Raw genomic sequence first — 72,089 nt, forward strand, 5'->3', positions numbered from 1 at the left:
AGAAAAAACACACAGAAATGTCAACCAGTCTCCAGCACATGGTAGAAACTCAACACATTAGTCCTTTTGGATAAAAGCACCAGGAAAAAACTCCTTTTCTAGCCCAGAAGTTCTCAACCAAGGAGACACATCAAAATCACATGAAGAACTTCAAAAAAATATTGATGTTCAATCCTCACATAATTTAATTGGTGTGGGGTGAAGACTGGATATGCTATTATTTTTTATAAACTCTCCAAGTGATTTTAACATGAATGCAAGGTTGAAAACTGATCTAGCTAGGGACAATTTTTTCATCTCTCTGAAATTCAAAGGCTGTGTGTTTGTGTGTGTGTGTGTGTGTGTGTGTGTCTAGCACACAAAGCAAAATGTGAAAACATGAGATCTATTACGAGAAAAACAACTGCAGGCCATAACTGACACTGAGGAGTGCTGGCAACACACTTGGCTGACTTCTTAGATTCTGTTTTCAATGTCAAATCCACACTGGTTATATAACATTGGGGCTAAAGGTTTTACATAACAAATCCCTTTGAATTTGTAAAACCCAGATTGTTGATTTTATAAAAATCTTTATTTCATTTCTTTAAAAATTATTTCTATAGCAATTTCTTTACAAGATACCTTTTTTATAAAGCCCTGTTTACTTTATATCTTTGTTTTTTAAATCCCCCATTCATTTTGAGATTCTAAAAAGAACTCTATAAAAAAATTAATGTAAAATGAAATAAGGCTAACACTATGATGGAAAGTGACGGTTTGGTAAATACTTAAGAATGTATATATATGGAGCAACTTCTATTTTAAATTTATTTTTTAAGTTTCATTGAGATAATTTTTAATTTAAATTTGCTAGCTGTTGTACTTTAGCTTCTTAGATTACATTACCCAAGTTATTAACCTTACTTCTCCAGATGACGTTACTGAGTTGTTAATAGAAGTCAGCTAATACTTCCTAGTAAGTTTTTATAAAATGTGAATAACTTATCCTTCTTTACTTTAGTAATAGTTTTAGAAATCTAAACTCATTAGCAGAGGATGAAAGGATATAGAAAGTATAGCATTCATATGAAAAAAGATACCACACATAAGTGTGCAGTATTATTTCTTCTGAAACAATCACTTAAAAAGCTCTTTGTATAGAGTATATTATGTGAAGTGCACAATCTCAGGAAAAAGATATACTGAGAATTAAGAACTGTAACAACGTATATGACATCAAAATGGTAATTTCCATTAAGATTTGAATACTAGACAGACTGTGCCAATTTTGTTTTTCTTCAACTGTCCTGCACACTCAAGAAGCATTCAGAAAGCTTTTAAAGAGGAAGTATACAAAAAGACAACTACTTTTGTAAATAAACGTTACCATAAAAAGAACAAAACTAATTGAAGATTTAGATGAGCTTACAACTTAGTTTTTAAATATTTTTTGTTCTTTCTAGATATGAGTTAATAATAGGCTTTTGGAACCTGTTACAAGGACTCCCAATACCTCTAGACATCATGAGGGATCTTTATTTCTACATCCAAAAGATTCTTCTGGAATCTTAAGGTATGGAGACAAAAGTCAGATCTCTAGCCCAATGTTGCTTTGTTTCTGATTATTTAGCGAGAAGAGAGGTGGAGATAGAATTTGCAAGAGGAAGAAGAAAGCACAAGGGTTAGGAAAATGGGAAATGGAGCTTCTGGTTATTCTGGTTTCAATTTCAGCAAATGATTAATGTTATTATATTTTTAATCTTAAAAGTCTTTAATTTCAAGTCTTTGGTACTGGTATGAAATTATCATCTGCATAGTCCCAGTATTCTTATATAACTAAAATTTATATCTTAAAAAATTTTTTTAATGTTTTATCTATTTGAGAGAGAGAGGGATAGAGAGGGAGGGAGAAGGAGGGAGAGGGAGGGAGAGCGGGAAAGAGGGAGAGGGGAGAGGGGAGAGGGGGGAGAGAGGGGGAGAGAGAGAGAGAGAGAGAGAGAGAGAGAGAGAGAATGAGCAGGGGAAGCACAGAAAGAGAGGGAGACACACAATCTGAAGCAGACTCCAGGCTCTGAGTTGTCAGCATGGAGTCCGACGCGGGGCTTGAACTCACAAACAAATCATGACCTGAGCCGAAGCCGGACGCTTAACCAACTGAACCACCCAGCCGCCCCTAAAATTTTATCTTTTTCTCATTTTGAAAATTCTATATTACCTTGACACATAAAATCCTTGAATTGTTTGGTATTCATAAATAAAATCATGTGTAGGTCTGTCTTTAAGAAAGTTCCTAGAAGTAGCTGAGCCCAGTATTAATACAGCAAGTATTAAATGACCTCACCAATTTCAATAAATACTAACACTGATTAATCATTAATAAATCATTCATTAGCCAGTGGATAACTGAACACATAGGGTAGCTTAGGAATTCACTATTAAGATAAGAGGAAGCTCACAGGAAAGACAGTGTGATAAAAATTTGTCTGTTTCATTCATTTATAGAAAAGACAAATCTCAACAAATGCTGCAAAGAAGGTCCAATTTTAATCCAATCAGGTTTCCTAATTTTCCTGGTGACTGGAAACAAGTTAGAAGTGGGACATAGTGGAATGAAGATGAGGAGTTCTGCTTTTAACTACCCCATTAAAAGCTTGGGAAAAAGATAAACTCCAAATCACCAAAGAACAGTCTTTCCTTAAAATGTTTTCAAAATAAATGAGACCAATTTCAGAACAATGACTGTACAATCATGGATAAGTTAAAAACCTTTAGGAAAGGGGACAACTGGGATAACTCTTGAATATGTACAATCAAGACCCAGGAGAACTGACTTGTTTCCCATTCCCTGGTAAAAGAAAATGTGGGATAGTAGGGTCTGACATTTTACCGTTTTATCTGAAACTATGAGACAGAAACAACTGTGCAAAACACAAGATTCAAATGGAAAAAAAAAAAAACCAAATGTACAACTCTAGAAATATGCAATTGATGTTTAATAATCTGAAGATTAACAAAATCAAAGATTTTTTACTTGACTAGGTTCATTTCCTCTGAATTCTTCTAAATTATTAAAAATAATCTATCACACTTACTGATTTAGAACCATCAGATTTTACTTCAGGAAAATCTAATACCTTTCAAAAAGTTATAATTTTAATGTTAACACAAAAAATTACTTCCTAACATTTCATTTTTAAAAAACTTTTCCGCAGCCAAAGATTCCTATTTTTGAATTACAGTACTGCAAGGCACATACAGAACTCACCTCCTTCAAAACACAGAGAAGATATACTCCCTGAAATAGAATTTTAAAATCCTTAAACAATTAGAAACACTACAAAGTTAGCAATTTTTAGGTAAAAATGTTGTTTCTACAGGATCATGCACCTTTCTTAAAATCAATTCAGCATATATGTATAAATAATCCTTTTTTAAAACATTTGTACTTGAAATGCAGATACAGTGATGCTGAGGACAGCACTAAAGAAAAACCTGAAAAGTACTATAGATAAATTTTATGTTATTGCCTTCATTAGAGACTGTATTATCTTTAGCATTTTAAGAGATCTGAATTTAATAATGGGGTAATATGCAGGAAACAAAATTTTTTCCATCATTTCTAGCATCAATTCTTTTATAAAAGAGGCTAAATGAGTTATACTTTTTGTTTAGTAAAACTGAGAATGAGATCATTTAAATGCCTCTACTAAATTTAATGCAGCTTAATTAGGGACCAGGTACATACTTTCCTCTGAAAATTTTTGGTCAAGCACGTCTAACCATAAAAGTAAATGGAATTTTAAGAGGTAGTTTTTTTTTTCCCATGATGCATCTGTTAATAAATGTATTGTCAAGAAAATAAAGACAAGCACTGAGTGTGTTTTCCTAAAGTAAAAGGGTCTAATGAAAAGAAAAATAAAAGATAGGTATGATATTTGTTACAATCTGACATTTTAACAGTCATAGTAATAGATGTTTTGTGACCAGTGCATTTTGGATTCTCTCAGGATTAAAATACGAGTCTGCCAACAGTATTAAATCCTCCTCCACCCCCTCCACCAGTTGGTCCACAGCTTCCTGGTGGGTCATTGTCATCAAATCCATTGGGCCGAAATGAACATGAGGCAGATGCAGCTTGTAGGGCCCGGGCACGAGCGTTCAACTCTTGTTCCTAAATTTAAAAAGAATTTTTATAAAATTAAAACCCTAAACACAGTGGATGAGTATATCATCTACATACATTTTAAAACTGACTTAATCCTTAATAAGCATCCCTTAAATTTCAGTATTTTAAAAAATATTGACTATATTAATCCCTGTCAAATCTTACTAAAGTACATAATCACAGATGGAACAAATAAGAATGCAAAATCCTGGGGTAACTCTACAGAATGACAGATCCTAAAGGCCATTCTGTTCAATACCTCAGTTTGCAGAAGAGAAAACTGAAGCCCCACATCCTAAAATTCCTCTTTGGAAATATTAGTGTTCTTGCAAATACTCATCAACACATATGGGAATAGATTTCCTTTCTAATATACTGAATGTAGAATTTAAAGGTTATGACGTTGGATTATCTACTCTTTATCAAGTGGGGCTATTTTGTAAGTGGGTGATAAAAGGTATAAATAATGAAAAACGGCTGAATGTTTCCTACCCTTAGAATACTTCTCAGTAAATAAAAGTAATATTTCAATAACATTCTTAAAGAAAATGGAGCCTATCTTCTTACAGTATTACTTAAAACTTTTCCCTACCAGTATCAGAACTTTCATCAGGAACCAGTCATACTCATTTATGTGCCAGACACATATTAGGTGCTCAGTAAATATTAATGATCATAGATTAGAACACTATTAGCTACTTAGCCTCAAAAGAAGCAAATGTAAATAAATAATGGCAAATTCATTTGGCAAGGTGTCAAACCACATTCTATAACTGGTATAAACTCCTTGGAAAAAAAACACAAAATATTCTGGCATATGCCCATTTTTCTGGGAAACGGTCTATAACTTTCAAATGAAGTCAATGTCAATAAGGTCTAGAAGACACTCTTAATGTGTTAGGCATAATCATCCTGAAGAACTTAAAAATACATTTAACAGTAATCACGAAAACTATACTATTTCCAATTTTCAAATAAGCCCAGTTACTTTGCTCCAACTGGCAAGGTAGTGTTATAGTTTTTAGCTACTTTTTTTAGTTAACTGTTCTCTCCTCTTCACAAGATGCCCAATTTTTTATTATGGAGTAAACCACCAGGCTTACTTGGACATCTATTTTTCACATTATGAACCCCTAATTTCTCAGTAGCATATAGCAACAGCTGTGTGATTCCCAACAGAAAAAATGATAAAGAATCACATACTTTTATAGCTGAATTTGACCTTACATAAAAAATCCTTGTAACAGAATGGTCTAATTAACCAGTCTCTGGCAGGGCTTAGACAGGCTTTTAAAACTTAATTTGTAAGATACTTCTCAAAAACCTTTTTTTTTTTTTTTCCTTTCCATTTACTGTGCTGGTTCCTCTGTATAATGTTTTTCAAGAGACAGTTTATTTTTTAATCTGTAAAAATAAAATAAGAATTTTAAATAGAATAAAATTTTTAGTTTTACAGATAGAAAAAAGCTATGGATATGTAAGAAATAGATACAAAATAAGAAACAAAATCCTCATTGCTCTAGCTCTATAACCTACTGAAGTATCCAAACAAGCAATGAAAATCTGACTCTGTGTCTAAGATCTGGTTTCAGATATAGATCATGTTCCCTAATGAAATAAATAAAACTGAATATGCAAGGTAGAGTTCAAGAAGTTCTGCTCCCAAAAGATAAGGCAAATTTCATTAAAAAGTAATCCCACCCCCCCAGAAGTAGTGTTAAAGGACATACATAATACAAAATTAACTTCATTGCTTCTGAGACACATGAAAACTCTATTATATTTCAAGACAGAGATTCCCAAGGAAGGGATATTCCTTTTTTGCTTTCTTATCTACTTATATAAATACATAGCTCACAGACAAAAATGTAGGATATTCTGTTTTCAGAAAATAAGCTTAATGGATAGAAGCAGGGAAAACTGCCTTTCATTTTCTTTTAATATAGATGTGAGCATTGTGTGACATTGTGACATTGTATGTAAAAAAAAATATGATTCTCATAGCATCTAGAATTTATATTCCAATTTTACATCAGGTATTAAAATCAGTTATTTCAGTAGTGGACTATCGGCTTGGAGTTAGTTACTGTTGCTTTGGGACAAATAACGTTCAGAATATTTAGATCTCTCACTCAAGTAACTATGTTAACATTACAACAATCCATCTTTTATCTTTCTTTAAACTACACATATATATTACATATACTCTTCTGTATGTACAATAAAGAAAAATACTAAGACATTAAGCTACCATGTCCTCTAAAGAAACAGGAAAGAAACCAAACAGGAAAGGACAGAAGCTCTGTCTGTAGTTGATGCGGGACATGTGGGGATAGCTGGTGATCTTCTCAGTGCCGTGCTGGTGCTACTTTCACAATCTTTGTCTCACTGGATCCTAAACAAAAGCATAATTTTTATAGTCCAGACACTAAAATAATAGAGATACTCCTTATGGAAGTTGGACTGAAGGGAAAGAAAGAAAGAAAGAAAAAAGCCCTTCCCCAAATTTACTTTGAGATCCACAATCTGTACTGCTATCCTATGTGTACACACAGGCTATGACACACACAGAAAATGGTTTGGTCATACAGGATTTTTTGCCCAGGCTTTTCAAAACTACTCATCTCACCAAGTTTCTTTCTAACACATGTCAATCTAGATGTGATTTTAGTAAAATTTAAAAATGGAATCCCAAAAAGAGCTTGTTAAAATGATACAAGATGAATTTCTAATGTAATGTGAAAAACTAGAAAAGTAGCTACCCTGATATGTACTAAATTGGTAAATTCATTTGCAGTACTACTTAGTAGCAAAGGAACTCAAAATGTCCACTCCACATCCTTACTTTACTTAGACTGGATTAAATTTTTATAATTGTTTTACAAATAGGTATAAAGCTGTATCTTAAAACTAACATATTCTTGACACAGCAATCTATTTTAAAGCATTATTACTATGAAATGAGAGCAGACTTTGAACTATATCTCAAAAATGTAAAAAAAAAAAATAAGAACAAAACCATATATATACACGTTCCACGTGTTCAAAACAACATAGTCTCTTAACACAAACTTAAAATACTAGGATGGTTCAGTTAAATAGTATGAGTAGTGAGAACCATCACAATTCAAATCAGCACAAATCAATTACATGATTGTATTTAAAAGCAAATAAGACAAATATAAATGTTTAAGTTTCTAAATAAGAGTTGAGTATTTATAATTTGCTTTAAAAAGGTACTTTGGTAATAAGCTTTGACTTAATAGCCTGTCTTAATACTGGAACATAAAAATCTTAATGTAAGATTTGGCAGTAACATTTTTACATTAAACAACTTGCCAATTTGAGACTTAACGATGGAATTTAGAACAATTGCAAACACTGAAAAACTGAATTAACAAAGTACATAATAGTTTCCTTTATACTGACATAAAGGCCTTAAAACAATAATGAAAAGAATGGCTCCTCACACTCAGATATTGTAAATATTGTAATGGGGTAAATAGTAAGAATAAGAAAATCATTTAGAGGTAGGCTGTAATGAAGCAGTTGTTATGGTTATAAGAGTTTTTGGCAATCCAATCACAGAAACAGAGCAGTTCCTCATCTTTTTAAAACCCATGTCCCCCCTTTGATAAATACGCTATTTTACTCAATCATTGATAAATAATCTGCATATTGCTATAAATCAAGATTGCACTGAGTCTTATTTTCTACATTTTAAATTACAGAAAATTCCTATTCCAACCTAACCCTCTTGCCCTTACTCCTATTCTCTAATCTTCAAGAATCATGACTATTAATATCTAGTGCTTATTTGAAATCTAGCAAGAAGGATAGGGTTGAATACATTCTATTACCTTGATCATAAGCCTTCTGACTGGATGTAATAATCTTTGGTGGTAAATCAGGCTTAATAAATATTCTGAGTTTCTAATTTTTTTCTGTGAAATGTATTATTTTTGTGTTACTCTAGAACATTGCCATACTCATTTAACAATGTATCATGTATCATTATTTGAATATTTTATAATGCAGTCAATCTGAAGACCTTTGAGAAAACTTTCCTCTCAAAATAAATACTATAGTGACCCAATTCTTCTCTTACTCCATCTGTATTTTTCAGCTTTCTGAGTTTCAAACACAAGATTTTTAGAGCTTACTTATGTAAACTCATAAAATCACTTGGACTACCCAATGAATATACCTACAATTTCACTGATAATTTAGTTTTGGTCCTTATGCTGGTAACAAGTTGGCAGGTTTCAAAGAAAAACACTTGCAGCAAGGTCTTTATTAACTTTTAAGTAGTAAAATCACTAACTTCCTGCAAAAAGTATATTTGTAAATAAGTTCAGCTCACATGAAATGTTTGTTCCATGGCTTTTATACACTAATTATTCTATTATCTTCTTGGTTTTATGGCTTAAGTCTTTAAAGAATACAAATACCTTTTTTTACATATTCTACCTTGCAGTGTCTTTTATCTTACTCACCCGAATGTTAATAATTACCCTTAAAATATTTATACAATAGTCTAGAAGGAGTAAATACCAAACAGTAGTTGTTTCCCCCTGGTAGGTAGGATTGAAGGGAAGAGGGAACTTCCTATATTTCAGTATGGAATGATTTTACAATGATCACATCTTTTGTAAATTAAAGACAAGTGAGGTCCTTCACACTGCATCTAATTGCAACTATTCATAATTAATTCATAACATTAGAAAGCAAGATAATTTATATAGGCTGGACCCATTTCACATAAACCCAGACTCAAACTTCAGAATTACTACTCTGTAAATTCCTTGAAAATGTCTAAGTTGGGTTTTAAAATTAGGGCACTCATTTCACCACTGTCAATTGCTTCACCACAAATGATAAAGCGTATGTTTCCAACTTACCTGTAAATATAGTTTATTGTCTTTTGTTATAGCATCCATAAGTTCTTTCTGTAGAGGTGGGTCGCCATTTACCCAGAGTCCACTGGTTGAATTGTTACCACTTAAACTATTAGTGCTACTCTGTTTTTTATACAAAAGCACATAAGCTGTGTCCTTTGGAAACCTACTCGTAATTTTCTGCACTGACTGAAATGAAGTAAATGTCACTCTGCTGTCATTAAATAAAAACCATTCTTTTGACATTTCCTTATTTTCTAAATCTTGTTCAATAACTGCACTGGGACTATTTCTCCCGAGTAAATGACTCTGGGAGGACGCTAATGCCAGAGTTTCAGACTGGTGGCACATCTGGTATGAGGACTCTGTACCCGTGATGTTTCTGGCATAAGAATAGTAATGCCCACTTTCAGAGGAGATACCAGAGTGAACGACAACAGAACTTAACAGATACGGCACCAATCTGGAGCAGCAAGCTTCTTCAGTTCCAGAAGACTTTAATTTTTTAGCTAGGTTCTCACTAATATCAGTGAAGTCAACATCTATCGACCAACTTTCTGACAATGAAGAGAAAGTAGTTCTTTTAACTGGCAACTCCAAAACCAGTGGCAGGGACACGTTGTCTAAGATTTTTCTTCTCACATGATACTTCTGATCATATGAAAATCTCAGGAGAGTTAGAATAAGGTATTCAGGCTCCTCTGTGATTTGCATAGTTTTCTCGGCATTCTGCAGAGAGGCACAGTTTTCACAATAATACTGGTTGTCGCCAGTAAGAATCTCTGGAGCCAAAAAATAATTTAGTAAGTCGGTGACTGAAGGTGTGCTTCCACCTCCCGGTCTCTGAGGTACATCTTTATTAACAAGAATCTTGCTAGATTCATGAGGGACAGAAGTGTTATCAGTACAGCAAAACTCATCAGGAGGACTGCGTGACATTCTTTCATTCACAGCCGAATCACAAACAAAGGCAGCTGTTGCTGGACTATAAACTCCTGGTTCTTCTGAAGGTATACTGGCTTGCATTAGATCGCCATCTTGTGTATTGGGTGATGATGCTGCATCTTGAAAAGATAAATTTTCGATAGAAGAGGAAGGACAAAAGGCCAGTGAAAGATCAGTAAAGGCTTCCACTTTTTGTGAGGTACTCCTGCAGTTCAAACAACATATGTGAGTTCGTAGTTTTCCTCCAAACATTTTTTCTATTAAAGTCTTCTCACCCTCACTTGTGCAAGGGCTCTCTGTTAGTACAGCTGCCTTGCTCGCCACTTCCTGGAAAGAAGTTTCATTGCACCCCAGACTTGAAGGAGGCTTGTGTGAGGACTGAACTTGCAAGATCTTTTCTTCTTCATGTAGCCTGTAGGAGAGTATATCATTATATAGCTACTTCACTTAAGTTTAAATGTCACTTATTTAAAAATATTGGGGCCTTATATAAACAGCCAAATTATTTTCATCAAATGTAATGCTGAATGTAAAAAATCAAGTTTCTCCTCTTTCAATCAATAGGACCACTGAATAGTTTGAGAATGTAGATTACAAGTTAGGGGTTATCACTACCTTATATTCTCATACTTTCTTTAGTAAATTATATATGCCTATTATTTATCTTCTGTATCTTTGTCTGCCTGACATCTCATAGAAAGCCTGGAATAAAGAAACCACTCAACATGTCCTTACCTGAATCAACAGAAGATTGCATATGTTGAGTTCAACTAACTTTACTAGTCATTTATGTAACAGAAGGAAGGCAATCACAAAGAGAAGGAAAAAGATATAGGTTTTATTAACTAAGTGGTAAGGAGACCATTAAATATACCAAACCCATCTAAATATGAACTGGTCTAAAGGAGCAAATATTAAATTTTTTGGTCTCAGGACCCCTTTATACTCCTAAAAGTAATTGAGGAACCCAAGAGCTTTCATTCGTGTGGTTATATCCACCAGTATTTACTGTATTCAAAAGCTGAGAATAAAAGTAATATTTAAAAACAATAATAAAGCCATTACATGTTAATAATATTATGAAAAAGTTATATTTTCTAAAACCAAAAAATTTAGTGAGAAGAATGGCATTGTTTTATATTTTGCAAATATTTCAAGTATCTGGCTTAATAGAAGGCAGCTGGATCCTTGTATCATTCAATCTATTGTGATATGTTGTTCTGGATGAAGCATATGAAGAAAATCTGGCCTCAATTACAGATCTACAGATACAGAGTTAGAAGGGAAGACCCTTGAAAATGTTTGATGAACCCACAGGAGGTCTTTGTACTACACTATGAGAACAGCTGTTCCAAAGTAAGAAAATCAACAAAAGAAACCAAATTAAAAACAAAAGAACACTTAAATACATACAATGAATGCAAGGTATTTTAAAGATTAACACTTGAAATATATTTTTAAAGGCAAAACCAATATGCTATAGAAATAATCTGTTATGAAAGAAAATTTAAATCATAACTTTAAAAATGCTTTTTACCTGTCTAGCAGAAACCTGAGGTATTCAGAACAGTCTTGCTGTGATCTGGGGGTAAACCATGGAGGTCTGGAAGCCTCAAAGAACACCCGAGGTGCATATGCTTCTCTCTTTTGATATCAGTAGAGAAAATACAAGGAAGTGATTCTCACACCATGAATCAAATAACTGAAATCTTAATATAGGTTTAATAAAATTACACTGTGCTTAACCTTACTACAAAGTGCTACAACTAAATTTAGGTAATCTTCAGCCACAACTTCTCATTCTGCAGGTAAGAATTATCATCTAAAGAAACATGTGACTTGCCCAAGGTCATACAGCTAAATTAGTGCCAGAGGGAGCCAATTAGAACCCAGATCTCTCGAACACTTAATATAATGTTACTGGCATTATCCCTCCTATGACAGTCATGTGCTTGAGTTCATAATTTTTTGAAAAACCAAATTTGAAAAAGACATGTTAATATCTATATATAATTATATATCTATATATAAATATATCCAATATATATTTTGGATAAAGTAATAAGGTGAAAACTCTACAGGGCCATGCATATCTACTTTGGGTGAAAATTTCTTTGACCAGGTACACATTTCATAAATGTACAGAATGTAAGCACTATGTTTAGGGTCCTTGTTGATTTTATTTTTTTAGCATGGAGTTTAGTGAAATGGTTGCTCATGGACTTTGTAGCAATCTTGGTTCAAATCCTAGATTCTGTGACAACAAAAAGGAATTAAAAGGGCATCTGAAAAGATGTGATTATAACTTGAAACTTTAGAATTCTGACATTTTGAATGTATGTGGTATATAGCAGAGTCCTCAGTTAAGAAAAAACTTATCAAAGTATGCGTATTGATAGTATTTTGAAGGAACGAACTTTAGCATACTGACTGAACATGAGTTCTAGAGTCATTTAGTTCACATCCCCACTTGTCACTTGTTAGCATGACCTTGAAAAGCATGTGACATAAACTCACTTCCTTCATCTATAAAACAAGGATACTATCTATCTTATTACCTCATAGATGGTTTTTGAGGATTAAGAGATAATACATGTAAACTACTTTGCACAGAAGCTAGGCAAATTTAAATGCTCATTATATGTTAGCTTTATCAACTAAAAAAAAAAAAAAAGCCTTTTCAATTATATAGGGCAATCTACCTACCTAAAATAATCCTTGTTGGCTTGCTATCAGACAGGGTCTCAACTGTGACAGAACTTTAATTAGGTTCTCTTGTGTGTTCTTTCTTCTTTTCTAGGGAACATGGAACCCTCCTATGGTGTTTTCTAACAACTCTGGTTTAATAATGTAATACAGTACACAAAATAGTATATGTAATGTATTTACATCTACATATACACAGATATATGTCATATACGATATGCAGTAAATGTAGACTAGTGATAAAGCAAATATATGTCAATTTACTTGGAAAAATACTATTTGCCAGTTGGAGGGTAGAGATTTCATCTCCCTTGGTCCTGAGATGTTAAATTTAATTTGTGAACATACTTCCCTCAGAAAGTGAATAAAATTATTTCCGAGTATATTGCTACTTATAGGCCATCACTCATATGTTAATTTTTTTCCATTTAAAAAGTTATACTTGAGCTATTCCATAGCTTGTAGATAGGAAACAAGGCATTCTTATCAACTCGTCCCACCAATCTTGAAGCTATCTTTCTGCCTCTACCTACCTACTCCTTTAGACCTCTGTGAAACTAACATAATCAGAGCAACACCAGGAAATAATATACATCATTTATAAATGATATATATGTATCATTCATATGTATTGCTCAAAACTTAAAGTTCCTTGAGCATAAGGATTCCTCTTTGAATACTTATCAGACTCCATATTGTGTCTCTCAAAAATGTCTATTGAATGAATGTTTATTATATGTGACTTTCTTGCCAGTAGCATAAATTCACTTCCTTGGATTAATGTGTGGATATAAAAGATCATCTTAAAATTTTAGGCCCTAGAACATAACAGATGAAGTTGTTTATCCATTAAATTCTAGAGCTTAACATTTTGGACATAGTGAGAAGGTACATATTATTAGAAACAGGAGAAAATGAAGCCAATGTACCATAAAATTATTTTAATTGTTCATTGTTATGAAAAATATATCCATTTAGTATCTATAACCTATTAAATATGCATTTAAAAAGACTTATGTAGAAGCTTATTTATTGGATAGAAAATCAGATTTTATCTATAATAATTAGAACAAAGGGTCAGTATAATATTCATCTACAAGAATGGAAAACAGGAGGAAGAAATAAAAACTTCGATCATATCGTGATTTTAGGCAGGATCTCTTTAGTATATCTAAGTGGATTTAATATATGTTAAATGGTCACATATGTATTAAAAAGATTCACCAAGTTTGGAACAATGTGCAAGGAAGTTAACATATATATAACTACACACACAACTCACCTGTGTATGGGCCAAAAAGGCAAAAAGATGCTGTAATTTTTTCATTAATGAATTGCACCCATTTAGATTTAAAGATAATACTTGCCTCCTGAAACTGAAAGAAAATAAAACATAGTGATTTTTGTACACATGTGTACACACACACGCATTTATTAAAAGCTAAAAGGAAGTTAGTTCAAGAACTTATCCTCAAAGTAAAATTTGATTCATTTGATGGCCCTTCACTTAGCAAAGTTACTACTTACAATGAAGTGAAGAAGGAAGGGAAGAATGACAATAAATTAACAGTTACTATGGGACTGGGCAATGGCCCATGTACTGTTGTAAATTATTCCTATTTTCTGGATTAGCAAATAGAAATGAATTACGGTATCAGTTAATAACTTAAATTCTTTCATACCAGCATGAAATAAAAAAAATGTGTTGTCAACAAAACATACTGTAAAGTTAGAGTTATTTAATGGGTGTGGTACAACTACAGGGTGGGAAAAGGAGAAATTATTCAAAAAAGGTAACAGAAACAATTGGGTATCCATTTTGAAAAAAGTGGAATTAGATAAAATTTTACATTATTACAAATGCCACAGAGGAATAATGAGCTAAATGTGAAATACAAAACTACGGAAGTACTTAAAAGGAAAAAAAAGGGGGGGGGAATGGAGAAGGGGAAGACTTCTTATAATTCAGACCCCACAAATGAGAAATAACTGATCTCGCTGTATAAAACAAAAACTATAAATGAAACACTCTACAAATTTGAATCACACTGATACGAAGAGAGAATGTGATGAAAGACTATCATCCAGAGTACATATAAATCAATATGAAAAAGAAAAAGACCCAAAAGAAACGTGCACAAAATTAAAGAATAGGTTATTCAGAAAACAAACACAAATGAACAAAGAAAAATAGGGAGGGAAAACTCTGTAATGGTCAGCGATGTGGCAAATTAAAGCAAAAAGACATTTTTCCCCCAATTAGAAAATATTTCAAAGACTAATTATATCAAGTACTGCTAAAGGTATGGGGTCACAGGTACAATTATATATTAGTATGCAAGTTCAAATGCCATAGTCTTTCTGGAGAGCAATTTGGCAAACCCTATTCAAAGCAAATCCTATACATCTGCACAAGAGCAGAGAGATGTTAATTATGAGTAAAATAACTTAATATTCACCAATAGGAGTATGGTCAAATAAAATATACAGTACATCTATTTATTCAGAATGACAGTTCTGTCACTACCCTATCACGGGAATACTTCCAACTGGAATCATTAAAAGATAAAAGCAAGTGCTGGGAAAAAGCATATAAATAGGATTATGAATATTTTTTAAAAAACATTTTAAAAATAAGATTATAAGTATTTAAAAAAACTTTTTTTAAATAGCATTTGTTCTTCTTCCAGATAAAATCTTATAACTGTAAAAAAATGGTCTGAAATGATGCACACAAAACTGCTAACAAATGACCTTTGGGGATGGGAATTTTTTTTCATGTCTAATTTTTATTTTATACACTTCCAAATTTAATTTTTTAAACCACAAAGAATTTACATTATTACCAAAGGAATAAAATATACTATCTGCCTTTTCTTAGACAGTATCATAGTATCATACAAAAAGATGATACTCTTTGAAGCTCTTTGAATTGCTGTTCCTGGTTATAATTGCTTTGGGTCTCTCCTTTCACTATCCTCTGTAAAATGAGACGGCAGGCCTAGATGACCTCTGGTGGTGAGATACAGATTTGAATTTAGTTTCATGCATAGTATTACTTGTGAGGAAGAGTATACATTTTTTTTTTTTAATTAAAAATTTCAAATACAAACAAATTAAAAAAATAAAAGAAAACACTAAGCCAAACAAAAAAACACCTTAGTGTTGGTAGTAGATTCTGGGGCCAGAAAATAAACCTAACTCTTCATCTTTTAGTTTGTGATTCCTCTAGGTAGGCATAAAAACTTACAAAGGCTTGGAACTCAATTGGTAAAGATCTGTGGTCAAGTTCCATAAATACTCTATTGGTACTGAAGAGAAAAATTTAACCAAGTTTTTGCCTTTTGGGAAATTTTATCATTATTTTGTACCTTTACAGATAGCACTCACATAGCTAACAACCTCTGATTTCCTATTTGCTTGGCTGCAAAAGAAAGTGAATTTGAAAGTAAATCTGTACGAGGACAAAGATATACATTTATACATTTGTTTATTATTTATCAACTTGAGGTGGGAAATAGAGCTTAAACCTCTTTAGCAGCAATGAAGAAGTTATTAATCTGATAAACAGCAAAATACCTACAAGCAGGAAAAACTAAACATAACTCCCTTAAAAGACATATAGGTTAAAAATACACTGTCTTACAGGATAATAATAAATTAGTACTTGAGGACACTTAAACTCTTTGGAATATGCTCACTTAATCCCTGTTATACTAAAAAATATCATCATTCAGAATATTCTAAATGCAATACATAATATAAATGTAAAGTAGAATTTATATAAGTTAACATTTAATAGTTCCTGAGCACTAAGAGCAATTTCATTTCTGAGTAAGGCAATTATATAAAAATATTAAAATTTCTGCCATTTATAAGAAATAATGTGAAGACAAACCCATTATCTTACATTTCATCACTATGTATCAATTTCTAGAGTTAAAAAAAAAATGTTCAAATTTAAACTTACTCTGTGGCCATAAACAATGCTTGTATAACACTGTTCATATAACATGTATTTCCTAGATTAATGAGGCCAGTTTTCCCAGTTTCAGATTTTCCAGAAAGTCTAGACAAGCAAGATGCCAAAGAATTGGATTGAGAAGTCCAGGCACTTTGATTGAGAATTAATTTAATCTTCTCTTCACTGGGCTTAGGAAAATCCTGTAGATCATAAAGAGGAGAAATAGTTTAAAAATATAAACCATTTTTGTTAACACCATAAAGAAGATTCTTCTGCTGACATTTAACCTTTCTTTCCTTCCACTTATTTTTTTTTTTAATTTTATTTTTTAAAATTTACATCCAAATTAGTTAGCATATAGTGAAACAATGATTTCAGGAGTAGATCCTTTAATGCCCCTTACCTATTTAGCCCATCCCCCCCTTCCACAACCCCTCCAGTAACCCTCAGTTTTTTCTCCATGTTTATGAGTCTCGTCTGTTTTGTCCCCTCTCCCTGTTTTTATATTTTTTTTCCCTTCCCTTATGTTCATCTGTTATGTCTCTTAAAGTCCTCATATGAGTGAAGTCATATGATTTTTGTCTTTCTCTAATTTCACTTAGCATAATACCCTCCAGTTCCATCCACGTAGTTGCAAATGGCAAGATTTCATTCTTTTTGATTGCCAAGTAATGCTCCATTGTATAGGTATACCACCTCTTCTTTATCCATTCATCCACTGATGGACATCTGGGCTCTCTCCAATAGTTTGGCTATTGTTGATAGTGCTGCTATAAACATGGGGGTGCATGTGTCCCTTCGAAACAGCACACCTGTATCCCGTGGATAAATGCCTAGTAGTGCAATTGCTGGGTCGTAGGGTAGTTCTATTTTTAGTTTTTTGAGGAAGCTCCATACTGTTTTCCAGAGTGGCTGCACCAGCTTGCATTCCCACCAACAATACAAAAGAGATCCTCTTTCTCTGCATCCTCGCCAACATCTGTTGTTGCCTGAGTTGTTAATGTTAGCCATTCTGACAGGTGTAAGGTGGTATCTCATTGTGGTTTTGATTTGTATTTCCCGGATGATGAGTGATGTTGAGCACTTTTTCATGTGTTGGTTGGCCATCTGGATGTCTTCCTTGGAGACGTGTCTATTCATGTCTTTTACCCATTTCTTCACTGGATTATTTGTTTTTTGGCAGAAGCTTTTTATTTTGAATTTTTTTAAATTTTATTTTATTTTTGAGAGACAGAGACAGAGTGTGAGCAGGGGAGGGGCAGAGAGAGACAGAGACAGAGACAGAGACAGAGACAGAGACACACACAGAATCTGAAGCAGGCTCCAGGCTCTGAGCTGTTAGCACAGAGCCTGACACGGGGCTTGAACCCACAAACTGCGAGATCATGACCTGAGCCGAAGTTGGATGCTTAACTGACTGAGCCACCCAGGCGCCCCATCTTTCACTTACTTACTTTTGAAATCACCTATAGAACTTGACCAGTCATCAAAAAATTACATTATTTTACATGGAAAAAATAACTGTGTCCTAAAATAAACATATACATCCTGAGGGTAGAATTTATTAAGTTGAGGAATATTCAAGAACAAGGAATTCATGGGGCGCCTGGGTGGCGCAGTCGGTTAAGCGTCCGACTTCAGCCAGGTCACGATCTCACGGTCCGTGAGTTCGAGCCCCGCGTCGGGCTCTGGGCTGATGGCTCAGAGCCTGGAGCCTGTTCCCGATTCTGTGTCTCCCTCTCTCTCTGCCCCTCCCCCGTTCATGCTCTGTCTCTCTCTGTCCCCCAAAAAAAAAATAAATAAACGTTGAAAAAAAAAAATTTAAGAACAAGGAATTCAAATCACATTTGAACTATTTGTGTTTCCAATTTGTCAGAAGAATGTTTCAAAATAAAACTTTGAGATCAAGGTATACTGTAGTGCTATTCAAAGGCAACAGAACACGGACTTAACACATAATTGAATAAATAATTTGCTTTCAAATTTTCTAGTAAAAATAAAAAATATCTCTTTTTCATTCACTAATATTTATTCAATATTAACCCTTAGAAATAAAAGCTCAAAGTAATCTGCGCATGAAAAATGAAAATCATCTAAGCACAATGACCGCTGACTTTGAAAAATAAAACTCAATGTCGTGTTTAACAATATAGAAAATTATTACAAGATACAGATTCTTTTATGTGCTCTGTGACATATGAGATACAATTTTAAATCAAAGTGAATTCAAGCACGAATAGAACAATGGAGAATAATGAAAGTTGGTAACATCATTCAACCTTTTTTGGACTGCTATTACCATCTGGTACTTAGACCTTAGCAAACAAACATTTTCTGAAAGAATTTTAATCTCTTGATTTTCTTGCTATTGTTGCCAGCTAATAGAAAAGTGCTTCCCTTGGGTTTAGAGTGAGAACCTTGCTTCTTCTGAGCCTAGTTCAGTTATCAGAATTCTCAATATGTAAACCACTGAAAAATAACAAACAGCAAGAGGTTTCATCTATGGACACAGAAAGACATCGTAGAAAGACATTAACATTACTATTGAATCTATGATAAAAAGCTCCTTTACACAAAGACATATATAAATATCAAAGTGCCATACCAGCGGTATACATTAATTGTGCAAGTATCTTGTGTTCTGGGTTCAACCAAAATCAATTTGACTTCACCCATATAGTAAAAAGAATAAGCTTTGCATTCATTTCAGATACAGAAGAAGTAATAAAGATAATGAGATTTATCTTGTATTGAAGATCTCAAAATTTAACATTTCAAAAAAAACGTTACTAACACAACTGATTTCTAATAACTTCTGATTAGTTCTGGCTGAGGTAAGTTCTCCAATTCTTTTGCTATACCCTGATCATGCAGTAAGTTTACTGAGTAAAGTGTACACATTGTGACCCATTCTTTAAGACAAACAGAATCAGTGCTTTTTAGGTCTAATAACTATACAAAGTTAAAAAAGGAGGGTAAGTTCACTAATAACTCAAGTAAAGATTCTATAAAATACGGATATTCGTGAATAGTCCACAGCAAAAATGGAATAAAAACAGGTAAGGAAACAAAGTCAAATATTTTATTAAACTGCCTTTCTGGATTCTAAGATATTCTTAATGTATTTTAAGATGTATTAAATGTATTAATGTATTCTGGTATTGGAATACAATGGTGATGTATGTATTTACATAATGTAGCATTTCTTTTTACACTTGATCTTTGCCAAAAGTCTGAGAAGCGATCGTGTGCCATTTCTTTTTAAACAAATTTCCCCAAGAGTTGTTATAAAATTTTTTTACGTTTATTTATTTATTTTGAGGAGACACAGAGAGAGAGAGAATGAGAGAGATGGGAGTAGAAAGAGAGGGAGAGAGACAGAATCCCAAGCAGGCTCTGCAGTGTTAGCACAGAGCCCAATGCAGGACTTGACCTCACGAACCCGTGAGATCATGCATGACCTGAGCCAAAATCAAGAGTTGGACGCTTAACTGACTGAGCCACTTAGGTGCCCCACAGGCTGTTACAAATTTAAAGATATGCCTCATAATTGATGGCATTGTAGAGCTAAAGAAACATGGTTATTAACTCAGATTAGTTACAGCAAGTAAGAGATTACTTCCTAAATATTAATGAATCCTGATTCCAATTACATTTTTCAAACAAAATGCATATTATATAGAATAGTAAATTGAATAGCTGGTTATAGAAATCTTTCACTACATTCATCTATCACATCATGGTCTGCAGCTGTATAAATACTGGTGCAACTACCATCATACCTTTATTGCTTCCAGAATAGGTTCGTAGAGATCTGGAAATCCAGAATAATGATACATCATACACTGTATCAATTCTGTTAACTGCACTAAGAAGGCTGTACTGGAAGGCAGACCATCGCTTTTGAAGGAGTGAACCAAATTAACTACATGAGGAACAATCTGAAGAGAAAAAAGACAAACATTCTTCAATTTATACAAATTGGCAACAAATTCTCTAGCCTACAAATGGAATGCAAATGTTACATGATCAGCAAATACTTTTCTGTATGTTCAGTCACAGCCTTTTTCTAAAAAAGCCAAGAAGTTAAAAATTTCGAGTATCAAGGTAAATCTAGTTTCAAAGTCACATAATTTTAATTCCACGAGACCCCTCTCCTCATCCTTATGCTCCATCTAAAACAAACTAAGGTACAAAATAGAAGGCTTAGTCACTCCTGCCATTCTGAAAAATGCCTTAAGTTGAAAAATGTTAGGATTATTATATTTACCAGATTGTTTACAATAGAAACAAATTTTTAAAAGATAAACTGAGAATTAGCTTAAGGGCTCCATCTAGTGTGAACTTTAGATTTTTCACTTGAAAGAATTAAATGCTGTATATACTTTGCACATTAAAGTCTACTTCAAGAAAGTAAAGTAACTAAAATTACAGCTCAGGCTATAGGATTACCTTTCTTTTAGATAAGCAAATAAATGATGTCTTATGTTAGCATGGTTATCCTTATTAACAACTGCCATTCTCCACCTCCAAAAATAGGAGATGGTTCTAAAAGGGAATCAGAAATTTCTAAGAAACTGGGGTTAAAAATAAAAGGGAAATCTAGAATGCTCATTGCTCAAAAACACACAGAAAACAGCATTGATAATAAGCACAAGAGTGTCCATTCATTATAAAATTAGGCTAAAGTCAATACACTGCCATTACGTATTCAAGATGATATTAACAAATAAACCCTGTTTTGCTTAAATGGTTCATTCCATTAGTACAGTGGTATCCTTGTTCCAACTAATTATTAATTATAATCTATTACTATACATTTATACTTCATATGTAAAAGGTATCTAAGAATATTATGTTCTATTTCTAAAACAATTTTTTGGTTGCCTAGTTGTAATAAAAGTGAAGTTAAAGTTTTATGGTCTCCAAATGGCAAATTATAGCAGTATCACAATCAACTTTCTTTCCTTCCTCCTAAAAAGAACAATCATATTCTTAAATTAACGCTGCTATTCTCTTTTTGCTCTGATTCTATGCTGGAGATCTTAAAATTACATTTTAGCTTTTGCACTACCTTCTTTAATCTTACCTCCATCAAAGGTATTAATTTGACCACGAAACCATCAGTTACTAATGAGTTCACTCTGCTGCTATTATCTCTACATTTCTACACAAAGCTGAGTTATAATTTTGCTCCATAAGGCCATTTCTATCAGATACTCTCTTGCTAAAATAGTCAGAAATCCAAAATTATTTTGTTTCCTCACAGGTGAAAAGAAAGAGAGAGAGAGAAGTGGAAGAGAAGAAGAGAAAATAACTAAAAAAATGATTATTTATTTCCAAATCTTCCAAAAGCCTTCCTAGTGTAGATCTGGTCTTTGCAATCAGGTAATACAGTTGTCTGCTATACATCCTATATGGTTAAAATTATCACTGACATAGAAATGAGACTAAGTTTTTCATAGGCATAGATATATATGTGCAAGCAGGCTGTTACCTTCTAAATGCTTGGAAGTTGATATTTTTTGAATGAGAAAACCTAAATATTTGTCAACATTACTGTAATACTCATTAAACTTAAGTTACTATTTGAGACAATGTATATAACTTATTAGAAGCTTTGATATTTTTCTTTTGTATAAATTTCTTTCCACTTATAAAAAGCATAAGAAAAGTAATTTGATCTATAAATACACACATTATAACATCAATCTTGGTTTGCTCTAAAATAGTATAAACAGGGGCGCCTGGGTGGCGCAGTCGGTTACGCGTCCGACTTCAGCCAGGTCACGATCTCGCGGTCCGTGAGTTCGAGCCCCGCGTCGGGCTCTGGGCTGATGGCTCAGAGCCTGGAGCCTGTTTCCGATTCTGTGTCTCCCTCTCTCTCTGCCCCTCCCCCGTTCATGCTCTGTCTCTCTCTGTCCCAAAAATAAATAAAAAACGTTGAAAAAAAATTTAAAATAGTATAAACAGGTAATGTAATGAAGAGTGATGGTGATTCCAGATTATTGCTTATACTTAACAACTTCTAAACCTGAATCCTTCACTGAATTAGTTATAGCTGATTTAACTACCACATGATTTAACTACCACTAGATGCTCAAGTTCATTTTAGTTGAGTAGCTGGTCTGGCTATACAAATATACATATATATGTATGTATATATACATATACCATGCTTATAGTATGGAAGCAATAATTAGATATCAGTTTTTAGAATTTACTAAGCCAGATGACAACTTTTAATTTCAGATCTAATGATTTCTTAAATAAATGATTTCATATTTCAATAAGCTAAATATTTCAGTCAACCATTTTTTTTAAACTATATTTTTTTTCAGAATATAAAAGAAATACAACAATATGGAGTATCTTCCATCTTTTAAAAAACTGTGAACAAAGAAATGGGTTTAGAGTATGGCATAAATGACTAATCAGACAGATTAAGAAATGTCCTCAGTTTGAGGAGCAATAAACATTAGAATGGATGACTAAGTTATGTTAGAGAATCTCCTTTCCAGAAATTCTGAAAAGAAAGCTTTTCTCAATTGGCCTACATGATTGTGCCTGAAGAGACACAAATAACTGATGTTCTTTACCTTGTTAAACTTTGCTAGTTCACCTGATGTATTAGCTCAAGTTTTGAGCTTTGCTTGTATAACCAGCAGATATAAGGTTACTGGTTGATGGTCAAGATCACCAATTAAACAATTAACTAGAAATTCTCACTAGACTCTGCTAGTATACCTGCTATATTAGCTTAAGTTTTGAGTTTTGTTTGTGTAACAAATATAAGGTTACTGGCTGATGGTCAACATCACCAATTAGGCAATTAACTGTAGAAATTCTTGGAATAACACAACCTAAGTGACAATGCATAATGTAATTACTTGTTGGTAAGGTTTACTTTCTACAAAGCCTGCAGATTTTCCTTCAGTGGCAGTGAGGCACTGAGCAGCCTATGCATGTATATGGTTCTCGGAGGTAGTTAGTTATATTTCTAGCTAACAATGAACAACTGGGATTCAGCACTTATTCATCAGTCTCCTTTGAATCTGCTTGTAGTGGGTCCGCATTCCTAAGATTTTTACATTGTGGCTGGATTGATAATGAGGTTCTAGTCCTATAAAACCGAGGATCAGACCCTGGAGGAAGCAAGTAACCAGATAAAGCACTGCCTTTCTGTGATGTGCTAGATAGATAAGTGGACAGGTTCTTTGAATAACATTTTATCATTTCCACCTGTAATAACTGATAATCAAATAACTGAAATCAGATCAAATCAAAACCAGTGATGGTAGCTCATTAAAAGTGGTAGGATTCCAGATATATTTTAAAGGTGGAGTCAACAGGATTTGTAGGTTATACGCTGGGAGAGAATGAAGTCTTAGTTCTGGGGCTATAAAACAATTGATGTTTTCACGTTTCTGAAATTCTAGGGCAGTCAGTGGTTTTAAACCATTTTTCTTCTTCTACACTGTTCATACATGAAACAGACAACCATCAGTGATGTGGACATGTGACATCTCTCGTGTACAACAATAACTTTCAGTTGCTGGTAGTGGTTGCAAGTGGAGCAGTTTTGGTGAGACTCAGACATTCCAGAAATATATTCTTTGGAGGGAAATCCCATCACCTCAATTTTCTAAGAAATCATAAAGCTACAAGAAAATAGATTCAGGACTAACTTACGATCTTTTGACTACATGTAAATGTGACTCAATATTAAACTAAAATTTTAAAACAAAGCTTTTCAATGTAGAAAGCTTGTGTCCCAACTTACCAAATGGAACGCTTCTGGAGAATGCTGAAAACTAAGCAGCATATGTGAAAGAACTGCAAGAGCACCAGGTCTCACAAGAGGAAACCAAAGTCGATTAAAAACCTTCAAAAAAGATAAGACATCCATCTTAAAGAGTTTGTAGGGAAATCATTAACCCAGTCAGCGGTTATTTTCCTTGGACCAAAAATACGTACCTGAGTACCCCCTTTCTGGAAAGTCCTATCATAACATGTTATTAAACTCTGGGAGAGAGAAAGGTGGGAGATAACAACATGACTGACATCAAGGGAATGCAGTGGCCTAAATAACTCTTAAAACCCCTTGATCAAATAAAAATCTGTCAAACCTTATTTACAAAGTAATAGTTCCTTGACCCAACTTCATTCAATTCATTCAACAAATATTTACTGAGTACTTACTACTGCTCGGCATTGTTCTAGGCACTGAAGATACAACGGTGGATTAAAAGAAAAACTCTAATCCGATCAGGCTTACTGTCTACAGGGTGGGTAGACAATGAAAAGTAACATGGAGACAAGTGCTATGAAGAACAGGGACTGAGTAGCAATGGGGTGTGCTATTTTATTATGATATTCAAAAAATTACTCATGTAAAAGATGACATCTGACTATAAAACACTGAAGGAAACGAGAATAAGCCTGGCAGATACCTGGGAGAAAAGCATAATAAGCAAGGCAAATGCCAAGCACTACAAAGGCCCTGAGGCCTGCAGCTTGCTGTACTAGAGATACAGCAAAGAGAGCAGTGTAAGCAAAGCACAAAGACTGAGGCAGTAATAGATTTGATGAGAGAAGCAGCAGTGGGCGAGATCACGTAGGAGTTATAAGACACCTGTGGGGGACCAAGGGCAGGAGCAGGGAGACTACTGCAATCAGTATATCAAGGCATGATAATGGCTTTGGACCAAAGTGATAGTGATGTAGCTGGTTAAAAGTGATAGGATTCTGGATATATTTTAAATGCGGCATCAACAGGATTTGTAGGATAACAGCTGAGAGAGCATGAAAAGAGAGAAGGATAGCTTCAAGGTTTTGGCCTGGGTGAGTGGAAGGATGAATTAACTATATAAGATGGGGAAGACTAGTCTGGGAGGGAAAAATCAGAGGTTATCATGAAAAAGTTGAATTTGAGACCGAAGTATAGACAGGTGGATATGTAAATATGGAGTTCATGGGAAAATAATGAATGAGAAATAGAAACCTGGCAGTCGTTAACTTAGAAACATTATTTAAAGCCATGCAACATATATGCTCTGAGTATGGATTGAGAAGAAAATGGATCAAAGATGAAAGAAACTCTAAAGCACTCTAAAGTTAGAAAGATCCACTATAAGAGACTGAGATGCTAGTGAACCAGGGCAAAAAGAGAAGTGAACTGGGACAAAAACTAAGTGAGGAAAGTATTTCAAGAGGGAGTGATCAACTGTCAAATGCTGTTGATAGGTTAAATGAGAGGAGGCCTGAGAAATAACTCTGAGTTTAGCAATACTGGAAAGCACTGGTGTCAAAGATAGTTTTGGTTGAATGATGGTGGCACAAGCTTGATTAGTTGGATGCAAAAGATAATAGGAGGGGCGCCTGGGTGGTTCAGTTACGCATCCTATTCTTGACTTCGGCTCAGGTCATGATCTCAGTTTGTGAGTTCGATCCCCACATAGGGTTTTAGTGCTGACAGTGTGGAGCCTGCTTAGGATTCTCTCTCCCTTCTCTCTGACCACCCCCATGTGCGCACACGTGCGTGCACTTGCACAGGCACTCTCTCACTCAAAATAATAAACATTTAAAAAAAAGGAAGATAATGGGAGGAAATGTTTTCATATTCAATACTTGAAAACAGCAAAACTATTTTAATTACCTATACTTAAATACCATTTTCAGTTTCTAAAGGCTGTTTCAAAATTATTATTCAAAACAAAACCCAAAATAAGAACATACTCAACATTAGATACTTTACAGGGGACAACTCAAAGATAAAACCATTGATTAGGAGACCATTCATTTTAAGAGATTTAAATACTCCCACTTACCAGTTCTATTTTCAGTAAAGTAACATCTATCAAAATAGTAAACTTCTGGACAGCTGCTAGTCCTTTCAGGAGTGCAATTACCCATGTGTCCACATGCTGAGCCAATGGCCAGGACAGCCAGTCAATCATTCTGAAAATTGAAAAACAAAACTATTAATCTTGAAAATATTTTCAACATCTTTTAGTTGGAAATAACAAGGGTTAGAGTAGATAACCACTCCCTTTGTGACTCAGTATTTACTGAGTTTGCTTATGCAAAGCATTGTTTTAGATGTAGAAATGAGGGGTGCCAAAGTGGCTCAGTTGGTTACTCGGCTCAGGTGATGATCTCATGGTTGGTGAGATGGAGCCCCACACCAGGCTCTGTGCTGACAGTATGGAGCCTGCTTGGGATTCTCTCTCTTCCTCTCTCTACCCCTCCCCTGCTTATACACTCTCCCTCTCTCAAAATAAATAAACATTAAAAAAATAAATAAAATTATAAGATGTAGAAATGAGTATAATGGGTGCTTGTACTCAAGGAGTTTCCAATCTTGTAAGCTGATAGTTTCTCACATATTTCAATAAAAAGAATTTCTGATAAAGGGTCATTTCACATAAATGCAAAGTTTTAAGTTGAAGTTACATAGTGGAATCTAGAATTTATTAGGCAAACTTACTCTAAGAAGAACAGTTCAAATGTAGTTCTCTAAGATACAAAGGAACAAAATTTCTCTTTTCTGGTAACTGCAGTCTAAATATGAAATGCATTTAAACAAGACTGTATTTTGAATTGTGAAACAGGTCTCTTCACCCTTTCAGTATCCTACCATACCAAGAAAAAAGGAAACGTCAAATAGATAAAAGGGTACTGAAGTGTAAATATACCATATATTGAATTACTGAGTGTTTATATTGAATTAGTGTTTTTCTTCTTGAGTAGCAACCCAGTTTAATGGAAGTAACAGCAAAGTAAGATGGAGTTTGACAGAGACTGTCCCCAATGTTAGACATCAATCACAATGAAGAGTGGTACAACTCTTTTGGAAAACATTTGGGCCAAATGTTCATATTATTTGATCCAATGATCCAATTCTGGGGATTACATAAGAAGAAAATAGTAGTGGATAAACAAGTTTTTAAAGTCAGAGTGATCTAGTTTCAAAATCTCAACTTACCATTTATTAATTGGGGGGGGTGCTCTAATACCTGATTAAGTTATTTAACCTCTGTGTCTCAGTTTTCTCATCTGGAGACTACAGATAAACATGCTTATTTTACAGAGCTGATGTGAAGACTACATGAGTTAATGTATGACACTGGAAATACTCAATGTGCATGCTTCTCTTCTACCAAATATTAACATATGTGGCAATAAATAATTGAACAAAATGTCCAATATAAATATTAAGTATACAAACATATGACCAAAAGAGCAACGAACACGTTTAAAAAATGGCCTCCTAAATTGACTTGGTCATTTTCACAACAGTTACGTTGTAACTACCTACATTAACACTGGAGTGTTATCTTTTTTTAAGGTTTTTTGCTCTTAAGATTAAAATGTTCCATCCGACATCAAGAGTGGTCCAAAGTCCAAATGCACATTAACTACTAGTTATCTGTATGTTCCCTATGCTCTCTACACATATTAATTTCTCCTCTTGTTTTTCTGGCCATCTTCTTCTAACAATGATGGTTATAAATCATTTAAGTAGTCCCTGACAGCTGTTCCACATCTTCCAACCATTGTTAAGCGGATTTTCATAAAAGTTTATAGTCACTCTACATACATAGAGTAGAGAGACACTTGCATTTGTGTACAACGAGTAATTTCACTGTAGCATTGTATTTAGGATATGAAAAAAAATGCAAACAATATAAATGTCTATAAATAAGGAAATAGCTAAATATACTATGGAACATTATGTAGAGTTTTAAAGAATAAGATGGATGTATATGAATCTATCCATGGGGGTCCAACATGGAAAGATCTGAAATACTGTTCAATTAAAAAAGAAAAAAAGTGCCAGTAAGTCTTTTAAAAACTGTTTTTGTTTAAAAGAAAATGATGTAAAAAAAAAAATAAATAAAAAAAAAATAAAAGAAAATGATGTGAGTACATATTGTACATTTTTTGAGTGCAAATATGCACACAAAAAAAGATGTGGTTCAGAGAAGGGGTATATGGGAGCACATCTCCTGGGCTCTATGGACTCTGCCCTGTAGGGAATGGCACTGCTGGAATAGAAACTAGGCTCCCTGGAACACAGGGCCCTGGGCCAGAACTCCCCTTAGGTCAGGTCTAAGGGGGCAGAGTAGAAAATTCCACTTAGCTATGGTTCTTCATTATACCTAATCACCCTATCAGCTTTTTCCTCGCCTCTCCATTTCTAGCTTCCCATCTCATAAGCCTCTACTCTTTACCTTATCCCATATGTCCCCAAACTCCTGACCATCCTAAAGAAACTTCAAGTCAGAAGTAACATGAATTAGAAGCCATTCACTCAACAAATATTTGAGTGCCTATTATAAAACAGGTATTCTATTAAATGCTGAAAATATAATAGTAGTTACAATTTCTGCTTTCAAATTGCTAAGAAAAGTTAGGAAATTTGTCAACAGTTACACAATTAATAAACAGTAAGTAGTACTGCTATTTGAACTAAGGTCTGCTGGTAAGTAGCGGAACACTTTTAGCTACACTTTAATTATATTCCAATTGTGCTTCAATCTGACAGGACTAGCATATGCCCAAATCCTTTCAGGCACAGGCATTGTGAGATGAGTTATTTTTATGGTTAACGACAGTAATCTTGTCCACCATGCATTGGTTGCTGCATGAATTTTAAGGACACTTAACCTTGATATATCAAGTTAATTTCTTACCATTTAAGAACATTTAACTGTAGTTGTAATTTATGTACTTTGAAGTCTTTCTTCCTCCATTAGGCCAGGAGCTTAAGAGCAGTGATCTTACTATTGGGTTTTTGTTTGTTTGTTTGTTTGTTTTTCGATCTTTAATCTTTGGACCCCCAATATTTAGCACAGTGCTTGGCACTGAGAAGGAGCTCAAATTTGTGGAATAAATAAAACCATTTCTTTCTAGAGCTAAAAAATATGCAACTTGAAAACCCTTAACATTAAAATTAGCAATATTATATAGGACATAAAATAGATTTATTCTTAATTTGTGGAGAATAAAACCAATTTTCACTTTTAGAAGGCAGCTTCATGGCTAGATCCAGCCTCAGTTGCATATTTGTTACACCGTTTTAAAAACTGGGAAATTTCACATAAAAAACTTTCAGGTTTCTTTTGAAAAATCAGATCAGCCACACTGAACTCAAATTTCCTTGTGGCTCAAGAAAAATGGAGTTGAGGATCAGCTTCCCCTTTTGGAAGGTGATTGTGCACCCCATCCCTTATTATTTCAGTTACATACAGCCTATTTCATACTTTAATGTTACTTATCTGGTCCTGGTATGGTATTTGGATTTCTTTGTATTATAGAAAATAACTGTTAAAGCATGGTAGGTTGTCTGTGTGGGGTAGTACGGAGTATGGGGAATTATAAGGTGGGAGTATGATAAACTAATCATAGCTATTCTTTTCAGTTACATTTGCAACATAAGAGTAATTACTCCAGATACACTGTAGGTTAAATAGGATCATGTACGATAAATCAGAAATGCAATACAAAAACTGGATCACAACTTCCCATCCAAACAAATAGGCAAAAATTAATTATTGATTATATTTTATTTTAAAAAATTTATTTATTTATTTTAAGCAATCTCTATGCCCAATGTGGGGCTCAAACTCATGACTCCGAGATGAAGAGTTGCGTGCTCTTCCTACTGAGCCAGACAGGTGCCCCACAAATATATTTTAAAAACAAAACAAATTCATGGGGCACCTGGGTGGCTCAGTCGGTTGAGCAGCTGGCTTCGGCTCAGGTCATGACCTCACAGTTTGTGAGTTCAAGCCCTGCATCCGGCTCTGTGCTGACAGCTCGGAGCCTGGAGCCTGCTTTGGATTCTGAGTCTCCCTCTCTGCCCCTCCCCTGCTCTCTCTCTCTCTCTCTCTCTCTCTCTCTCAAAAATAAATAAATAAACATTAAAAAAAAATTTTTTTTAAACAAAACAAATTCATAAGTTGAATACTATGACTGTTTGAAAACATTGAAAAATTAGGATTCAGAGTGCTGACTGCCAAGAATTGGAATTTGCACTTGATGTAGCAAGTGGTGAAGTCATTATAATTTGTTGATCAGAAGGGAAAAATGAATAGGTCAGGATGATTTAGAGAAGAGAGCTAAGTCAACTGATGGCAAAAAGACCAACTAGAAGGTTCTGTTGTAATGACTTAGGGCATATAATGAAAAATCTTGAATATTATTCCCTATGCAATGAAGGTGACAGACCAATTGATATCTAATTTCACTTTCAGCTCTGAAATCTATAATTCTCTGAATCTTCCCATTTTATTTAGAAGACCACATAATTTATGATATATTCATCTCAAAGAGAAAGAAATTTTAGTGCAGTTGTAGTCACACTGACAAAGGAATATTACTGCTAGGCAGGACACAGAAGGAATTTCATTATGGAGAGATGGATGAGATATGAGTGTTTCTTAAAAATAAATGAACAATGAGAACGTTACATAAAGACTTGGAATTCAACCACGTATAGAAGAGAATTGATAAAATGATAAGAATAAATGGAGAAGTAAAAATAGAAAGGACAATATGAAGAAAATCCTAATAGAATGGTGTCACAACATTTCTAGAACTTTAAGAACTATGAATATAAAGATACCAAGAAGATGAAAACAACAATACAGACCACCAAATATAGCAAAGAGATCACCATAAATTGAAAGTAGTGGGGATAGGGGTACCGGGGTGGCTCAGTCAATTAAGCACCTGACTCTTGATTTTGGCTCAGGTCATGACCTCATGGTTCATGGGATTGAGCCCTGTGTTGGGCTCTGCTTGGGATTCTCTCTCTCCCTCTCTCTCTCTGCCCCCTCCTGCTCTCTCTCTCAAAATAAATAAATAAACTTAAAAAAAAAAGTAGTGGGGATAGAGGCCATACAGCAAGAACAATTTATATAGACTTTTCTTCAATATACAAAGCAAGTTCACGTATCTATGGAAATTAAGGAGAGAATGAGCAATGAGAATCTGAAAGTAATAGTTACAGATAAATTGATTCAGCTAAATTTAAGAGCACAAGGAAGAAAGAAGGAAAGCAAGAAGAGAAAGTCCTTTTTAAACACTAGACAAAAAAGGGAAAAAGGTAGAAAATATCAAAATCCTCAAAGTTTGTGTGTTACAGACAGTGAGATATGTATACATGTAACTTTCTGAGAAACCAACATAAATACTTAAGTTTATGTCATGACTGTAATTTTATAGCAGGTACACAGAAACCATTTTGTTCCAAATCCCTGTATTTTATTTAGATGTGCTATACATAGATATACACAGATACACACAGATACACACACACACACACACACACACACACACAATTACAAGAAACCCCAGGCAGATATGAAACAAAAATAGGTAGAGAGGAAAAGCTCAATTAGAAAAAGAGTCATTGAAATAAAGAAACATAATAGTTGGAATAAGCTCTATAAATGGGTACCTTTGAAGAAAAAATTATAGCAAATTGTAAGACAGTTCTGATGTTTTTCCCCTTAGCTCTTCACAGGGTTTGCTCCCTCATTTCATTTACATCTTTACTTCATCAGCACTGTCTCATTGAGGCTTTCCTAATCCATCCTATTTAAAATTCCAAGCCATTTCCTCATATTTTATGTCTTTCCTATCTACTTTTTTCCCAAAGCACTCATCACTATTCAACATACTAAATTATAATCTTACTTATCATATTTAATAAAATCTAAAACAAAATCAACTTTAGGATGTATAATTAGTTTACGTATCACTAAGGCAGAAAAGTCACATCTACAGCAAATGACTGCGTATTTCCACATTTTAACATCTCTGAAATCAGGATGCATCTTGGAATCAATAAAATATGTTATTAGTTTACTGTATGCCTTTCCATCTAGAAAGTAAGCCCATGAAGACAGATAATTTTATCCATTTGTTCAAGGAGATTCTGAAACACTGCCTGGCACTTATGGTAAGTGTCCAATAAATGTGATTTGAATAAATAAATGAATGACTGAGTTAATAAAAGCATGAAAATGTTGAGAAGGATAAATAATATTAAGTTTACACCTACAGATATATGAATAAACTGCAAAACATCAAGAAGGAGAAAAACAAACATTAGCAGAAAAGCCTAACTACTGACAAAGGAATGACAATTTGACTGACAGCAGACTCTGTATCAGCAACAATAGTTGCCAGAAGACAATGCAGTATTATTTTGAAAATACGAGGAGAAAATGACTATCAATTAGAATTCTATATTTTGCCAAATTCTCTACTGAAGATTAAGGAAGAAAAAACGTATTTCAAGCAAAGGTCGAGTGCATTACCCAGAAATTCCAGTTGAAAGAGAAAGTAAAAGTATATACTTAGCTTAAAAACAAAACAAAACAAAACAAAACAACCCAGAGAGAAGAAATAGGTTCCAGAAACAATAATGAGTAAATAAATTAGTAAAATATATTGATAATCTAATATACAGTAAGCATATATGTCTATATTTTTGGAATTAAAGTTTAGTTGAAAATGTTCTTTGAATTACTGGAATGCCTGTCAAATCTATAGTATGGTAAATAATTCATTCCAATTACTTTGGAGAATCTTTATGCATTTGATTCTATGATTTCAGTTTTAAAAATCTAAGTTTTTCATTACCCACACAATACAACAAAATATCTCCTCCTCCCAAATCTACAACACCATCTATAGTGTCATGAAGAAGTACCTGCAAAGAGCTTGGGTCATACTTGCATCTTTTACATTTGGATCCGTAGTTAGGCTCCTGATGAGAACTGTAATCATCTGAAGAGGAATATGCTGCACAAGGCTTGCCAATGCTACAGAAGGTTCAAATGATGCATCTATTTTTTTAATTAAAAAAGAAAAAGGAATATGGCAAGAAAATTCAAGTAAAGTATTTAGAGAGAAACAATTTACCAAAAAAAAAAAAAAAAATGTTATTGCAGCAAAGGTGTTAATCAGGAAGCAGTTGTTAATGTTCTACCTCATGGGTAGATGTTAAATTACAGAAATGAGAGATGAGGGTGAATAGCAATGACTGTTCATTACACAGAAAATTACTACAATATAAAAACTATGGTTCGCTATTGCCAGATTTAGTCTGTAAGTTACTTTGTTTTCCTGTATTATTTAATATTAAGTTACTGTTGTGCTAAAATTTTCATTTGTAAGTCAGCAATGAAAGGTATCATTTAAATTCCCACTTTAGACCCTTCAATGTAACTTATAACCATGAATTACAGTAGTCATTATGTTGTTCTAAGGAAGATTTAAAAAATATCTTAATGAAGTGAAAATTAAGGTGAATTTTGAGGGAATTTGCTTAAACTACATAATAATTGAACAATTCAAGGTGAACACCTTTACTGCTACAGCTGACAAAGTTCTGGGGAAATCTTACAGTTCTAGCTACACTGGTAATACAAGAAAAATTACAACCAAAAGAATAAAACAACTAAGATGCTGCAAATATACACTTGGTAATTCTTTCCTAAACATATTTAATTCATCACAATGCATGAAGCTTGTTAAAACTCTACTCTTATTTCTCTCTGGTTCTCAAGATAAAAGGAAGACACCTCCTTAAGAAGTTGATTCAAACAACAGCCAGGGAGAATGACTGTACCAAGAAGAGAGGAAGTAAACACAGTTTTGGATCTAGTTTCACAAATTACAGAGCTGAAAGCTCCAAGTCCAAAAAGGAATGTAGATACAAGGTAAAATCCCTGGTGAGAAAGCATATTCTTGGCAATTATTATTTGGCTCCTTCCCACTTTCTAAGGATGTAGTTCATGGGCTATACCCTGAGCACAAAAACACCTATTTAAGGCCTCATACTCTTTCCTTTCCCTCATTCTACCTGCACCCTTTCTTTCCTACACTACAGCAGACAGAAAATGTCAATATTTAAAAAAGTACATAATTAGCTTGAATAATCCAGTAATAAAACAAACCGCACAGCCCATGAATAAAAAAGTGGGGAAATTAAAAAAAAACAGGGGAAAAACTCGTAACGACAAGATGACAGAGTCAAAGTACAATAATAACATGATAAACATTATCATGCTGTCATTAGTCACTAATGAATAGAAGCTTTATATAGTAGTTGTCAATCCTCAAAGCATTCCATAACTTCAGCAGAGGCTGGGCAATTAAGCAACTTATTTAGTGCCAAAGATCTTAGACCTCAATGTTCTCAACATTTAAAATAGGAACGCTGTCTTTTTTTTAAGGCACAAAGGGACAGCATAAAAAGGGTAGTGAATAGGAATACAATTTTGGATGAGGGTATGGAGATTTGTTTTCCATTGAAAATGTTTTCAGGGCAGAGAACCAAACATGGTTTTGTGTGTGTGTGTGTGTGTGTGTGTGTGTGTGTGTGTGTGTACGTGTGCGTGTGTAAGAGACACAATGAATTTCCAAGAGAGATTTTTTTTGGAATATAATAACACTTACCTGTGGAAGAAATGCTTGCAAAAACTTCTTGCAGGGAAGGGAGGAGTGTGGAGGGCTCGGCCTTCCAGATGTTCTGCAGCAAGTTACTCACTTTTGTCACCTGAGACACATATTCCCGCAGCTCCTTCTCCTGGGTGGACACGCACTGGAAATGGCCTATCGTTCGAACAAGCTGTTGACAGAAGGTGATTGACAATTTTCCCTTGGGGATGCACTGCACGAAGTCGCTCAACAGGTCGCTCAGTCGGGCACACAGCTGCGGCTCCGGCCTCTCACACACCATACGTAACACCTCCACTTGAAGCAGGCTGAAGAGGTCTAGCACCGACGGGCAGCTCATGATCAGCTTCAGGCCGTTGTGAATGTAGTCCAGAATGGCTACGTCCTTCCTGTCCAGCGAGTGGTAACCCTGCTGAAGGAGGCCCAACACGAACGTCTTGTTGAAGAAGGACTCGAACTCTGGCCGGTGGTACCGTGCATAGGCCTCCAGCACTTGGTGCCCCACCTGCCGTTGAAAGGGGTCTTGGCCCTCCAGGATGAGCCGGGTAGTCAGGTCAAACATGGCTTCGCACTGCGCCTCGTCCAGCCAATGCTCTGCTGATTCCACCACCTTCCGCACAATCACCCGTTTCAGGGGCAGTGGGTGCGAAGAACTCACCAGGCCCTCCAGGATCTTGTCCATTGTCGCCAAGCTGCAAGGCCAGGGCCACGGGGTTAGGAGCGGGGGCCGACAGTCCCGACGTGGGGCACGAGAGTCCCGTGGCAAAGGGGAACTTGGGGCGCAGCAGTAGCGGGACCGACCACCGCCACCACAGTCTCAGCAGCCACATTTATCGGGTAGGGGAGCCCATCCAAGTCCGGGTGGGGGGTGGCAAGCCTGGGTAGCGTAAGAGCCAGCACCGCCCGTCGCGGGCCTAACGAGCCAGAGGCCCGCACTCCGCAGATGCCCCGGGTCTGCGTTCCCTCTCAGCATCAGCGCGGAGGGGATGGCGGGGACCCTCGGCAGCGGCGGTCACATAGGGCCCGGGGCTGCCAGCCAGTAGGTGGAGGAAGCTCGCCTTCGCTTCCTGGGGCAGGTGTGGGCGTCCGGCCTTTAGCAGGTCATAAGATGAAACCCGCCCTGGGTTGAGTCAGAAGCCGCTGTCACTGAAGGTGCCGGGTCAGCTCCGGAGAAGAGAAGAAGCTAACACACTTGACCCGGATTCAGAAGGTCCCACAAACAGGAAGTGAAGGACTAAGACCCTCCTGAAAGGCCCGCCCCTCCGCCCCTCCGCCCCTCCTCCGCCCCTCCGCTCCTCCGCCCCGCCGCCTCTCCGCCCCTCCGCCGTCCCGCCCCTCTCTCCCTCTCCCCCTCCTCCGCCCCAACTCGCAGACTCCCCGCCCCAACTCGCAGACTCCCCGCCCCCCACCCCGTCTACGCGCGGAATCCCTCCCCGTCTTGCCACTGCTGCGCAGGCGCGGCCGCTGACTGTCGAGTCGCGCGGCGACGCTTGCGTCAGTGCGCATCGTGTGTCGAGTCACAGGCGGCTTTCTGGGAGGCGCGGCCGCGAGCGGAAGTTGAGGAGGTGGTCAGGATTTTTAGGATTCCTACTTCCTCTGTAGCTTCTGTCCGGGTCAGGTTACTCGTGAAAGCCCGAGGAAGTGCTATTTATGTAACATTTTGTGAATAAGAAAGTTTTGGAAACGCGAGAAGAGCATTTAAGTAAAAAGTAAGGAAGGGAACTCAAAACTGGGATTGAGGAGAAAATGTTTAAGGTCTTGGCTCATTCATCGAGAAATGAATTAAGGCTGCTAAACGCGAATGGCTTTCTCCTATGTTGTGGTTATTAAAGTAAGGACTGTACTGGCAGCTGCATACACATTTTAGGAAGGTCAGTGTTGGTAGAGGTTTGCTTCGTCAAGCGTCTAAGTCTTTTTAGTGAGCTTTTGGAACATCCGGAAAAACTAAAAGCCGTCCCCAAAATAGAAGAGTAAGGAAAATGGCAGGTGAGAAAGGATGAAAGGCATATATTTGCCCATGTCGTAGTAAAGAGTATTTAGTACCTCTTTTTGTTGCACTTCACTTAAATAGTGCTTCGCAGATACTGGGATTTTTATAAATTGAAGGTTTGTTGCAACCCTGTGTCAAGCAAGTCTTTTGGCACTGGCTTTCCAGCTGTTATTGCTAACTTCATAGCTTTGTCGCATTTTGGTGATTGTAATATTTCAAACTTTTTGATCATTACTTGTTAGGGTAATCTGTGAGCTGTGATTATTCACTGGAAGCTCAGATGATGGTTGGCATCTTTTAGCAGTATAGTATTTTTAAATTAAGGTATGTATGTTTTTAGACATAAAGCTATTACACACTTAATAGACTACAGTGTAGTGTAAAATTAGCATTTATATACCCTAGGAAACCTCAGAGTTCATTTGACTCCATTGTGGTAATTCATTACAGTGGTCTGGAACTGAACCAACAGTATCTCTGAGGTATGCCTGCATGTGTGTTTGCTGACATTGGAGATGGTTTATAGCAAACAGATGCAGTCATCATGATTGTACTCTCAAATTAAATACCAAAGGTTCACAATAAGAATTTAGGTTTTAATCAGAGGCCTTTAAATTGGGAAAATATTGCTTCATTATAGCCCCATTCAGGTTTGCCTAATATAGTTGTGAAATTTGGCATAAATAGCCTATAATGGTGACCAAATTTTAAAGAAATGGTTTAAGATTGCTTACTTTGCCAAATATTGTTTTGCTTTTACCCATTTACAAAATGATTACACCAATATATTTAACATGTCAATTAGGGTAATCTTAAAGAATAGTTTAGATGAGGGCCGCCTGGGTGGCTCAGTCGGTTAAGTGTCCGACTCTGTTTTGGCTCAGGTCATGATCTCACAGTTCGTGAGTTGGAACCCCACATCGGGCTCTGTGCTGACAGCACAAGCCTGCCTGTGGTTTTCTCTCTCCCTCTTTCTGCCCCACCCCTGCTCGCTCTCTCTCTCTCTCTCTCTCTCAAAATAAATAAACACACTTTTAAACAAACAAAAATAGAATAGATGAGAAAAGAGTTAAGTAGAGGAAACTTGAGACTTAGTTGGTAGGAAGAAACTGAAGATAAAAGAGAAATAAAACAATTGATTTATCATGCTAGAGCACAGGAATAGCTTTGAAATTCTTGCTTTTCAAATAGAGGGTAAAACCACAGAGTAAAGTTTGACTTTACTGGGAATGGTGCCACATTGGAAGACAAAAATCATGTAGAAAGTAAAACATTAAGAGGAATGAATGGTAGGATGATGAATTTAAGGTGTAGCAGAGATTTGGAATTAGCTTAGTGGAGAATTTGCTAGGGAGCCAATTGAGGATGACTGAAGATTGCTAAACAACAGTGAGGTAATTACCCCAAAATAAGCAGGAAAAAATATTGGTTGGTTAAAAACTTGACAAATAACTTTAAATCATTAATGACCTTTCATTTTTTCTGTTATGTCTTGAGAAATCGAATGTTGTAAAATAAAATATGTGAGAGGACGTAGTGCAAGTTGTTCTCAGTCTGCATAATACATACAGATAGCATAGTTTTATACTTATCAGGCTTCCAAAAGCACCATGACTCAGTATTTTAAAAGTACTTCCTGGGGCGCCTGGGTGGCGCAGTCGGTTAAGCGTCCAACTTCAGCCAGGTCACGATCTCGCAGTCTGTGAGTTCGAGCCCCGCGTCAGGCTCTGGGCTGATGGCTCAGAGCCTGGAGCCTGTTTCCGATTCTGTGTCTCCTTCTCTCTCTGCCCCTCCCCCGTTCATGCTCTGTCTCTCTCTGTCCCAAAAATGAATAAACGTTGAAAAAAAAATAAATAAAAAAATAAATAAAAGTACTTCCTGAGTGATAGGTTCATGACAAAAAATATTTACTAGGGGTTTTATGATAAAGTATTCAATGCATGTTTCCCTGTTTGGCCATTGGTTAAAAAAATGTACATAATATGCTCTTCTTGTTAGAAGATTTAACTTGAAAGTGGTCAACTTTGTATAGTTTATTTTATACCACATCTAAAAGTTGTATAATAGTACCATGTTCTTATTCAACATCTTAAGATATTTTCAGAAGTCTATGGAAAGGTTTTGTTGGAAGTGGGTTATGCCACTGATCATTGAATTAATAGGTGCTATTGCTACAGCCTTTAAAATTTTGTATAAAGATTTACTCTAAGGCCCCAGTTGCAAATTAAATGGTTTTATGAATATCTTAGATCTGGGATTGGGAGCTAAGTGATGGGGGTAAAAGAGAAAAAGCTCAAGGTAAGGAATTATCATTTACCAGGCACCACTATTTGCTTGGGACTCAATATAGTATACTTTATCCTTAGTTCTCAAACAGACTTTTGGAGGTAGACATTAGGGTCTACATTTTATAGATAAGGTAATGAAAGTGTGAGAGGTCAAATAAATAGCTGTTAGATGCAAAGTGTGTGTGTGTGTGTGTGTGTGTGTGTTTATATGTTTGTGATAGGCAAAGAGGAAAGGCATTTCCAAAGGCAGTGGTTAGAGTTGGCCAACTGCAACCATGCTACTATGAGGTTGTTTTTCCCCAGGATGTTGATATCATCCTATAGAATCAAAAGCAAATTCATTGTGTAGATTAGAAAGAGCTGTGATTAATAAATCATCTTGTGAATGATTACTAATCACTTTATGCAATTTATGTTCATGTACATTTTTTAAATTGTAAGAAAAAAGGTGGAAAGATACCAATCACTTTGATATGGTGGTATAATATTTTTTATGATTTACATAATGTACACCAAACTTCCCTAACTACTCAGTTTTAAAACCTTCGGTGCTTTCCATCTTATTTAGAATAAAATTCAAGTGCTTCCATTAACAATAAGACTCTTGAGTCTTTTCCTACCACTTTCCTTCTTACTATGTGAGCCACCCTGGTCTTCTTATGTTCTTCATGTCAAACTCTTTCAGGTCTTTGGGCTTTTGTACTTACTGAAACGTTCTGCTCTGGCTGCTGTAATTTAAGTCTCTGCTCAGAAGTCATCTCCTCGTAGAGTCAGTTCTAGATTATCTACCACTCTATTATGTTACTCTGTTTATTTCTTTCTAGTACTTAACCACCATGTGAAATTAACTTGTTATTTAATTGCCTGCGGTTCTTTCCACATTTCCTGTAGAATCAAATCTAAGCTCCATGAGGTCAAGAAATCCCAATTTTCTTAGTAAACTCCATATCTAGTAGTTAGAACAATAGCTGGCACAAAGTAAATAACCTAACAATTTATCGAACAATTTATCGAACTTTTTGTTAATTTTTAAACACGATGAGTCACATATTTAAAAAAATTCCAAGAAATCTACAAAATAGCTTCTAGAATTAGTTCAGCAAGGTCTCAGGATACAAGATAAAAGACAAAAATCAATTGTACTTTTATGTACTAGCAATGAACATGTGGGAACCCAAATAAAAAAATATAACACCATTTATAATTACCCCAAAACATTTAGGTATAAATCTTTTTTTTTTATTTTTTTGTTTATTTATTTTTGACAGAGAGAAAGAGAGAGACAGAGCTTGAGCGGGGGAGGGGCAGAGAGAGAGGGAAACACAGAATCTGAAGCAGGCTCCAGGCTCCCAGCTGTCAGCACAGAGCCCGACATGGGGCTAACTCACGGACTGCGAGATCATGACCTGAGCTGAAGTCAGACGCTCAACTGACTGAGCCACCCAGGCACCCCGGTATAAATCTTATAAAACATGGGAATTAAACTGAAATCAGTAAAACACTGATGAAAGATATCAAAGGAAATATATGAAGGTACGTATTGTGTTCATGGATTGGAAACCTTATGGTAAAGATGTTAATTATCCCCAAACTGATATACAGGTTTAACATAATTCCTGTTATAATCCCAGCAATTTTTTTTTTGTAGATACAAAACTATTCTAAAATTTATATCGAGAGGCAAAGAAACTGGAATAGTAACAACAATTTTGAAAAAGAAGAATTAAGTGGGAGTAATCACTCTACCCAAATTGAAAACTTATTATATACTACAGTAACCATCACAGTGTGGTACTAGCAAAGGGATAGACACCTAGATCAATGGAACAGGTTAGACTATCCAGAAATAGATGCACATAAATATGCTCAACTGGGTTTTGGCAAAGATGCATAGCCATTCAATGGAGAAAGGATAACCTTTTCAACAAATGGTGCTGGAGCAATTGGATATCTATAGGCAAAGAAAAAAAAACTTGACTTAAATCTCACACTTTATATAGAAACTAACTCAAAATGGACCATAGATTTAAATGTGAAACATAAAATCATAACACTTCTAGAAGAAAATAGGAAAAAATATTTGGGACCTAGGGCTTGGTAAGAGTATTTTGGCATGATACTGAAAGCAAATCAATAAATTGGACTTCATCAAAATTAAAAACTTTTCATTAGTGAAAGACCCTGTTAAAAGAATGGGGGGAAAATAAGCTATAGAGTGGGAGAAAATATTTGTAAACCAGGTATTTGACAAAAGACTTGTATCTAGGATAAAGACCTCTCAGAATTCAATAGTGAAAGACTTTTGTGTATCAAATGACAGTATCAAGAGAGTGAAAAGACTAAACAATGGGAGAAAATATTTGCAAAGTGTACATCTAATAAGGGATTAATATCCAGAATATATAAAAAACTATAATTCAACAACAAAGCAACCCAATTCAAAAATGGGCAAAGGAAGTGAATAGATACATTTGTAAAGAAGATGTACAGATATACAAATGACCAATAAGCACATGAGAAGATGCTTAACATCACTAGTCAGTAGGGAGATGCAATGAGATACCATTTTATACCTATTAGGATGGCTATTATTTAAAAGGGGGGGGCGGATAGCAAGTATTGGTGAGGATGTGCAGAAATTGTGCATTGCTGTTGAGAATGTAAAATGATGTAGCTGCTGTGGGAAACAATTTGAGGATTTGCTCAAGTTAAACATGGAATTACCATGTGATCCAATCGAGGAATTCCACATTTAGGAATTCCCAAAAGAATTGAAAGCAGGGATTCAAATAGATACTTGAATGCCAGTGTTTGTAGCAGCATTATTCACAATATCCAAGTATTCATTAACAGATGAGTGGATACACAAAATATGGTATATATACACAAGAATATTATTCAACCTTAAAAAGGAGTTAAATACTACAATATCAATCAACCTTGAAAACCTGCTAAGTGAAATAAGCCAGACACCAAAGAACAAAAATTATAGGATTCCACTTATGTGAGGAAAAGTCAAATTCAGAGACAGTTGAGTAGAGGTTACCAGAGATCAGGGGAAGGAGGAGCTTGGGAATTAATATTTAGTGGGTACAGGATTTCTGGGAGGATAAAAGTGTTTGGAATTTGAGAGTGGTGATGATTTCACAACATTGTGAATGTACTTAATATCATTGAACTATACACTTAAAAATGATTAAAATGTTTTATGTGTATTTTACCGCAGTAAAAAGTTTTAGAAAATGAGCAGTAAAAAAATTAAGCAATCCAATTAAAGAGCAAAAGACATGAAGACATTTTACTGAAGAGGATATACAGATGGCACATAAGCACAAGAAAAGATGTTAAACATCGGTAGTTAGTAGGGAAATATAAATTAAGACCACGAGATATCATTTACACATCTATTAGAACAGCTAAAATAAAAAATAGTGACAATACCAATGCTGGCAAAGATGCAGAGAAGCTGGATCTCATACATGCTGGTAGGAATGCAAAATCATTCAGCTACTCTCGAAAATTATTTGGCAGTTTCTTAACAAATATGCAACTACTTATGACTAAGCAGTCAAACTGGGTTTTTATTCCAGAGAAATGAGAACTATTCATACAAAACATATACACAGATGTCCATAGCAGCTTTATTTGTAATAGCCAGTAACTAGAAACAACCAAAATGTTTGTCAGTAGGTGAATGGCTAAATAAACTGTGGTATGTTCATACCATGGAATATTACTCAAAATAAAAAGTAAACTTGATAGACAAACAACTTGGTTGGAACTCAAGGACATTATGTTAAGTGAAAGAAGCCAATCTCAAAGATTATATAATGTATGATTCCATTTATATACCATTGTCAAAGTGAGAAAATTTTAGACATAAGGGACAGATTAGTGGTTGCCAGAGCTTAGGGATGGTGGGGTTGGGGAAGAGGAGGGTGGGTATGACTATAAAGAGATAGCACGAGGTTGATTTTTTTGGTGATGAAATAGTTTTGTGGTGTATTAGTGTGGGCTCTCTAGAGAAACAGAACGGATAGAAACAGAACAATATGACATTTATTACAAGGAGTTCTCTCACACAGTTACAGACACTGAGAAGTACTGGGATCTAAAGTTGGTAAGCTAGAGTCCAAAGAGAGTCAATGCTATAGTTCTAGTCTAAATCTGAAGGCAGGTAGAGAGAATGAATTCTCTCTTACTCTGCCTTTTTGTTCTCTTCGGGCTTTTATTGGATTGGGTGAGGCTCACTCACATTGGGTAGAGCAATCTGCTTTATATAGTCAGTCAGTGAATCAAATGTTAATCTCATTCAGAAATATCTTTGCAGACACACTAGAGAATAACAGCCAAATATCTGGGCACTCTGTGGCTCAGTTAGAGTAATACAAAATAAACTACACAAGTCCACCCTTTATCAACTTGGCACCCACAAACATCTCCTTAAACCATATTTAATCTCCAAATAAAGACAATAACAAGATCATAATTTTACCAAATATCCTGAAACTTTAACCATTGATGTAAAATTAACAGTACTTACACACTATATGTTCCATCTTATGTTACATAAGGGAATAAGAGGAAAGAAAAAATTCCTGCTGCATATATTAATATATATACTAAGCAAATACTTTTGTTATATATACCATGCAGATATAGTACACACACAAAGCTAACCAATTCAGGAAAATACTTAATGATAACTATAGTCCTCAATTCTGTAACTGGTCATGCGGACACAGCTGGTACTTGTAAGAACCTTTTCTCACTGTCTTTATTCTCTTTGCTTTCAGCAAGCACTTCATCTGGTTGTGGCTCTTTGCCTGGTAGAGTGACTCAAACCTTTATTCCTGAGGAGTCTGGGCCGTTAGTAGTCCTGCTTGGATTCTATTATAGTTTCCACTGACTTTAATCACTTAGGGTATATACTAAGAGATGCCTTAAGGTATCTTAAGGCATCTCTTGTATTCCAGACAGTATATTCTTTATCTCTACCGTAGACTAGCAGTCTGATTTCCCTTTCATGGTCAGTATCAATCACCACAACCAGCACAGCAACTCTCTTCTTTGCCTGTTGATTCATAGGTGTGAGGAATCCAATGTGTCCTAGTTGCATCCTTAATTCTTAGTTTAGTGGAATCGTTGTGTTTCCTGATGGAAGCATTCCTCCATTTGAAGGAGCATTTGAAGGAGCCAGCAGAGCATAAGGCCACAGAGGTATAACAAATTTTGCTAGTAGGTCACCAAGGGTAATAGTGAGTGGTGCCACTCCTACTTCTATCCCTTGATTTCTGGACCTGTGAATCCTGGCTGTGAGAGAAATAGTACCATGTATCAGATGCAGAATCAGAGACTATATAGCCTTCTGGAGAACTTTGTTTCAGCCCTGCAAGTTATTGTCACCTAATTGTCACTGTAACAGTCTTTAAAAGGCTATTCCACTGGTCTGTCAAGCCAGCTATTTCAGGATGTGGGGATTGGGGTGGGGGGGGGGCAAGATAATTCCATAAGCATGGGTCCATTGCTACATTTTGTTTGCTGTGAAATGAGTTCCTTGATCAGAAGTAATGCTATATAGAATACCATGATGGTAGGTAAGGTATTCTGTGCATTCACGGATTGTTGTTTGGGCAGAAGCATTTTATACAGAGAAGGAAAACCCATATCCAGAGAAAATGTGTATTCCAGCAAGAACAAAACACTGCTCCTTCCATGATGGAAGCAGTCTAATGTAATCAATCTGCTGCCTGGTAGCTGGCTAGCACCTCAGGGAATGGTGCTGTATTGGGAATTAATGTTGTCTCTTGCCATATTGGACACTCAGCAGTGGCTATAGCCAGGTCAGTCTTGGTAAGTGGAAATCTATGTTGCCAAGCCTATGATAACCTCCATTCCTGTCACCATGACCACTTTGTTCATGAGCCAATTGGATGATGCCAGGGATGGCTGGGGAAAAGTGATTGCCCACAGTCTATGAATCAATATGTAATCATATATCTGGCCATTTCTCCTTCCAAGCAAAGTGAACAACCAGGTTCACTGCTCAAAGTTCTGCCCACTGGGGGGAGGTTTCCCTTTACCATTGTCCTTCAGGGATGTCCCAGAAAGAGGAACTGTAGTGCTACAACTGTCCATTTTTGGGTGGTGTCTGCATATTTCCCCAAACCGTCTGTAAACCAGGCCAGAATCTTCCCCTGTCAGCTGATTGTAGGGAGCTTCCCATGAGGCCATAGGTGCAGACTGGGAGAGAGAAGGCAGTGCGACAGGAGTGAGGACCATGGGCATTCGAGCCACTTTACAGGTAACTTGTGCTTTCAGGGCCTGCTTAAGTCTAATCAGGTATATACCATTTTCACCTGATAATGGAGTGCCACGGTGCATGCCACATTTGTGGCTTGGTGGGTCAGAAAACATCCAGTTCATGATGAGCAACTCAGGTCACATGCTATCTTGGTGACCCATGGTTACACATTCAGTCTCTACGAAGACCCAGTTGTAGGCCGGGAGTTGGTTTTCAGAAGGAGAGTCAATATCTGCAGAAGATGGCGGGATTGTACTCTAAAATCCTAGGGGCTTGTTTTGTGGTTCACCTCTAGCGATTTGTTGAAAGCTCCAAATACCGTCTCTATCTGCTACAGACATTTCAAGGTCATTGGATATGGCGGATCGTATGGCACAAATAGCAGAGCTGCCTGCACAGCCACCTGGGCCTTTGGCAGAGCCTTCTGTTCTAGACCCCAGTCAAAACTAGCAGCTTTTCAGGTCACTCAGTAAATGGAATGGATTAAAAAACCCAAATGAAGAATATGTTTTCTCCCAAATGCAAAGAGGCCCACCAGCGGTTCTGCCTCTTTTTTGGTTGTACAAGGGGGCAGATGCAACAACTCTTACTTCACCTTAGAAGGGATATCTAAACATGCCCCATACCAGTGGATTCGTAGAACTCACTGAGGTAGAAGTGAACATTTGGCATATTTATTTCTTACTTTATTACATACAGATGTCTTACCAATAAGTCCATGTTGCTCACCAGGTCCAATCAGCATTTTGTCATCAATGTAGTAGACCAGTGTGATGTCTTGTGGAAGGAAAAGGTGATCAAGATATGTGTGAACTACCTTATGACCTCTATGTTGGGGCTGGAGAGATAATAGCCTAAGATCGGATAGTGAAGTTGTATTGTTTGCTTGCTAGCTGGAAGCAGATTTCTTTTGGTGGTATTTACTAATAGATGTTGAGAAAGAATTTGCCAGATCAAAAGCTGCGTACAGATACCAGGGGATGTGTTAATTTGCTCAGGCAATGGAACCACATCTCGTAGAGCAACAGCAATTGGAGTCTGCACCTGGTTAAGCTTGTGATAATCCATTGTCATTCTCCAAGATCATCTGTCTTCTGCACAGGTTAAATAAATGAGTTGAATGGGAATGTGGTGGGAATCACACTCTTGTAACTTTCACGTCCTTGGTTGTGGCACTAATTTTTGTAGTCTTTCTAGGAGTATGATACTGCTTTTGGTTTACTCTTGTCCTAGGTAGAGGTGGTTCTAATGGATTCTACTTGGCCTTTTCCACCTTAATAGCCCTCACTTCGCACAGGTCAGGGAACCAACATGGGGATTCTGCTAGTTGTTGAGTACATCTGTGAATTCTGAACCTGGGGAAATAACTACAGAATGGGATAGGGAACTCACTGGGCTTACTGTGAGACAGACCTGAACTAAAATTCTGTTATTCTATTCCTTCATAAGCTCCTACTCTGATTGGTAGATCACAGTGATGTTTTGGATCTCCTAGAATTAGTGTCAGTTCGGAGTCAGTGTCTAGCAGTCTCTGAAGACTCTGATTATTTGTTTTTCCTGCAATGTAGTTAACCCTGGCAAAAGCCTATATGTCACTTAGAGGAAGGCTGAGAGAAAGATTAACAATATAAATATTTGGCAATGTACTGGGGTTCTTCCTCAAGGGTATCCAGCCTTCCCTTCATTCAAAGGGATCTGGATCTGTAAACTAGCTCACAGTCTGAGAACTAATTGAGGGGTCATGATTTTTATGATTCAGGTTGGACTTTTGTTTACCTGACCTAGAACCTTCCTGTTTATACACATCAAGTAAAAATTTAGTAGGCTTCCTATCTTTCTCTATTTCACTTCTAGGAATACCGTGATCAGTAGCCAATGTCATACATCTGTGCAAATCAGGCTATTCAGATTGCTACTTTGACTGTGCTGTCCATTATGGTAACCACATCTTGACTGTCAGTTGAGGGCTGCCACTTCACTTCTGCTACTTTGGGATCCAATTACTCTCATTGCATTTAGATTTTCTAATTTGGTGACTGCGGTCTACATTGTAAGGCCAGGCCTATAGAGATCAGCAATCACTGAGCATTTCAAAGATGCTGAGGCTCTCCTGTCAAATTTGTTTTTTACAGTAGTAGTGAAAAATATGTTTTATGGACCCTCCTGGTGTAGGTAAGTATATATTAAATGACAAGTCCACTTTAACATTCCAATCTCCCTAAGCCTTTGAATCCCTTTTCTGCATTAAAGCAAGGTAGGTTTGGTATTTCTAATTTGCTCACTGTGGGGTGACTGAGATTGCTAAATAAATTAGTATAGTTAGAAGAAGAGAAATCCCTCTAAGCTGGACAATCCTACTTAAGGTATTCAGAATACTAGAAAGAAACAACAAAAGAGACTATGAAGAAAGTATAGTGTGATGGGAAAAAAACAAAACAAAACAAGAGAGAGTAGTACCCTGGAAATCATATGAAGAAAACAATTAGCTGCATCTCATATTACTAAGTGGTCTGATATGATGAGGATTGAGAACTGACTACTGGATTTAATAACATTAGGATGAGTGGTTGGATGGAGTGGTAAGTGTTAAAGCTTGATAGTAGACTCAAGAGAAAATGGGAAAGAAATTGGTGACATCAAGTATAATAAACTCTTTCAAGGAGATTTGCCAAAGTGAAGGGGAAAGGATGGGGTGGTAGCTATAAAGTGAAACAGGACCAAGTAAAAGTTTCATTTTAAGAAAATAGAAAAAGCATGCTTGTTAGCAAATGGAAAAAAATCTAGGAAGGTGGGAAAATTATTGATATTGAGGAGAGAAGGAAGAATTGCTGAGATCATGCTCTGGACTAGATGGGAAAAGACCTAGTATACAAGTTGAGGGGTTTCTCTTTGCTAGGAGCATGAACAAGTTCAGTCAGTAGTAAGAGAAACAGTAGTTGCAGGTAGGTGGGTGAATGTGGTTGTGGGAGTTTGCAGAAATTCTTGTCTGAATGCTTCTGTTTTATCAGTAAAATAGCAAGGTCATCAGTTGAAAGTAAGAGTAAAAGAAGAGTTGGAAATTTTAGGAGAGACATTGGTGAAGCTATGTAGGAAACACAGTATGACTCCTAGGCAGCATTAAGGGCCCATTTGAAATTGGAGATCATGAATGTAAAAAAAAAGACTGGTATATTTATTTATTTGTTTCCTCCAGCTATGTTTACATGCACAGGTGGAAGTATGGAATAGGCAGAGAAAAGGACAAAAACAGGGTTGTGGTCTATCCAAATGCAAGGAAATAAGAGAAGGGCAGGGGAGTTCAGGGTGTGTGCAAGGAAGTGATTATGATTGACCATGCAATGCAAGGTGAATAAGGATAGAAGTTAAGATATGAGGGGGTGAGAGACAATGAATTGTAGAAAAGATGTTAGAACCAATGAATTATAGATTTTGGTGGGGTCAGAGACTTGTGGGAATTCTTCAGATTCCAGCAAGAGGTAGTTAACTAGAAATATAGGAGATGGTGGCCAGAAAGTGGGATGCCTCAAATTGAGATGATCGAGAAACTGTAGTTATTAGGGATGACAAAGATGGAGGTATGGTCATGTAAGTAAATAGCTGAAGTAAGGTGGAGGATAAAATCATCAGAGGAGAGGAGGTCAAGGACTGAATGACAAGGTACTAGGTGGATCATCTATGTGGACACTGAAGTCAACTGAAAATTATGACATGAATAGGGTGTGAGATGGTGTTGGAGAGTTAAGAACTAAAATCTTGAAGGAGTAGGATGGAGGAGGATAAGATTGAGCACTGCAGCAAGGAAAAGGGAATTAATGCTGTAGTTTAAGGTCATGAAATTTAAATGGAATGTGTTTATGGAAGAGGGAGGAAGAATGGTATGGAGCAACAGGAAACAAGAATGTTTTCTTCTCTTACCTTTAGGCCTCCTAATGGTGGAATTAGGACTTTGAGCTGCAGAGGAGAGGGCTACAGGCTTGATCAAGCTTTAAAGCAAGAAGTGAAGAAAATGTTCAAAGAAGGCCATTTTGCTGATGACTGAGTCTCAAAAGGCACAGTTGAAAGATTTAAGGTGTTGGACAAGGATAAGAAATGGGGGTCAAAAAAGTGGATATTCAGAGCCTTACAGGAATTAGAGTCCTGAAGATGAGAATTTACTTTGGCTTTTTGTGAAAACTAAAATCAATAGGCATAAAGGGCATTCTGAGATTAATCTTGATGAAAGTCTTTGATAGAAGCCTTAAGTTCAGAATTGAAACTATAATGAAACAAATGTGCACCCTTGGTGCCTATTCAAGGACAAATTTGGGCTTAGTTTACTCATGAGTGAAATACCTGTTGGCAAAATGTCTGCCTCTAAAGGGAATAGGGTAGTATATGAGGTTATGAAGGAATCTGAAGACCTTGAAGGTAATCAAGGCATATTATTCATTGCCTTTAGTTTACATCGTATGGCAATTATTGCTGCTATCTCAAAGATTTTCATTATCATAAGGAGATTTTTCTCAAAAGCTAAGCAATAATTTTTTCCCTTTTACCTGAGAAGAGTCTGTATAACAGTAGCATCTTTTTGATTTATAGACATTTTACCTATTGTTACGTTCAAACAAAATTTAAAAATTTTTAAAATGTTTATTTGTTTTTGAGAGAGAGAGAGAGAGAGAGAGAGAGAGAGAGAGAGAGAGAGAATCCAAAGCAGGCTCCAGGCTCTGAACTGTCAGCACAAAGCCCGATGCAGGGCTCTAACCCACATTATGATCTGAGCCAAAGTTGGATGCCACCTAGTCACCCCTCAAACAAAATTTTCAACTTGAAATTTGATTAAAATAAATTCCAGAAGATTAAAGCAATTATAACTGGATGAACATAAATTCAAAATAAAGAAATGATAGGGGGACTCCAAAAATGGCCCTATAAATTGGACAGAAATGTTTATAGGTACATAAAAAAACTGTAACATTCCCCTATGTTTCCTAGAATCATCTACAAATAATACAAGAAAAAACAGTGGGGGGAGGGAGTATTAAGTTTTGTGTATGTCTTGTTTTGGTCAACCCACTTATCTTCCCTAAGACTAGACCTGTGTGTCTCCTCTTCCTCACTTATTTATAACAGGAACTCAGAAATAACCATTGCTACTGTTAAATGTTGAAAGGGAAGCAATATTCTGGTTGGAGACAACCAAGGTGTTGCCTTGCTTGGAGAGAGGTATGTAACCACAGGACAGTACAAGTGAAGTGTACAATACAGTAGGAGCGAAGCAGAGAGTGAGAAAGTAGGGAGCTGTGGCATGGTTGTAGTTTTATTTTGTGATTGGGGTCTTTGCATAGTCTGAAAATTTGTGTTTGTTTAAACAGGGAGAGGGCTGGAATAGATAATTGTGCAGTGTTTGTGTATAGGTTTTGAACATTTAGATGAACAGCAGGACTGAGAATTTTTTCACTTACTGTTTAGGTTTTTTTTTTAAGTTTCTGCCCTGACAATTCATGTGCAAGACACACTTTGGCATGGCACATTTTAGAAAGAATAACACTAGGGTCTGTCAATAGGTACCTCATAGTTTTATAAAAGTAAATTAAATAAAATGTGCAAAGTACATAGCCCGGTGCTTGGTTTAGGTCGAACTTTCTTTCTTAAAAATTTCCCGAGAAATTTCCTATTCATTTTTGAATGTATTATAGAAATAAAATAATGACTTCTGGTTGCAACAAACTTCTCTATTATTTAGATAAGATCTTTAATGTTGTACTATAAAATATTCCCAGAGCATGCTGTATCTCTAGCACTCAACACAATTATAATTATTTTTTTCTGTAATTCTTGAATATCTTTCTTCAACACTAGGAGTAAGTCTCATGAGGACAGGGGTCATATTTATCTTGGTTCCTGCTCCTTACCCAGCATGTGACACAGTATCTCCCAGGACTCAGCACTCAATTATTAAATAATTAATCTTGGTTTTAGTCAAGATCCATTTGGGGATATGCTCATTTGACAAAAATAAATATTTTTAAAGAGAGATTTGACAAGAAATAAGTTCTTCAGTGGTATTATGAATCTTTAGGAATTATGCATCTTAACTTCCTTTGCTGTAACTGGAATATATGTGTGTGCATATATATATATATATGCACACACATACATACACATGTATACGTACACAACTGTATATATGTATATATAGCTATATATGTATACATAGGTACATATATGTATCTATGAGTTTTCTTAAGATAATGTGGACATAGTCTGTAGGTTATTAAATATTTAAAATAATGTTTCATTGTCTTATTTCTGAGGCTTTGTACATACTGTTTCTGAAAGATATGTCACCAGCTAGTTTTATTTCTTAGCTAAAACAATATGTGGTATTCCGTTACAGGCTCCAATGTAGAAAAAAAATATTTGTATTTTAGGAAAATGGTACTTAAGTCAAGTTTAGCTATAAAGCACTTTCATGTGAAGAGCAATCCAGAGTGTTTATTTGAAGTATCCCTTCAAGCTCTAAGTGGTGGCAAACAAAGCACCAGGGAATTAGGAACAAAGCAGAGCACATTGTCTTTCTGTTTTTTAATATGTCGTATATTTTTTCACTTTCAGTTGCAGATTAGTGAAGAAAAACTATTACTGTTTTTCAAAACAGACCAAAGTGGATTCATTCTATCCTCTCTTTTATGGTGGGCCTTGGGTAAGTTACATAATTTTACCTCAGCTTCCTCATCTGCAAAATGAGGATAGTACTACCTTATTCCTAGGAATGTTCTATGGATTAAATAATCCAGTGTTCATAAAGTGTTTGACACATAATAACACACAACAAATATTTCTTTCCTGTCTTTTATAGTTGGTAGTTTGGCTGAGAAAAAACAGAGATGTAGGATTTTACTGAGCAATATCCTTTGACACTTAGACCAGGTCTTCTCCATCCCTCCCCTCATCTCCATTCCCCTCCTCGCCCTCCCTTTCTTTCCTCCTTTTTTCCCCATTCTATCAGAAAAGTAAAGGTTGTGCTTTGAGTTGTAATTTGTTTTTATGAGGAAGGTCACTAGGGGATGAGAATAATGAGGGATACATTCTCAACTATCCACATCTGGATCTTGGATTGGTTTAGAAAGCTCAGAAAACTGAGGGGTTGTAATAAGTTTACTGGGAAGAAAATGTTTAATAAAAGCATTGAGGAAAACAGTTAATAGATTATTAAATATATTTATTATTCATGACTGTACTATAGATGCAAGAGCTTATTACAGAGTTTCTATATTACAAAGGGACCCATGAAAAGAGATGGGTAGGATTGGTAGGCAGACTAGAAATCATTTTTTGTTTGTTTGTTTTGGTTGTTTATTGGTTTGTTTGAGATAAAAAGGATAGTGATGCACTTTGTTTCTAAGCTTGTAATCAGAACTTTGAATGTAATCTATAAGTATGTTCTTCCAAAGCCAAAGCCTGTCCCCTTTTAATGTCATTTATAAGGTAAAGTCAGTGTGACTCTATTTATCTAACAAAAGAATTTTCTATCTAATGTTACCTCATAATTCCATATTTTGGTTCTGGTCAAATCATCTGGAAGTGATGGATCACAAGGATATATTAACCACTCTACTCAATTTAGCTTACAGTAGATGCAAATTCCAGTTATTCATATTTTTCATTTGTTCTACTCCAGAGTTTTTTGATTCTTACCAGTGATATGTACCACAGTAACTTTAACTCCCTGTAGGTTATTATACAGTTAATAAAAGATCTTCCTTAAGAAAGGGAACAATTTCAACTAATCAGGAGTCACAGGCCCCAGGTATTACATAATTCAGTTAAACTTTTATTAATTTGATTCAAATGCTGGGTCAACTCTATAATTCAATTCTCTTACTCCCTGACTGCTGAAATATTAAGTCAAGAAACTGAACTAATTGATTACATTTCTAGTTCATGTTATCCACCCATGAAATAGGTGTGTTCATTGCTGTTAAACAAGTTTTATGTTTTACCCTAAATATTTTGTATTTCTCCAGCACTCAATCACCACACCCATGATTTTCTTCGATAATGTCCTTCTTTCTTCATTGGAAAGATTGAGGAATATCACATCAATTCTATTAATTTTCCTCTTCATTGGAAAAATGTTTTTGAATTTTTACATACTTTCCATTTTCCTTCTAATCTCAGAAAAGAAAATTTCCTCTTTTTGTTAATTCTGATGCTTGTGCCTTCCATCTCTTCTCACCTTTTGGTGATATTTTGCTTCATCAATTATATCCTTGTATCATCAGTCTCTTTCCATTCTCCTCACTTTCCCTCAACAGACATGTTTCTTTCGTTAATCTTGTTATCTTATTTATTTGCCCTTCAAGAGCTTACGGTATTTTAACAACACTTTATAAAGTAATATATGCCTTACATTGTCTAAACTATATGAAAAAGGTTGTACACTTGACTCTTGTAGCTTAGGAGCCTCACAGAGAATTACTAGTAAAACTAACCTTAACCGTGCGATTCATTTTGGCATATGTACTTTTAAATGATTGAAAATAAATAATTATGTTAATTATTTATGTGATTAGATGCATATTCTAATTTTACTAATTTAACAACAAATTATTTTCCTCTATTCATATTTTACCCAAGAGTGATCTATTAGACAAAAATTGATATAATTTACCAGAAAAAATGGGTGTCATTATTCTTGCAGGAAGAACCCCCTCTTGGGTACTTTTGTATCTCTCTGGGCTTATGATTTTCTACCCTGAAAATCAGACTCATTATTTCAGTGACTGTTTTGTAGTTATACTACAAAATACACTACTGAGATACTTTGCTGTCTCAGAAATTAATCAAGGCCAACCCTATCCTACCAAACCTAGAAATAACAGCAATGTAACCTTTTGAAAACCAGTTAAAAAAATCCTCATGCTGCTTTATATCACTTAAATACCACCATGCCACAATGAAATAGCCAAACAACTATGTTTTCATCGCATGGCAAAAATATCTGTCTCATGAGATTATGAGAACTGTTGTGATTAAAACACATCACTAACACAATCAAAGCATTATTACCTATGACCATCTGTTGGCATATGGGAATAGCATCTTATATAGAACAAGAGAACAGGGTTGCCTGGGTGGCTTAGTTGCTTGAGCATCCGACTTCAGCTTATGTCATAATCTCATGGTTTTTAGGTTTGAGCCCTGCATCAGGCTCTGTGCTGAAAGCTCAGAGCCTGGAGCCTGCTCTGGATTCTGTGTCTTCCTCTCTCTCTCTCTGCCCTTCCCCCACTTGTGCTCTGTCTATATCTCTCAAAAAATAAATAAATAAACATTAAAAAAAAAAGAACCAGAGAACAAATTTACATTCATACCTAAATATGTACTTTCAAGAATTAGAGAAATAAATACACAGAAGTTACATAGTAATAAAGTTCAAATGAAATATACAAATGTTAGGTTTTTAATGTAATTTGGAGGCACTTTTTTGCAGGTAAAACCTATACAATTATTGAATGTTAAAAACACATTCTGGAGGATTCTTGGAAGATGGCAGAGTAAGAAGCACCAAGAATCTGTCTCCCCATTGAGACAACAATACACTGGCAGAATTTGTCTGCTGCAACTGTTTCAGAACTCTGGAATCTATTGAAGACTTGCAAATTCCAGGGGATATCTTGGATGGCAAATTGCAGTTATTTTGGTCAATTTCAGGTCTTAGCACAGTAGTAGCTACCAATTCCCCACTCCTAGCCACTATGGCAGGCAGCTGTGCCCATGTTACCGGATCAGTCTGCACATAGCTTGCAGGAACCAAATTGGGCAAAATAGACCCTGTCCTCCACATCTCAAGGTCTGATCACAGAGATCCAGGTGTCCATTGTTGTACCTCCTCCCATTGTTGTATGACCCCATCCCCCCAGATGGAGTGCCTTCTAGAGGATTTAAAGGGCCAACAACTTTTTCCTCTCCCAGTCATTTTTTTCTTTCTGCCCTTTTGAGAGCAAGACATTAAAGATTAGGACATTAAAAAACAACTTCACATATGGGGAAAATTAGAATGTGACTATGCATACTAAGAGAAAGGCTCAGAAAAGACCTGGAAGACCTTAATTTTTTTTTTTTTTACATTTTTATTCATTTTTGCGACACAGAAGGAGACAGAGTATGAGTGGGGAGGGGCAGAGAGAGAGGAAGACACAGAATCTGAAGCAGGCTCCAGGCTCTGAGCTGTCAGCACAGAGCCTGATGAAGAGCTCAAACTCACAAACTGTGAAATCATGACCTGAGCTGAGCTGGACACTTAATGTACTGAGCCACCCAGGTGCCCCAAGACCTGGAAGATCTTAATTTTACATTTGCAGCTGATTCTTGGCACAGAGATAGCCTACAACAGCAACAACAACCACTACAACCACCAAAGACAATAAAAACAATAACAAAAAATAGTAAACCCTTGAGAAAGAAGAGAATCTGATTTCCAGAGTTATCACATTATTACATTCAAATATCTACTTTAAAAATTTCTTTTAATGTTTATTTGGTTTTGAGAGAAGAGACAGAGTGTGAATGGGGGAGGGGCAGAAAGAGAGGGAGACACAGTGTCCGAAGCAGGTTCAAGGCTCTGAGCCATCAGCACAGAGCCTGATGTGGGGCTCAAACTCACGAACTATCAGATCATGTCCTGAGCCAAAGTCAGAGGCTTAACTGACAGAGCCACCTAGGTGCCCCTCAAATATCTACTTTTCAACAACAAAAAATCACAAGGTATACGAGGAAACAGGAAAGTTTGACTCATTAAAAGGAAAAAAATACATCAACAGAAACTGTCTGTAGAAACACCTAATGGCAGAGGGTCAGTTAAGTGTCCGACTTTGGCTCAGGTCATGATCTCATGGTTTGTGGGTTTGACCCTGCATTGGGCTTTGTGGGGACGGCTCAGAGTCTGGAGCCTGCTTCAGATTCTGTGTCTCTCTCTCTGTTTCTTGCCCTGCTCGTGCTCTTTGTATGAAACATAAATTAAAATAAACATTAAAAAAACTAAGAAGAAGAAAAAGAGAAAACACCTAATGGCAGGCGTACTACACAACAATTTTTAAAAAATGTCTTAAAGATGTTAAAAGAACTAAAGGAAGATGTGGAGAAAGTCAAGAAAATGATGTGTGAATGAAAGGAAAATGTCTGTAAAGACAAAATAAAATTACGGAGGTGAAAAGTAAATAACTGAAGTGAAAAATTCCCTAGAGGGATTCAACAGCAGATTTGAACAGGCAGAAAAAAGAATCAGCGAACTTGAAGATAGGATAATGGAAATTATCAAGACTGAGAGACAGAAAGAAAAAAGATGGAAGAAAAGTGAGCAGAGCCTAAGGGACTTAATGGGACATGATCAACTGGATCAACATGTGCACTGTGGCAATTACACCTGAGAGAATATTTGAAGAAATAATGGCTGAAAACTCAAATTTGATGAAAAAAATGGATACAACGACCAAGAAACTCAGTGAACTCCAAAATGAACTCCAAGAAACCCTCACTCAGACAATTTGTCATCATAATTTCCAAAGACAGTGAAAGAATCTTGAAAGTAGCATGAAAGAAACAATTTGTCATAGACAAGGGATTCAAAAACTAAGATTATTTCTAATCGGAAACTTTGGAGACTAGAAGACAGTGGGCTGATATATCCCAAATGCTAAAAGAAAAAAAGAAAAACTGTCAGCCAAGAATCCATATCTGGTAAAACTGCCTTTCAAGAGAGAAGAATTAATTAAGACATTCCCAGATAAACAAAAGCAAGGGAGTTAATTACCAGTAGACCTGCCCTGCAAGAAATGCTTAAGGGAGTTCTGCAGGGTGAAATGAAAGGATTCTAGATAGTAACTTGAAGCTATATGAAGAAATAATGATCTCAATAAAAGTAAATACATGGGCAATTATAATAACTAAGATTATTATAATAGTTTGTAACTTTTTGTTTTCTACATGATTTAAGAAACTAATGATTAAAAGCCTAATTATGCTAAAAACCAGTATTATTATAACATATTTTTTTACATAATTTCAGAGACTAATGCATTTAAAAGAATTATTAATTTATTTTGGGGGCACATGATGTATGAATATAATTCTGTGGCAATAACTGAAATTAATGAGCATGAACTTTAGACAAACAGAATTTTGTACGTTATTAAAGTTAAGTTGGCATAAATTCAAATTAGAATACTATAATTTTAGGATATTAAATGTAATTCCTATGGTAATCACAAAGAAAATAACTACAGAATATACACAAAAGGAAATGAGAAAGGAATTTAAACACATCACTACAAAAAATTAAATACAAAAGAAGAGAGTAGTGATGCAGGAATAAGGGATAAAAAAAGCTATAAGGTATACAGAAAACATAGCAAAATGACAGAAGTACAACCTAACAAGTGTGGATCATGAAGAAAAAAAATTGAACAGATCAATAACAAGTAAGGAGATTGAATAAGTAATCAAAAACCTCCCAACAAAGAGAAGTCCAGGACCAGATGTCTTCATGGGTGAATTTTATCAAACATTTAAAGAATTAATGCCTGTACTTCTCAAATTCTTCCAAGAAATTGAAGAGGAGGGAACACTCTCAAACTCATTTTATGAGGCCAGTATTACCCTGATACTTCAAGAAAAGAAAACTACCGGCCAGTATCCCTGATGAATATAGATGCAAAAATTCTAAAAAAAAAAAAAAATTCTACCAAATTGAATTCAACCATGCATTAAATGGATCATACAACACGATCAAGTGGACTTTATTTCTGGGATGCAAGTGGCACAACATACACAAATTAATAAATGTGATATAGCACATTAATAGCATGAAAGAGACAAAAATAATATGATGTCTTAACAGATGTAGAAAGAGCATTTGACAATATTCAACATCCTTTAATGATAAAAAAACTCTCAACAAATTAAGTATAGAAGTAACATGCTAGAACATAGCATAGGCTGCATATAACCAGCACACACCTAACATAATTCTCAAAGTATTCAAATCTTTCTCTCTAAGATTAGGAACAAGACAAGAGTGCACACTATTCCTATTCCTATTCAACATAGTACTGGAAGTCTGAGCCAGAGTAATTAGGCAAGAAACAGAAATAAAAGGCATCCAAATTGGAAAGAAAGAAATAAAACTGCCTCTGTTTGCTGGTGACAAAACACTGTTAGAACTAATAAACAAATTCAGTAAAATTTCAAGATACAAAATCAACATACAAAAATTAGTTGCATTTTCATACACTAACTATAAACTATCTGGAAAAGAAATAAAACAACCCCATTTACAATAGCATCAAAAACAATAAAATACTTAGGAATAAATTTAATCAAGGAAGTAAAATATTTGAACACTAAAAACTATAGTGTTGATGGAAGAAATTGAAGAAGACACAGATAAATGGAAAGAAAGCTTGTGTTCATGGATCAGAATAGTTAATATTATGAAAATGTCCATACTCAAGAGCATCTATAGATTCAATGCAATCTCTACTCAAATTCCAATGACATTTTCTATAGAAATAGAAATAACTATCCTAGAACTTGATAGAAATCACAAAAGACCCCCCAAATTCCAAAGCAGTGTTGAGAAAGCTGGAGACATTACACTTCTTGATTTCAAATTATGTTACAAAGATAATAATAAATGGGGAGCCTGGGTGGCTCAGTCAGTTGAACATCTGACTCTTGATATCAGCTCAGGTCATGATCCCAGGGTTGTGGGAATGAGCCCTGTATTGGGCTCTGTGCTGAGTGTGGAGCCTGCTGGGGATTCTCTCTCTCGTTCTCTCTCTCACTGCATCTGCCCCTCACCTCCCCTTGTGCTGTCTGTATGTCTGTCTCTCTCTCTCAAACAAACAAAACAAAACAAAACAAAACAAAACAAACCACAACATTAAAAAAAAAGCTAATCATAAAAGCAGTATGGTACTGGCATAAAACAGACACATAGATCAAATGGAACAGAATTGAGAGCCCAGAAATAAACCCATGCATATATGATCAACTTATCTTTGTCAAGAGGATCAATAAGGAAAGGATAATTTTTTTCAATAAATGATGCTGGGAAAATTGGATATTCACATGCAAAAGTGAGTATTTTTCACTGTCTTACACCACTCACAAAAATGAACTCAAAATGGATTAAGGGTTTCAATGTAAGACCAGAAATTGTAAAACTCCTGGAAGGAAAAATAGAGAAAGAGCCTGTTGGCATTGGTCTAGGCAATGATATTTTTTTTGGATATGATACTAAAAACACAAGCAATAAAGCAAAAACAACAAGTGAGACCACATCAAACTGAAAAGCTTCAGCACAATAAAAGAAACAATCAACCAAATAAAAAGACAACCTATGGAATAGGAGAAAATATTTGCAAACTGTATATCTGATAAGGGATTAATATCTAAAATATATAAGGAACTCATACAACTCAATAGAAGAAAACAAAAAATCCAATTAAAATTAGGTAGAGGACTTTAATAGACATTTTTCCAAAGAAGACATACCAATGGCCAACAAGAACAAGAAAGGTGCTCAACATCACTGATCAACAGGGAAATGCAAATCAAAAGCACAGTGAGATATCACCTCACATCTGTTAGGATGACTAGTCTCAAAAATACAAAGGGTAACAGATGCTGGCAAGGATGTGGAGAAAAGGAAATGGTGCTCCGTTTGTGGGAATGTAAATTGTCACTGCCAGTATGCAAAAAGTATGGAGGTTCCTCAACAAATTAAGTATACAACTACCATATGATCCAACAATCCCACTTACAGGTGTATATCCAAAAGAAATGAAATCATTATCTCCAAGAGATAGCTGCATTTTCCTGTTCACTGTAGCATTATTCACAATAGCCAGAACAGGGGAACAACCTAAGAGTTCATCTTGGTCAAATGATGTATTAGGATGAATGCATAAAGAAAATTAGGTATACAAGTGACCTTTGAGCAACATGGAGATTAGGGTTGCTAACCTTCCCCCTTCCCCATGCAGTTGAAAATCCATGTGTAACTTTTGACTCCCCACCCAAAGGTAACTACTAATAGCCTACTGTTGACTGGAAGTCTAACATACAGTTGATTGACACATATTTTGTATGTTGTATGTACTGTATTCTTACAATAATACCTAATTAAAATTTTTCAGTATATCTAGGTTACCCATTTATGGATTTTTTTCAAATTGTCACAAATCTCCAAAAAAATTTTCAACATACTTATTGAAAGAAATCCACATATATGTGGACTCATGCAGTTTAAACTCGTGTTGTTCAAGCATCAACTGTATATGTATGGAATGGAAATCCAATAATCCATAAAAAGGAGGGAAATCCTGCCACTTGTAACAATAGGGATGGATCTTGAGGGCATTTTGCTAAGTGAAATAAAGCAGACAAAGACAAGTACTTTATGATCTCACATGTAGAATCTAAAAACATGAAACTCACAGAAACAAAGAGTAGAATCATGTTTGCTGGGGGCTGAGGGCGACAGAAATAGAGAGATGTTGGTCACATGGTACAAACTTTCAGTTAGAAGATAATTTCTAGAGATCTAAGGTATAGCATGGTGACTGTAGTTAACAATAGTGTATTTTATACTAGGAAATTGCTATGAGAGTAGAGCTTTTACCTTGATGTTTATAGCAACACTATCAACAATAACCAAATTATGGAAAGAGCCTAAGTGTCCACTGACTGATGAATGGATAAAGAAGATGTGGTTTATATATACAATGGAATATTGCCCAACCATAAAGAAGAATGAAATCTTGCCTTTGGCAATGATGTGGATGGAGCTAGAGAGTATTATGCTAAGAGAAGTAAGTCAGTCAGAGAAAGACAAATACCATATGATTTCACTCATATGTGGAATTTAAGAAACAAAACAGATGAACACAGTGGGGGAAAAAAGAGGCAAACCAGGAAAAAGACTCTTAACTGTAGAGAAAAAACTGAGGGATACTTGAGGGGAGGTGGGCCGAGGTTTGGGTTAAATAGATGGTGATTATTAAGGAGGGCACTTATTGTGATCAGCACTGAGTGTTGTATGTAAGTGATGAATCGCTAAATTCTACACCTGAAACTAATATTACACTGTATGTTAACTAAATGTAATTTAATAAAAATTAAAAAGAAACATTATATTATGAAGATAAAAATAAAAAGAGTAGGGCTTTAATGTTGTCACCATAACAACAACAAAATGTTAATTATGTGAGGTGAAGGATGTGTTGACTAATCTTATTGTATTATATATTTCACAATATATAGATGTATCAGGCCATCACATTGTATACCTTAAACTTACACAATGTTAAATGTTAATTATATCTTAATAAAACTGGGAAAAATGACAGAAGTCCTTCCTTACTTGTGATTATTTTATATGTAAATGATAACCAGAAAATGGAGATTGACAGAATGGATAAAAACACATGATTCAACTATATGCTGTCTACGAAAGACCCACTTTAGATTCAGAGACACAAATAGATTAAAAGTGAAGGAATTGAAAAGTATACTCCATGAAAATAGTAACCAAAAGAGAGCAGAAGTAGTTTATACTAATATCAGACAGAATAGACATTAAACAAAAAAAGCTTACAAGAGACAAAAAAGGAGATTACATATTATAAAAGGTTCAGTACAGCAAGAAGATATAACTATTATAAACATTTACACACCCACTGACATTAGCAAAAACTGACAGAATTAAAGGGAGGAATACATTATACTAAGTGGAATGTCAAGTAGACAAAGACAAATACTATATGATTTAACTTGTATGCGTTTTTTAAAGTCTAAAACCCCCACAATACTCAGGAATAGAGAACAAATTGGTAGCTGTCAAAGGCAAGGGAAAGGATAGGGGAAATGGGTGAAAGTGATCAAAAAGTACAAACTTCCAGTTAGAAGACAAAGAAATTTGGGGAATGTAATGTACATACAGCATGATAACTGCAGTTAACATTACTGTGTTGTATATTTTAAAGTTGCTAAGACTAAATCTTAGAAGTTCTTGTTACACCAAAAACTGGAAATGGAAGAAAAGCTTCCAAACTCATTCTATGAAGCCAGCTTACCTTGATTCCAAAACCAAAGACCCCAACAAAAAGGAGAATTACAGGCCAATATCCCTGATAAAACTGGATGCAAAAATTCTCAACAAGATACTAGCAAATCAAATTCAAAAGTACATTAAAAGAATTATTCACTATGATTAAGTGGGGTTTATTCCTGAGCTGCAGGGCTGGTTCAATATTTGCAAATCAATCAATGTGATAGACTACATTAATAAAAGAAAGGATAAGAACCATATGATCCTTTCAAAAGATGCAGAAAGAGCATTTGACAAAATACAGCATCCTTTCTTGATAAAAGCTCTCAAGAAAAGCCTTATATGAAAGTCCCACAGCTAATATCATCCTCAATGGGGAAAAACTGCAAGTTTCCCCCTAAGGTCAGAAACACGACAGGGATGTCCACTCTCACCACTGTTGTTTAACATAGTATTGAAAGCCCTAGGCTCACAAAGCAGACAACAAAAAGAAATAAAAAGCATAAAATTGGCAAAGAAGTCAAACTTTCACTCTTCTCAGATGACAGGATACTCTACATCAAAAAACTGCTAGAACTGATACATGAATTCAGCAAAGTCACGGGATATAAAATCAATGTACAGAAATCAGTTGCATTTCTAAACACCACTAATGAAGCACCAGAAAGAGAAATCAGGGAATTGATCACATTTACAATTGCACCAAAAACCATGAGATACCTAGGAATAAATGTAACCAAAGAGGAAAACATCTGTACACTGTAAACTATAGAAAGCTTATCAAAGAAATTAAAGAAGACACAAAGAAATGGAAAAACATTCCATACTCATGGATCGGAAGAACAAATATTGTTAAGATGTCTGTACTACCCAAAGCAATCTACACATTTAGTGCAATCCCTATCAAAATAGCACCAGCATTCTTCCACAAAACTAGAACAAACAAATCCTAAAATTTGTATGGAACCAGAAAAGACCCCAAATAGCCAAAGTAATGTTGAAAAAGAAAACCGAAGCTGGAGGCACCACAATTCCAGACTTTAAGCTGTATTAAAAACCTGTGATCATCAAGACAGTATGGTACTGGCACAAAAACAAAAAAAAACATAGATCAATGGAACAAAATAGAAAACCCAGAAGTGGGCCCACAAATGTATGGCTAACTAATCTTCAAAAATCAGGAAAAAATATCTAATGGAAAAAAGACAGTCCCTTCAACAAATGGTGCTGGGAAAACTGTACAGCAACATGCAGAAGAATGAAACTGGACCACTTTCTTATACCATCCACAAAAATAAATTCAAAATGGATGAAAAACCTAAATGTGAGACAGGAAAACCATCATAGTCATAGAGGAGAAAACAGGCAGCAATCTCTTTGACCTCAGCCAGAGCATCTTCTTACTAGACATGTCTCTGGAGGCAAGGAATATAAAAACAAAAATAAACTGTTGGGACCTCATCAAAATAAAAATCTACTGCACAACAAAGGAAATAAAGAAAACAACAAAAGTAAAAGGCAACTGATGGAATGGGAGAAGATTTTTGCAAATGACATATTGGATAAAGGACTAGTATCTAAAATCTATAAAGAACACCCAAAAAACAGATAATCCAGTGAAGAAATGGGCAGAAGACACCAAAGAAGACATGCAGATAGCTAACAGACACATGAAAAGATGCTCAACATCATAATCATCAGAGAAAAACAAATCAAAACCACAATGAGATACCACCTCACACCTGTCAGAATGGTTAAAATTAACAACCCATGAAACAACAGATGTTGGCAAGGATGCAGAGAAAGAGGAACACTTTTGCATTGCTGGTGGGAAGGCAAACTGGTGCAGCCACTCTGTATGGAGTTTCCTCAAAAAATTAAAAGAAATACCCTACAACCCAGCAATTGCAATACTAGGCATTTATCCAAAAGATACAAAAATACCGATTTGAAGGGCACATGGACCCCAATGTTTATAGCAGCGCTATCAACAATAGCCAAATTATAGAGACAAATGTCCATTAAGTGATGAATGGATAAAGAAGATGCAGTATATATATACAATAGAATATTACTCAGCTATGAAAAAGAATGAAGTCTTGCCATTTGCAACAACATGAGTGGAGCTTGAGTGTATTATGCTAGGTGAAATAAGTCAGAGAGACAAATATATATGATTTCACCCATGTGGAATTTACGAAACAACAGATGAACATAGGAGAAGGGAAGGAAAAATAAGATAAAAACAAAGAGAGAGGCAAACCATAAGAGACTCTTAAATAGAGAGAACAGACTGGAAGTTGCTAGAAGGGAGGTGGGTAGGGGATGGGCTACATGGGTGATGGGCATTTAGGAGAGCACTTGTTGGGATGAGCACTGGACGTCATATGTAAGAGATGAATCACTGGGCTCTACTTCTGAAATAAATACATTAACGAATGTGTTAACAAATGAATGTGTTAACGAACTTGAATAAAAAAAAAAAGACCAAGTGATCATTTCGCAACTATACATATATTAAATCATTATGTTGTATACCTTACACTAGCACCATATATCAATTATGTCTCAATAAAACTGGAAAAACAAGGCAGAAATAAACAATTCTACAGTAATATTTCAAAGACTTCATTATACTCTCAATATAGGGTAGAACAAACAGACAAAAGATAAGGAACTAGAAGACTTTAAGAATGCAATGCAATAAGTGGATCTAACAGATATATACAGAATACTCTACCCAACAACAGCATACATATTCTTAAGTATACATGGGACATTTTATAGGATAGGTCATATGTTAGGTGACCTATTATGTCTCAGTAGTTTAGAAAAGACAGATATTATGCAAGTATCTTCTCTGACCACAAGGGGATGAAATTAAAAAGAAATGAAGTATTGAACCATAAAAGGACATGGAAGAACCTTAAACGCATGTTACCAAGTGAAAGAAGCCAGTCTGAAAAGGCTAAATATTTTATGACCTCAATTATATGACATTCTGGAAAAGATAAAACTAAACAGAGAGTTAAAAGATCAATATTTGCCAGAGATTAGGGGGAACAAAGAGATGAAAAGGTAGAGTGTAGGGAATTTCTATGGTATTAAAACTATTCTAATCTATGTGATACTGTCAGGATGGGTACATAACATTATGCATCTGTCAAACCCATAGAATATGTACAACATAGAGTAAACTCCAATGTAAACTATGGGATTTAGTTAATAACAAAGTATTAATATATGTCAATTGTAACAAATGTACCACATGAACACAAGTTGTTAATAATAAAATTGGGGGCTGAAGGTATATGAAAACTTTAAACTTTCTGGGGGAATTTTTCTTTAAATCTAAAACTGCTCTAAAAAATAAAATACATTAAAAACACATTATGAAAGATGCTATTTATCTCATTTGTCTATTCTGGGCCCTGAAATTTTTATTACAGAGTGAAGCAGTGTTTGTTGGTTTTGTGACTTGATTTTAGTATGCTTGCAAGCTAATAAGTTAGCCTGGTAACTGTTTCATCAATGCATGAGCATCAGTATGTTTACATCAGTTCTCCTTGCCTTTCATTCACATGAAGGTGGCACAGAGGACTACACGCCTACTCATGCAGTTGATTGTGTTACGAGAGAAGAATACCACATGTGAGAATCCACGGCTTTTATAGCAGGCAGTGAGCAAGCCCGCTCTTTGGGATGAGTGCACTACCCTCTCTCAAGATTGCTCACGGTAAACACAACCTTTAGAAAAGGCCTAGGCAAAGAGTGGTCAGGGCTTTGCATTCTTGGCACACTCTGCAAGAATGTGCAGGATCCTAACTACTCATGGTGCATCACCTCTTTCAATAGGTCCTTTCAGTTATGGTATCTCTTTCTAACAATTCTTAGAGAAAGAAATGCTTCACATTAGGATTTTTAAAAACAACAAATATGCATTTTCATGTGCAGTTGAAAGGTATATCTATATATAGGTATATAAAATAAAGTATAAATTCTTCACAAATGGGATATGATGTCAATTTATATTTATTCTTAATAAGCATTTTTCTCTGTTCTGGTCCAATCTAGATTTATTTTCTTTTTGGTCTTCCTAATCTTGCTTTGGAAGTTTCCATGCACACTTTCCATGGAATGGTGACTTTTCTTTTTGTTGCAGAGCCTTTATTATTTGCAGAAATTTCTTCTTCTATGCACTTTGAAGTTTCTAGACCTTACTTTAAATGTGGTCTTTTCCTAACATGACTGCTATACACCTTGTTTTCATTGTTATACCCTGGTTTCTGCAATGAAAAAGGCTATGGTCTACTTCCTTTGGCAGGAAAAATTCTCTCTTGTTTGATACCAAGACTGAAAACAGGACCACAATGGGCAGAAACATGGCTACCATAATCCTTCCTGGGTAACATTTTAAAATAATCTCCTCCCAGTTACTTGCGTCAGTTCCAGGAAAATTGTTGTTTAATTATTTTATTTTCAATTTTATGTAGGTTGATAAAAATCTGTGGAAATAGCATTCAATATCCAATCTACAGGTGTTTTTTAAGAAAATAAATGTCCTTAATGAGTAAAATGGAATAAGACTAAATTGAGTACCTGTAGTTTATAAGTATCATTTATGTAATAAAGGTTGTGGGATGCCTGTGTCATTTCTAAATATAATTTCAAATCAAATCAACACTCTTTTATCCTTCAAAATAATATTTAGTCATACATGTTGATCTAATTATTACTTTTAACAAAGTTGAGAGAGTTGCTTGTATCTCTTCTTTGCTTATCCCTACTGTGGTATATGAGAAAGCAATGGGGAGATGAAACAGCTTGCATAATCTATGAATACAGAGAGGAAAAAGAAACTCACTTAAGCCTCTTGTGAATTTTCTTAAAACTCCAGTTTTATTTTATTGTTTCAGAATTGACTGGCCCATGTTTCTTTTTGGGCTATCATAAGGGAAGGGTGAGGGTTATGCTCAGTGGACTATCAAAGGCTCATTATGTTACAGGTTTAGTTAGACATGACTGAGGAGGGATAAAGCAGGTGCTGGCCACACCCTTGGTGTACCCCCACCAAGGATTAACAGCCACATCTTCAGAGTCACCTCTAAAGGCTAACAGATCAGGAAAGGCCTAGCTACAGAGCTGACTGATAAGCCACAAGGGGACTTCTAAGAGCTGAACAAGTGCACGGAGGGTGCAACTCATCCTCAAGTAATTTTAAGGTCACAATAGAGCTCATTAAAAGTCTGTAAATATGCAATACATAAATAAATACAATTATAACAGAATGCATCATGGGTAGTAGGTACATGCGCAGACACCAAAATGTAATATAATCACCAGCTGTGAATCATAAATGTTGATCAAAGCCAAGTTTACATGTACACAAAGCAGTCTTAAAAGGATGCATGCAGCAAGAGCTTCTCTGGGCCATTGCCACTCTTGCTCAGGCAGTGGCCTGCTTTCACTCTTGAAAATGTGCTATACTTACCTACTCAATAAACTCTATCTGCCCATTTTGGTCTTAGGTCTCTAATTCTTTGGTGCATCTGGGACAAGAACTACGTGACCTGGTAGCAATTACATTTTGAGAAATGGAGTAAAAACACTAGTTTTCTCAATTATTATTATTTTTTTACTTCTCCTGATGTTAGTAATCCAGCTCCCTGGATTGAAGTCACATTTATTTAGAAACTGCACTAACATTAAAATTTTTTTTAATGTTTATTCATTTTTGAGAGAGAGAGAGAGAGAGCGAGAGAGAGAGCGAGCAGGGAACAGGCCGAGAGAGAGGGAGAAAGATTCCGAAGCAGGCTCCAGGCTCTGAGCTGTCAGCACAGAGCCCGACATGGGATTTGGACCCACGAACTGTGAGGTCATGACTTGAGCTGAAGTCAGATGCCTAACCAATTCAGCCACTCAGGCGCCCTCACAAAAGGTAGATTTTTTAATAATGACACATTTCCATTTTATACTTAGGTAGTTTTTAGTACCTGAACCCCAAATCCCTAGATTCTAGATTCGTGTACTATAAGCAATCAAAACAGATGAGGTACGTTTTGCTGCAGGCTTTCCATAGATAAGGACTGTATTAGTTTGCTAGAACTTCCATAACAAAACACCACAAACTGGGTGGCTTAAAAAACAGAAATTATTTTCTCAGAGTTAGAGGCTAACAATACAATATCAAGGTACCATCAAAGTTTGTTTCTGATGAGGTCTTTTTTCCTAGTCCTAGGTAGTAGGCTTCTCACTCTATCCTCACATGGTCTTTCCTTTGTGCAATATGGAGAGGTACAGAGGTCTCTTGTGTCTCTTCCTGTTTTTTTTTTTTTTTTTTTTTTTGTTGTTTGTTTGCTTATTTATTTAGAGAGTGCAATTCAGAGAGGGTCAGACAGAAGGGAGAGCGAGAGAGGATCCCAAGCCGGTTCCACACTGTCAGCACAGAGCCTGATGTGGGGCTTGAACCCACAAACTGTAAGATCATGATCTGAGCCAAAATCAGACACTTAACCGATTGAGCCACCCAAGAGCCCCTCTCCTCCTGTTCTAATAATGACACCAGTTCTATTGGATTAAGGCCCACCCTTACAACCTGATTTAATCTTTATTACCTTTTTATAGGTCTTGTCTCCAAATATAGTCATATTAGAAGTTAGGGCTTTAACCTAATTGAATTTGGCGGGGGGGAGACACATCCAGTCCATAACAAGGACTCTCTCACTAGCATCATTTGGTAAAATGATGATTTGGCATAATTAATGTGTTTGCCAGCTTTTTTTTTTTTTTTTCAACGTTTATTTACTTTTGGGACAGAGAGAGACAGAGCATGAATGGGGGAGGGGCAGAGAGAGAGGGAGACACAGAATCGGAAACAGGCTCCAGGCTCTGAGCCATCAGCCCAGAGCCTGACGCGGGGCTCGAACCCACGGACCATGAGATCGTGACCTGGCTGAAGTCGGACGCTTAACCGACTGCGCCACCCAGGCGCCCCTGCCAGTTTTGTCATTAGTATGTTCATAAGGAGATTTGACTTGATCAACTTCCCTCTTTTCTAGGGGCCTTCCTGTCAAGGGAGAGAATGGATTGCAGGAATATTGCTAGCTGGTTTCTTCCCAGGCAGGCACTGGTATTATTCCTATTTGGAGGTTGAAGAATTGAGGCACAATAAGTTTAAGTTAGGCATAAAGTCAACCAGCTAGTAAACAAAGGATCCTGGATCATAATGATTGTGGTTTATTAAATACCTACATACATGAGGCACTAAATTGCATATAAATCCTCAACCAAATTCACATTTAATTTCTCAATAGCTTAAAATTTGAAAGAAGATATTCTTATAGGTATATAAAATATACACATGTATAGCAATACATTGTGAGAGAATACTACACAAACTTAGTCTAGTTTTTTCTTTCTCAGCAATGGCAACACCATCTGCTTCTGCAAATCAGAAATGTAGGAGTTGTCCATGGTACTTTTCACTTCTTCATCCCCATATCCAATATTCTGTTGTTTCTACATTTAACAAACTTCTGTAAGTGATGTGTTTTACTCCACTTTTCCTATACCTCTCGTCTAAGTACTATCTTTACCCTCCTGAACTACTGCAATAATAAATTTCCAGGTAAGAAAATAGCCTATGCCAGAACACTCTTAAAAAATAGTCTCTACATCACTTGCAAAATGATCTTTCAAAATGAAAATCTTATCATGTCATTCTCTACTTAAAATATATTAAGGATCCTCATTCTTACCATACTTATGGAAGTCTTTATTATGGTCTGTGAGGCACAACCTGGTCTAACTCCCAACTATTTTTCTGGCTTTGATTCACACTATGCTCCTCCTTGCTCTCTGTATTCCAGCCACTCTGGTCATTTTGCAAACTGTTGTGTTTGGTGCTTTTTCCTTCCAAATAGTTTTTGTATATGCTGTTCTCTTTGTTCCTCTCCCTGTTGTTTGGGTGTTTTTAAAGTTATCCTTCTGACATCAGTTATTTTTTACTCAATGAAGCCTTCCTCCACCTGTCTGACAAGGTCAAATTCCCCAGTTTATAGCCTCTCAAGTTATGGACTCTCAATTTCATTGAGAAACAGTTAAGTGAGACTCAATTCCATGAATCAACAATTTACTTAGAACAAATTTGGCAAAAGCCAATTTGCAGATGACCATTTCATCATCCTGGTCTTGGATGGTTCTCTGCAGCTGTCTTTCTGGAAGAGGTAGAGACAGGCAGAAGCTTAACTGTGAAGACAGTAAACTGCATTTAAAAAGAAGCCCACCATTTGCTTACAGTAGATCATTGGACATTAGAAAAGGGCTTGGCATCTGAAATGTGAAAACATGAAATTGATACTCAGCCCAGATAGTCTGTCGAATTTGGGGCTGAAGATCTGTCATAAAAGGACTGACTTGAAACTTCTGTGAAATGAAGACTTCAAAAAAATCCTCACTAATTCAGTGAATTGGTTATTTGGTGAAATGATGATTTGGCAGACTACTTTTCATCAAATTGATTTTCTAGAAATTGGCTTTTGGCGAACTCACTTTCAGTGAATAGTCTGTTAGGGAATTCAGTGAATCAGTCATTTGGAAAATTGACTTTTGGCAAATTGACTTTCTGCAAATTGATTTTTGGCAAATTGGCCACCTTACAGCATCATGTTCCTCACCTTGTACCAGTTTTCATAGTTAATGTTTTCTATTGGTTTATGATTATTGGAACTGTGGTTCTCTCCTCCACTGTACAAAAGCAACACAAGGGGAAACAATCTGTTTTTATTCACTGTTATATTCTCAGCTTCCAGCGCAGTGTGTGGCACATAGTTAGTACTCAATAAATATATGTAGAATGAATGAAAAAAATAACACAAATCAAAAAATGGAAAAAGAATGGATTTGTGGCACAGCTTAATGGGACTTAATTATTAAATATCCAAAGGACCTGCTTATGTGGCAGTTGCTTATAGGTTAAGTGCCTACATGAATGCTGCATATATATAAGATGGCACCATTTTAACTTAGATAAAGGTTAATAATAGCTAACGTTTATATATTCAAACTTTAGGAAGGTGGGGGGTACCTGGGTGGCTAAGTTGGTTAAGCATTCGACTCTTGATTTTGGTTCAGGTAATGACCTCACAGGGTTTGTGAGAATGAGCCCTGTGTCAGGCTGTGCACTGACAGCTCAGAGCCTGCTTGGGATTCTCTTCCTCCCTCTTTCTCTGCCCCTCCCCTGCTTGAACTCTCTCTTTCAAAATAAATATACA

The 72,089-nt window shown here is 35.8% G+C and overlaps 1 protein-coding gene across 1 annotated transcript; it reads right to left on the minus strand.

The window, feature by feature from the left end:
* Nucleotides 1-2,507: 2,507 nt before the first annotated feature.
* On the minus strand, nt 2,508-36,388 carry USP38 (ubiquitin specific peptidase 38). The gene is made up of 10 exons (XM_030313010.1): nt 35,141-36,388; nt 33,390-33,525; nt 26,491-26,620; nt 24,444-24,545; nt 20,443-20,601; nt 16,667-16,860; nt 13,979-14,072; nt 11,528-11,634; nt 9,049-10,402; nt 2,508-4,153 (listed from the first exon to the last, which is right to left on the minus strand). Exons 1-10 carry the CDS (start codon nt 35,820-35,822, stop codon nt 3,992-3,994), a joined length of 3,120 nt encoding a protein of 1,039 aa, XP_030168870.1. The 5' UTR covers nt 35,823-36,388; the 3' UTR covers nt 2,508-3,991.
* Nucleotides 36,389-72,089: the final 35,701 nt, after the last annotated feature.

The sequence above is a fragment of the Lynx canadensis genome, chromosome B1 (assembly GCF_007474595.2).
Source record: "Lynx canadensis isolate LIC74 chromosome B1, mLynCan4.pri.v2, whole genome shotgun sequence".
Lineage (NCBI taxonomy): Eukaryota > Metazoa > Chordata > Mammalia > Carnivora > Felidae > Lynx > Lynx canadensis.

What these genes read in the sequence shown, in the direction of transcription:
- USP38 (XM_030313010.1), bottom strand. Translation starts at nt 35,822, where the DNA reads ATGGACAAGATCCTGGAGGGCCTGGTGAGTTCTTCGCACCCACTGCCC. An exon ending in TGCAAGCATTTCTTCCACAG is followed by an intron (nt 33,526 to 35,140) that starts GTAAGTGTTATT and finishes TTAAAAAAATAG; the next exon opens with ATGCATCATTTGAACCTTCT. An exon ending in CTCAGGTTTCTGCTAGACAG is followed by an intron (nt 10,403 to 11,527) that starts GTAAAAAGCATT and finishes ACTCTCCTACAG; the next exon opens with GCTACATGAAGAAGAAAAGA.